This window comes from Trichogramma pretiosum, unplaced genomic scaffold (genome assembly GCF_000599845.2).
Source record: "Trichogramma pretiosum strain Unisexual culture from Peru unplaced genomic scaffold, Tpre_2.0 scaffold160, whole genome shotgun sequence".
NCBI classification, from domain to species: Eukaryota; Metazoa; Arthropoda; class Insecta; order Hymenoptera; family Trichogrammatidae; genus Trichogramma; species Trichogramma pretiosum.
In genome coordinates this window covers 152-72,240 of record NW_019640830.1, presented here as the reverse complement: position 1 = coordinate 72,240, position 72,089 = coordinate 152, and the positions used below count along the sequence as shown (strand labels likewise).

General features: G+C 46.1%; 3 protein-coding genes across 3 annotated transcripts; 2 read left to right on the top strand and 1 right to left on the bottom strand.

Annotated features, from left to right (window-relative positions):
• Positions 1-196: 196 nt before the first annotated feature.
• Positions 197-2,475, top strand: LOC106651768 (flocculation protein FLO11-like). Its single transcript, XM_023463420.1, has 3 exons — positions 197-516; positions 610-1,355; positions 1,461-2,475. Exons 1-3 carry the CDS (start codon positions 336-338, stop codon positions 1,983-1,985), a joined length of 1,452 nt encoding a protein of 483 aa, XP_023319188.1. The 5' UTR covers positions 197-335; the 3' UTR covers positions 1,986-2,475.
• Positions 2,476-5,146: 2,671 nt separating this feature from the next.
• LOC106651759 (serine/threonine-protein phosphatase 6 regulatory ankyrin repeat subunit B-like) lies at positions 5,147-7,442 on the bottom strand. The gene has a single exon (XM_014370427.2). The coding sequence runs from the start codon at positions 7,225-7,227 to the stop codon at positions 5,254-5,256; it is 1,974 nt and encodes a 657-aa protein (XP_014225913.1). The 5' UTR covers positions 7,228-7,442; the 3' UTR covers positions 5,147-5,253.
• A 23,135-nt stretch (positions 7,443-30,577) lies between these two features.
• LOC106651635 (flocculation protein FLO11-like) lies at positions 30,578-68,519 on the top strand. Its single transcript, XM_023463415.1, has 6 exons — positions 30,578-31,545; positions 52,614-53,155; positions 55,433-55,761; positions 55,829-56,347; positions 56,410-56,821; positions 68,409-68,519. The coding sequence occupies exons 1-6, from the start codon at positions 31,491-31,493 to the stop codon at positions 68,517-68,519; spliced, it is 1,968 nt and encodes a 655-aa protein (XP_023319183.1). The 5' UTR covers positions 30,578-31,490.
• Positions 68,520-72,089: the final 3,570 nt, after the last annotated feature.

Below are 72,089 nucleotides of genomic sequence, written 5' to 3'. Positions count from 1 at the left end.
ACGCACTCAAGGGCTTGACAACAAACGCACATGAAAAAGTGCACGAGAGCCCAAAACAAAAAATAAAGAAAAACATTCACGTTAAATTCATAAGTGTATGAAAGTCATAATTATAATAAGTCGATAATAATAAGTCGAAAAGTAAACACGCAATTTCGGTCGCGTTTCTTACGCCGTATACATTTACTAAATATAATACGTTGTTGTTACGTACATAGTACCGAGTGCCGCAGAAGTTGGTATAAACTCGTGCTGTCTCGCGGCACAGTGTCCTTGTCTCCGAGAAAATTTTTGTTCTCAACCCGCGTCGTTGAAAAAAAATACAAGTGAATGTCATGGATCTATCCAAGCCAAAACAATCGTCGACGAGCCGCAGCAAGAAAGAAATACAAGAGGACGTCATGGATTCATCCGAACCAAAAAAACAAGAGAACGTCTTGGATCTATCCAAGCCAAAACAACAAGAGAACGCCATGGATCTATCCAAGCCAAAAGCACCGTCGGGAAAGTCAACAGGTTGCTTCACATTTATTCATTTTTTTTTTTTACTTTGGCTTTGAGTTTCAAAGTACGAATTTTTCATAACGCGACTGTTCTTTTACTCAAAAGGATTAGACAACGAATTGGGTAGGAGATGGAGTACTCCAAATAGTGTCGCACGATCGTCGAGCCAACAGAAACTTAACTCGTCGTTGAAGAGGTCGTCCTCGCATGAGCAGCCGTTCAGAGGTACTGCGATTGTATCGTCGACCCAAAAGTTGAAATCGTTGTCATCGGCTACAGGCTCGATGACTTCCCCGCCGTCGTCGCCGACCATGAAGCGGTATATTCGGACGAACAGTGCCCCGATATCACTGGAGGGAAATCGGAACTCGTCGCGGACGGCTGCAAGCTCGATGACTTTACCGCCGTCGTCATCGTCGATCTTGAAGCCGCCTATTCCGACGAAAAATACCTCGATGTCGCCGAAGCAAAATCTGAGCTCGAAGTCATCAGCTGCTATCCCGATGGCTTCCCCGTCGTCGAGCTTGAAGCAGCTGTATCTGACGATAAGTACCTCGATGGCCCCGAAGCAAAATCTGAGCTCGACGCCATCGACTGCAAGCTCGATGATTTCCCCGCCGACGTCATTGTCGATCTTGACGCAGCATATTCCGACAACAAATACGTCAATGTCGGCGACCCAAAATCTGAACCTGACGCTACCGTCACGTGTTCGGCCGAAAGGTACCTGGATACCACCGAGGCAAGATTTGAACTCGTCGACATCGTTTGTAAGTATTGCTCGTAAGAATTCGAAGAATAAAACCTCGATGTCACCGATCAAAAATCTGAACTCGGCACCATTGGGTGCACATCCGATGGTTACTGGGTCGAAGATGTCGAATCTGAAGCCGAATGAGACGGATAACACTTCGATGTCGCCGACCAAAAATCCGAACTCGACGCCATTGGTTGCAACGCCGAAGGCTTCCCCGTCAAAGATGTCGAATCTGAAGCAGAAGCGAACCAATAATATTCCGATGTCACCGAAGCATAATCTGAAATCGACGCCATTGGTTGTAATCCCGAAGGCTTCTCCGTCAAAGATTTTGGATCTGAAGCAGAATCAGACGATAAATACCTCGAAGTCGCCGACCAAAAATCCGAACTCGACGCCATTGGTTGTAATCCCGAAGGCTTTCCCGTCGAAGATGTCGAATCTAAAGCAGAATCAGACGGATAATGCCTCGATGTCGCTGACCCAAAATCCGAACTCGACGACTTCTTCGTTGTTCGCATTGGAGCAGATGTCACAAAATATCCAGATCTCGTCGAACCCAGATCCGAACTCGACGCAATTGGCCGCGACGCTGATGCAGGAGTTGGCGTTAAATACCTCCTACCCGGAAACCGTCGAGCCCAGCTCGGAGCTTGCGGGACAAAAGCCGCCCGCTGGCGACGAAGCCGAAAAAGATAAAAAGTCGTTAGAAAATCGACGATGAAGCCTGGTCCGCGCACGTGCCCGAAGTGCCACTGGAGGTTGAAATATTGCCCGTGTGACTGAGTCTAGCAGAGGCCTAAGTCTTTTAAAAATGTTCACCTGTGTATAGCAATTTGTGACTGTGTCGTAATACATATAATTTATGTAGTTTTTATGTGTGTGTGTGCGCGCGCCTTTATGCATTCTTAAAAGTTTTAAATCTAAATCGATATACTGCGCGAGTTCGAGACATTTTCTGTGCGCGAGTCATGCAAAAAAAATTGTATTTTCACATGTGTATGTAGTATGAATTCGGACAATAATCGACATTTTTTTGTGTGACAGAAACATTGTATGTACAAACGAATTAATTTGTCCGAATTATTTGACAAAAACAAAATTCTTTCCGTTCATCAAATTAAAGTAGGAATTTTGTCGAAAATTTAATGAAGAAAAAAGAGAAAAAAGACACATAGAACGAATAAATTCAGTCAAGGTAAACGTACACTGCACTTGCGCTTCTTTAAACTATTTTCATTCTACTTCCTTCACCTACACCTTCAAGATCTTCTTCGCGGCGCTCAGTATAAATGTGGAAGAAGAAGAAGGGAAAAAGATTTCCTGTGTGTTCACGAATTTTTTTACGTTTCTAGGACCCCAAAGAACGATTTGCCGCGACCCTTACTGGCGGAACACGAAAAATTTTTTTGAGTCGATTTTAGCCCGCGAAATGTAAGAAAAATGTTGGATTTGCTCGTACAATAAACTGTTGCGCTTGCGTAATAATAAACCATCGGGACTTTTTATAATAAGGTTTCGTCGGGCGTCAGTCGTTTATCGCATTTGCGGTACGCACGCTTTTCTCTATATACGCGCGTCAAGTAATTTGTTTAAAATTACGACTTTTACTTCTCGCTCGCTCGCCAGCGCGCGACTTTAAATTATTTTAAAAGCCGCTGAATTTCCCAATGATTTATGTACTTATTGTTTTTCAGAGGCTACATAGAGAAAAAGCTCTGCAATGCAGAGGTAACATAGTATATAGAGAGATGAAAAGACTCGAAGCCGGGGATATATACAGTAAATTACGCCTCGCGCGTTATCTCTTTTTTTATGTCTACTTATACTATACTATATCGGCCGTATCGCGTTCCGATTCAAAGGCAAAAAAACAAATCCCGATTCGATCTATACAGAAATCGTTGTTAAATATATATACGCCGAAGATCAAGGCATAAAAGCACCTATGAATCGAGTCGTCGAAATGGAAATATTTTCGTCGAGGCCGCCGCCGCCGCGCATATAATGAAGATATTTTTAATAAAATATGCCTCGCGTTAATTAACTGAAATCCTCTTCGGGGCCAAGGCACGTATACGCATGTATAATATGATTCCTCTATCGAAACTGCTGTTGCTGTCTGCGGATATACCCGGAGCAAACGGCAGCATATCCAATCAGCAGTATATAATAAAAAAAAAGGATAGAGAGAGAGAGAGAGAGAGAGAAGAGAGAAGAAAATAACCGGCAAAAATAAGAAAGGCAGCAGCAGAGGCGCGTCGCGAGCGAGCATTGAAAATCGGCATGTTATCGGATACATATATAAATGGCAAGAATCGCATAATCAGTGTACAGTGGAATATATACTCGCTTCGCAATAACCCATGCGCGCTCACTGAAGATACCGCCGTGGCCGCCGCTGCTGCTGCTGTTACATACTGAGGCACTACTGCACAGGCCTCGCCCAATTATATAGCACTATAGACCTCTCTGATTCTTCTTTCCATTCTGCCGTTCTCGTTTGCTTTTGCTTATGCTGCTTGTCTTCTTTTTTTGCTTTGCGACTCGACCCTTGGCGCAAGAACGCGAAAGAGAAGAAGGTTTGCGCGCGCATATATAACTATATCTCGCATCGATAAGCGACAAATCAGAAGAATCCGGAAAAGTACGAACAATATGTAAATGGTCGGAGAGAGAGCTCCTCTATATAGTTAAAGCCCTCTGCGCAGTCAGAGGTATACAGGTATGAGGAGATAGGGGAGGAGGAGTGAGAGAGCAAAGGAGGAGAAGAAGGAGTGTATGTATGTGCACACACGCGCAAGATCAAAAGGATTACACCGCGAATCGGCGCGACCTTTATTTACCTTTTCTCCTTCCTTCTTTTTTTGTCCTTTTTTTTCTTTTCTTTCCCTTTTTTTTTAATCCGCGCTCCGCGTCCAACACATACTACCACTCGTACACTCACAAACATACATATATACAGAGAAGATTTGAAAAAGGCAAAAGAGAGGAGAGAGAGGCCAAAAAGGAAGAGGAACGCTTGTATATAAGCTGCGCGCATATCTGTATAGCCGAGCGAAAGAGATGAAAAAAGACGCGCGGGGTAAAGAAAAAAAAATGAAAAAATAAATAAAAGGTTGCAGCAGGCTCGGTGCACTGCAGCAACAGCAGCGGCAGCAGCCCACCGAGAGGCTGCTGCTGCTGCTGCAGAAGCCGCTGCAGGTGAAGTAAGGCACGATAATTGCCGCGCGCGCCCGTTTCTTCTCTGCTGCTGCTCTCTGTACTCTGCGCTGCAGCAGCAGCAGCAGCAGCAGCAGCAGCAGCAGAGGCGAGCTTATAAATGTGTATACGTGTCCGTGGCAGCAGCATATGCCCCCTTTAAAAGAGGAATATATAGTATATCTATATGTGTATATTGAGGGCCCGCGAGGCCTTATACGCTTATACGCTTGACCGTATGTAAATTTGCACGCCGCGGTGGTAATGCCACCACCACCACCACCACGCAGGGAGTCAAACCTGCAGCAGCAAAGAGGAACAGGAGGAGGTGTACGTACGCATTGTTTCAACTATATATACTTACTTGTATGCTGATGTTGTTACTGTTGCTGCTGCCGCTGCGGCGATACAAAAAAAAAACAACGAGGAGGACATCTCAAAAGCGCGTCGTTGCGCGACTTACTACACAGCACACACGTTTATCCCTTTGATTTATGCCGTGCGCGGTGCAGAACCTATATACTCTTTTACCTTGCACACTCCCGTCTCTGAAGCGAACGTCTCGTTTGACACGCTCGAGAATGAGCTAACTATGTGTACGATGATGCCTGACGCAAACGATGACTGAATGATGATCGTTGGAGCTCGGTTCTTGACGCTTAGAAAATTTAAGATAATCGTGGATATTTTTTCATTTCAATTTATTCACTTTAATACCATGGAAAATAATAATATAGAAAAGTTGCATAATTCAATGATATCGGACAAAAAAGTACTTCAAACACGGTTTATTAATCGCCATCGTCAACTTCGTTTTGATTCGGATCCGCCGCCATGACGACAGCCCGCAAATCGTAGTTCGACAGCATCTCGAAGATCGTGTCGCGGCACAGAACGGGCAGTAGGTCGAACATCGAGTCCGCGACGGCGAACAGCGCCCAGCGCCGAAAGAAGCCTCTGGTCGATTTCTCGCACAGGTGCACGGCGCAGGCCAGCCTGTGCACCTGGGGTATCTTCGCCCACTCGCTGGACAGGGCGAACTCGTAGTAATCCATGTAATTCAGCCGATCTTCCGCCTGGTCGGCGTGCGTCTGCATCGCGTCGTAGAGCGACACGTCGGCGCTGATCATTATCTCTCTGGCTCGTCGCATGAATTCCTCATTGCGATGGCAGCGTCGAAATCTCGCGCGATCCCGGGGCTGCTCGTAGATCGAGTTGAAGGCGAACATCTTCATGAGCCGCAGGGCTTCGATCAGGTTCATCGCGTATCCTCGCGCCTCGAGAAGCTCGACGCAGGCCAGTGCGCCCGAGGCTAGCCTCAGTAATCGAGCGTTGCTACAAATGTCCAATTCTCCGATTCCGGAGAAAAGATCCTCTTCGGGGAAAACGAAGTGCGATACGTCGGCGCCACGATTCAAGAGAACGTCGACCACGTGGGGCCGGAATCTCGTCACGGCCCATTGCAGCGGTGTCACGCTCAAATTGTCCTCGGCGTCCACCTGCACAACCTGATTGACCTCGGCGCAGACGTTGAAGAAAGTATCGATCAAGTCGTCCTCCTTGTCTCGCTTACAAATGATGTGCAGCGCCGTCTGTCCCTCCGCGTTGGCTAAGCTCGAATCGGCGCCTCGTCTCAACAGATACTCGACCACGTTCTTGTTGCCTTTACTCACGGCCAAGTGCAGCGGAGTGTTACCTTGATTGTCCTGAGCATTGATCAGCACCGGATGATTATTTTCACGGCTGAGCTCGAAAAACGCATTCACAAGGTCTTGGTCGTAGTCTCCCTTGCAGATCGCGTGAAGGGCCGTCGATCCCTCCGCATTGGCCAAGTTTGGATCGGCGCCCTTTCGAAGCAGAAATTCGCCCAAGCTTCGGAAGTTGCCCTTGGACACGGCCAACAGCAGCGGAGTGTTGCCCTCGTTGTTTTGGGCATCGATCAGCACCGGATGATTATTTTCACGGCCGAGCTCGAATATTATGCTGGCCAATCTGTCGCGAGTCCACAGCTCGCAGACGTGGTGCAGAGCCGTCCTGCCCGCGGCGTCGACCGAATTCGGATCGGCGCCTCCTCGCAGCAGCGACGCGATCACCTTGTCGTGGCCGCCGCTCACGGCCAGGTACAGCGGCGACTGGCCCTGATCCCGCCAGAGGCAATCGTTGGGATCCACCCGGCCGTGGTCGAGGAATCGCTGCACGGCGTCGTTGAAGCCCTTCCAGCAGGCCACGTGGAAGTGCGTCAGGCCGGACTCGTCGACGTAGTTGACGTCGCAGCCGTCGTAAATCCGCAACAGATGCCTGATCACGACGGAATCCCAGTTTTTTCCTATCGCACGATGGACCAGGGTGGTGCGACGCGGCGATGGTCTGCCGTACTGGTTCAAGTCGGTGGGTTGGTCCTTGTAGCCGCTGGCCGACACGAACCGAATGAATTGCTCGGCCCGTTCGCGATCGTCGTCCCTGATCAATACGGCCTGCGTGAGAAAGTAATCGATCGCCTCGGCTCGGAAGATGTCTCGGAGATTCGGAGGTAGACTGACAGCGCTGTAGTCCCAATCCCATGTCAAGTCCAGAAGACGACAGAAAAATGGGTACCGCTCGTCTTCGACTGCCCAATTGAAATTTACGCTCATAGTCGGCAATCTTGCGTATATTTTTTGATTATGATAATACATCGGGGCGTAGTCTTCGTCATCGGACATGTCTTCATCGGACCAGAGGTCGTCGTCGTCTATAGCTACATCCATGTCCATTTCCATGTCCATAATTACGTGCACACAAAAAACACACACGCACAAAAGTGACTTAACAATAATCTACTTTTTCTTCTTTATCGCGAGAATCACTCGGCGTCCGTCGATGTGCGATCTTTCTTGGATATTCACGCTGCGAAGTCGTAACGAGTACTGAGTACGACACAGATCACTGTCGCGTCTTGTCGCAGCAGGAACAAGCCAACACACTCGAAAGCCTCGGCCAATCGTAGCGCGCGAAAGACTAGATTCTCCGAACCCTGCGCACTGATAGAACAATCGAGCTGACACCGTCACACCACGCGACGTCGCGGCGCTAACGCTCGAATCGCCGTGGCGCTGTTATTTGCGCGCGTAAAGTTGCAAATTCTCTATCATCGAGTGTCTCGCACTCGATTCAACGAGTGTCTGACACCCGATGCGACCTAGTGTCCGCTACATTTGGTGATGGCAGCTCGATTGTTCAATCAGTGCAGATGCTGCACATTACGAAATTCTGTCGCGTTGGCTTGTTTTTCGAGCTACGTGTACTCTTACCTTTCAGTACTTGGAACTAAACGTCTTTTGTCGTGTCAAGGAAATTGGCGTAACTTAAATGATGACTGGATTAATATGATCGTTACAAACCTTTACTGCTTTTTATCTAGATATTGAAAATTTATAATAATAAAATTTAAAATATTATAATAATTGAAAATGAAAGGCTAAGGTGCAGTGGACATGCATGTAAAATTTAAGACATTGTCTTTCAATTGATTATGTGGGTGACAACAGAAAATCAGAAGCCTTTTTATTTTTCATTTTAATTTATTTATCTTAATGACATGAAAAAAAACTGCATAATCTAAAAACATCAGAAAAAAAAATACTTCAAATATGCTTATGAGGTTTGGCTCGTAGCTCCCGCTATAATAATACACCCCAAATCTTGGTTCGTCAGCGGATGATCGATGATCATGTCACAGCAGAGAATCGGCAGCCGATCGCCCATTAACTCCAAGAAGGTATTCATCGCCCAGCGTCGGAAAAATCCTCTGGCCAACTTCTCGCACAGGTGCACGACGCAAGGCCAGAGATATCCCCATACGGGAAACACTTCCAACTTTTTCGTACAAGCGAGTTCGAAGTACTCCATGTACGTGACTCGATTTTCCGCCTCTTCGGTTCGCAGCTGCATCAAGTCGTAGAGCGACAGATTTGGATTGATCATTATCTCTCTCGCTGTTCTCACGAACGCCTGGCTGCGCCAACAATTTTCAAGCTGTGCCGGATTCTCGGGATACAGGAACAATCGGTTCTTAGCGAAAAACTTCGTAATCGTTATTGCGCCGCTTCGATCCAACCCGTATCCTCGTCTCTCTAGGCGCTCGAGAACGGCCAAAATACCAGAGGCTTGTCTCAACAGTTCAGATGCAGTGAATTCGTAATCATCCTCGAGAGCGGCGTAGAAGTGATCTCCTGCAGGAAAAGTGAATTGGGACACGTCGGCGCCACGATCCAAGAGCACATCGACCGCGTGTGGCATGAGATACACTACGGCCCATTTCAGCGGTGTCATACCCTCGTTGTCCAATACATCGATCCGCACAGTCTTCTGAAGGTCGTCGTGGATATTGAAGAAAAAATCCACCAGGTCGTCGTCCTCAATTCTCTTGCAAATGATGTGCAACGGTGTCAATCCTTCTGCATTGGCTAAGCTCGAGTCGGCGCCTCGTCTCAACAGGTACTCAACCACGTTCTTGTTACCACAAGCCAGAGCTGTGTGCAACGGCGCGTTGCCACCTACATCCTGGGCATCGATCAGCACTTGATGATTATATTCAAGGCTGAGCTCGAAAAACGCGTTCACAATGTCTTGGTTGTAGTCTCTCTTGCAGATCGCGTGAAGAGCCGTCGATCCCTTTACGTTGGCCAAGTTTGGATTGGCACCCTTACGAAACAGCGATTCGATCACTGTTCTTCCGTTGAACTCGGCCGTCACCGCGAAGTGTAGCGGCGAATCGCCCGTTTCCCGCACGAGGAGATTGGGATCCTGCCCGAGCCTCAAGAATTTATCGACGACGTCGTAGCAGCCGAACTGGCAGGCAACATGGAAATGCGTCAGTCCGGACTCGTCGACGTAGTTGACGTCGAACCTATCGTAAATATCGAACAGGTCCGAGACGACCCTGGGACGAGTGTCTTCGGCCGATGCATGATGCAGTGCCGTGGTTCGACGTAACAATGGCCTGCCGTCCTCGTCTACGTCGGGTTGGTCCCTGTAGTGGGCGCGCAACACAAACTTGATGAACTGCTCCCCTTGTAATCGTAAATGGTCGAGCCTGTTGATTACGGACTCCTTGAGAAGATATTCGATTTGTTCGGGCCGAAGTATGTCTCGGATATCTGGTAGATATCTTTCCCAGTGGTAGATCCAACCGATTGTCAAGTCGACAACTTCACAGTAGAACGAATATCGCTCTTCTACGAGCTCCCAGTTGAAATTTTCGCACTCTCTCCTCAATCTTTCTAAAGTTTCTTGGTTACGACGATCCACCTCTTCGAGCTCATAGCCGTTGGCGTCGTAACTATCGTCCGAGTCATCGAACAAATTTACCATCATATTCATGTCCACCATCATGCGAACTCAAACAACAGACACGAGTCACTTATAAAATGAAAAACTTCTTTTGGTATATATAGAATTACTTGTCGTCGATACGATCTCTCGATGGTGTTTGCGCTGCGGCGTCGTAGCACGTACTGAACAAGCGCGTGTGCGAGAGGTGTCGTTTATCGAGAAAAACTCTGTACTTACGCAGCGCCGCCGCAAGAGAGAGAGACCGAGTTACACGAAGCGGCATGACGTTACAATTGATCAAGCGCCGAGCAGAAGTCGCTCGTCTCATGCGCGCAGATGCAATACGATTCGATCCTCTTCGCTTGTTTTTCGCAAGTTTTAACGCGTCTCGAAAAGTTTCAATTGAAATAAAAGACGAGATAAACCAAGTACGATTTTTATTATTGCTTGCAATAAAATTTTAGATTCTACGAATTTCAACTTTTTCGCTCACAAACATTGTTTTAATAATAGCGGCTAATGCTACTCGTTGATACGAAAGTTCACACAGTTACACGGTTGTATTCGATTATGCCAAGGGACAAGCTGCGCATTTCTACCTTTCTTTCACTCAAGAAAACGTCGAATTATACGTTGAATGATGACTATTGACGGACTCGAATTATTGTTATTCATTTTTATTGCTTTCGTGTGCGGCCTCGATGTGAAAAATATTTACTGGATCAGAATAAAGGCGAAGGTGCCGTATAAAGAATATTAAATTCAAGATTATGATTGAGGATGCATTGAATAAAAAAATAACTATGTTTTTATACTTCAATCTAATTTATTTAAAATAATGACATGGAAAAATCTGTCAAGTTTTATAACATGGGCTAAAAAATATGCTGAAAAAAATTCTAAAAATAATGTTCACATCGTATCGCCATCGCTAATTTTCCACCGTAGCCGACATACAAATGAGCCGCAAATCTGCGTTCGTCAGCCGCTCGACGATCGCGTCGCAGCAGAGATACGGCAGTCGATCGCGCGTCAGCTCCAGCAGAGAGTTCAGCGCCCAGCGACGGAAGAATCCTCTGGCCAATTTCTCGCACAGGTGCACGACGCAGGCCCGCAAGTGCCTCACCGGCAGGTGCGCGTGCAACTTTTTCTTGCACGCGAGCTCGTGGTATTCGATATAAGCGAATCGATTCTCGGCCTCTTCGGGTCGCAACAGCATCAGCTCGTAAAGCGACAGACCCGGACGTATCTTCAACTCGTTGGCTCTTCTTACGAAGTCTTGATCGCGCCAATAGTTCTCGAGCTCCGCGAGATCCTGGAACAATCGGTTCCTATGGAAAAACGTCATGATCATGAGGGCGTCGCTTCGGCCTAGCTCGTATCCTCGTCTCTCTAGGCGCTCGATCACTGCCAAAATACCAGACGCCTGTCTCAACGGTTCAGATGGATCATATTCGTAATCATCCTCGTAATCATCTTCGTAATTATCCTCGAGAGACGCGTAAAAGTAATCTTCTGCAGGAAAAGCGAAGTTGGATACATCGGCACCTCGATCCAACAGAACGTCGAGCACGTGCGGCAGGAGATTCACCACGGCCCACTTCAGCGGTGTCATGCCCTCGTTGTCCAATTTATCGATCTGCACGGTCTGCTCTAGTTCGTCGTTGATATCGAAGAAAAAATCCACCAAGTCGTCGTCCTCTTCGCTCTTGCAAATGACGTGCAGCGGCGTCAGTCCCTCTGCCTCGGCCAAGTTCGGATCCGCCCCTTGTCTCAGCAGCAATTCGACCAAGCGTTTGTGGCCGTTGTCAAGAGTCAAGATGAGCAGAGTGTTGCCCTCGTTGTCCTGGACATTGACCGGCACTTGATGATTATTTACACGACTGAGCTCGAAAAACGCATTCACCAGGTCTTCCTCGTAATCTCCCTTGCAGATCAGATGGAAAGCCGTCGATCCCATGTCGTTGAGTAAATTTGGGTCGGCGCCTCCGTTCAGCAGCGACGCGATCACTTGCCTGAGTCCGTTGGCCGCGGCCATGTGCAGCGCCGTATCGCCCGTCGCCGGCCAGCGCCGATTCGGATCGTGGCCGTGCTCGAGGAACCGGTCGACGATGTCCGAGCATTGCTTCCAGCAGGCCACATGGAGATGCGTCAGGCCGGACTCGTCGACGTAATTCACATCGAATCGATCGTAGATGTCGAACAGGTTCCGAACGAAGTCGGGTTCCACGGCGAGCGCCAAGTGCACCGGTGTGCGGCGACGCGGCGAAGACAATGGATTGCCGTTCTCGTCCACGACGACCGCGGCGGCGGGTGGCTCGTCCTTGTAACCGCCACGAGCCACGTTCTCGATGAATCGCTCCTTCTGAAAGTATCTGTGGTCGATCCGGTCGATCACCGACTCGATGAGTAATTGCTCCATCTCCTCGGGCCGAAAGATATCTCGGAGGTTCAAGAATCCGCTGTTCCAGTCGTAGGTCAAATCGGTGAGACGGCGATAGAACTGATATCGCTCCTCCGTGGAGGCCGCCTCCCAGTCGAAATTCGCACGCAGGCTTCTCAATGTTTCGTGGCGTTCACGCTGGAGACGAAGAGCCCTTTCCGCGGCGTTGTTGTAGTCCCTCTGGGCTTGGATCATCATGAGGAGATCGTCGAAGAACACGTCGTGTGCACCTAGGCCCATGTCCACGATTATTGGCATGTCATCCATCGTTAATGAACGCACTCGCGAATCGAACACACGGTCACTGGTAAAAACGAAGATCCTTTCGACTTTTGTCGCGAGAACCGTTTGCGAGTTTTGTTGCTGCTATCAGTTCTCACTCGCGTGTAACGCGTAACTTGTCGTAACGTGTACTAAATGATCTCGCGAAGTTATCGATGGGCCGTTACGCGAGCACGAGCGAGTCGTCGCAGCAGACGCGAGAGTGTATCGATGCTCAAGACTGCCGGCCAATCGCAGCGCGCGATTTGACGCACTCGCTTGTTTTTTACGCGTCTCGAAAGAATGTCACCGAAATAAAAGAATAATGCTTTCTATGCGCATCTTCTGTTTTTAAATAAAATTGTACATAAGTTAATATTTCCAGTTCTCATCTTCGGGTCTAAAATATTTATTAGTTTTTCACAAGCAGTATCGGGGGACTTGAGAGAATGTCAATTAATAAATATACACCCAAGCCTTTCTATAAAGATATTTCTCCGTAGAAACGGCAGTAAGTCTCGTGCATAAATATTCGATCGCAAGAGCTTCAACAGAGTCCTCGAAATAATACACATGCTCGACAACTGTCATTACATGTTATAGCAGGTAAACATCGCCCGAAGTAAAGGTCCCATGTGCTGCGTTCACATGCCACACACACACAGGTATAAAATCGTCTCTGATGCGGCGACGAAGAAACAATGCTTTATAATCGCTGACGCGAAACGCCCGTGATCCTCGACAACAACAGCAAGTGCATCTCTCACTCGTCGTTGGCCTGCGCACACAGAGATTATATAGAGCAAAAAACATCGTCCGGTGCACATGTGTGCAAAGACGACAGGCGAAAGAGAAGCCAAGTACGAATACGAAGTTCTGTGTGCGCGCTGAGTACATAGATTATTCGCAGCGAGCGTGACAAAGTATAGATCATGCCACACGGCCGCAGCAGAGAGAATAACAGAGAAAGAGAGAGAGAAAAAAGAGTACATTGTCAAAGTGTACGCGGATAGGTACAAGGCATAAAATGCTACTGAATGTCTCCTATAATAACCGATTGTGTGTCACCGCAGCAGCAGCAGCACGTGTATCATGCATGCAGTTCGGTCGCCATCTCTCTTCTTCCTCTCGAGCGGCCGTGCTTGAAGAATTTAGGAGGGAAAATATGTATAAAACAAAAAGAAGTGCGGCGTGGATATTTAAGCCGGCTTTTGATGTTTCACCAATACATGTATATAGGTAAGCGCCTCAGTGGTATACTATATGGAACGAGATCAGGAGTTGCTGCCGCCGCGCGCGATCAGAAGCCTTAAAGCCAAAGACACACACACACACACAACGACTACACACAATGCCATTGTCTTTCGCCTATGGCAGTTTGCGCTTAGTTTAGGGAAAGAGTTGCTGTTCAGCCCATGTGGTTTGCTGCACATGGGCCGTTTGTTTCTCAAACCCAAGATGATGTATTTATGAGAGTGTCCCATGATAGCTCCTATATATAAGTACTAGGTATGTAGGCAGCGGCACATAATAATACACAGATATACGCGATGGAATAAATGTATATTATAGGCTGAGAAAAAAGCTTCGATCGGGAAAACGATATGTGGTATGCGAAAAGCTCGCCCATTCGCTGAGCACAATCGACTTGCATTACGACGGCAAATGCCATGCGTGCGTATATACGTCTATATAATACACACACACGCATATACTCGAGAGTTGATTTTATTAATGGAGCTGTTCCTTGCCGCGGATAGCTCTCCTATATACTCTCGCGGGTAGGTATATAGAAGCGAGGATTCATGTTCCTTCTCGAGTGCACAGTGCAGCCGCGCAGGCATGCCCGCGTTTGTCGCGGCTACTGGTGCTACGTTGAGTACATTATATAGCTTATATACCCGGCGTGTGCCTCTCATATATACCATACCTTATATTATATACAGAGAGAGTAAGATTTATACCGTAAGGGAAGTATGTTACAGTAGTATACACATATACGCGGCGGTGGACTATTATATGCGTTTGTCTCTTCGGCGCTTTTCGTATCTTCTTTATATATACGCATATAAAGGATCGCGAGAGAGAGAGAGAGAGAGAGAGAGAATCAAGTTAAATTATTACTTTGGGTTCGTTGTCGTCGCTACTTACTGTATCTATAGGCACGCGCGCTTGCGAGCTTCGATACGAGTATCGTTTCAAGCATTTGAAAAATGTTTAAAAGATGCGCGGAAAAATTTAGCATTATATCTGTAGCGTATTATAGGTAATATAAACGTATAATACGCGAGCGAAGAATCGCTACCGAGAGCAGTCGTCGGCTCGATTTTGCCTCGGTATTAAAGCGACGAACTATACAGCTACTACTACGATCTAGTCGTCGCGTATATAATAAGTAGCACATGGGTGTTAAAATACCCAGGTGCTTTAAATATATATACATGTATATTTACTGTACGAGCTCTGGCTGGCTCTGGCTGGCGCGATGTTCACGACGCCCATCCGTAACCGAGCTGTGCAGCAGTGCCGTGGCGGCGGCGGCGGCGGCGGCAGAGGCACAGCAGCGGCGCGTGGAATTAATGACGTCTAATTAAGGTGCACTACTCGCATATATACGTATGCGCGCGTGCACTTTAACAAACGACCCGCGCCTCTTTAATTACCGACTATCAATATAAGCACGCGCGCGTGCAAACGAAGGTAGCTCGCACACGAGCCACCGAGCAGCAGCGAACAGCGTCGGTCTCCCTCTCCCTCTCTCTCTCTCTCTCTTCTTTGTAAAAACACACATTCGAGCTGTGACTGCTGCTGTTGCACTCTGAGCTGTGCGCGATAAACGCTACCGTCGTCGTCGTCGACGCGTATATATATACGTAATATAAAAGCTCCGATCTTCTCTCGCTCTCGAAAACAAACTCGATTGCCTCCCTTGAGTTGCGCTCGAGAGAGAGAGTAGAGATTGCCATTTCTCATTCGAATTCGAGCCAAGCCGCTACTACCTACTGCGTGCAGAGGTATTAATCGCGAGAGAGATTCGCTTTCAGGCTTGAACGCATCTTTTGAGAGAGAGAGAGAGACGAGCACATTAGCACGCAACGAGACCGAGTTCTCTCTCTGACACTTTTTTAAAAGCCGATGGCTATCGAGCCTCGCGAAATTTCAACCGACTCGAGATCGTATTATATATACTTGCGTGTAGTACCGCAGCGGCTTGAGAAAAATAAAAAAAAATGAAAACGCTGCTACCGCTGACTGCATCGCAGAGAAGAGAGAGAAGAGAGAGAGAGCTTGATTCAATTTTCCTTAAAAACATAAAAGCTGCTGAGGCACGTCGTGTGCTATTATCTTGCCGCTGCAGCACGGGGCTAAGAGGCAGCAATAGCGAGAGAAAGAATATAAAGAGTTTTTACAAAAAAAAAAAGGGCAAAATGCGCGGGCAAGCCAGGAACAATACGGCATTGAGTCCGCGATATATATACGCGGCGGGCAGTCCTTTGAAGCAGTATATAGCGGCCCACGAGCCCACGTGAGCACACGCGGCAGTAAAGTTATACTACTAGCCGCGCATCTCTATGTCGCGGCACACAGGTAGCTACTGACTGTGGCGACAATTGGGCGTGCTTCTGACCTCGAGATTCCGCACGTAGGTAGTATTATATCTGGTACGCATCATTGCATTAGAAGACTCTCTCTCTCTCGCTCTTGTGATCTGCTCGAGACAAAAGCCCATCGACATCAGTCGTCTCTCTCTGCGGCTACTGTTCGTTCTTCTGACGGCGGCGAGCGGGTAACTTTTTTGTCGGCTTATATATATGTGTGTAGCTTATATATATTCGTTGAATCGCGATCTTAGGGTCGCACGTCGCCGGAAAAATGTAAATTGGACCATCTCTCTCTCGAGCCCAAGAAGGAGACGACCTCTCTCTAGAAGAGAGAGCGAGAGAGAGAGAGCACGAGGAGGGAATTTCAACCGATTTTTTGCTCGCGCACCCGCGACGTAGAAATCAGAACGAGCATGTGCAGCAGTAGCGTCTCTTCGTTTTTTAGCTCCTTCGTTTATTTCGGGTCCGAGTCCTTGCCTCGCCTTGCGCATTTAGGGTTGGAAGATGGACTTTCTGGTTTCGTGAATTTATTTGACGAAACAGTAGCTTCTCTCTCTCTCGCATGCTGCTGCTGCTACCGACGCATCGTGCGCGCGCAATAAATTTCAAAGCTGCTGCTGGGCCCTTCTTGCGCTCGCTCGCTCGCATGCGGCAGCAGGAAGTTCAGAGGGAGAAAAAGAAAAGAAGGAGCCGAGGAGGTTTTTCGGGCCTCGAGGGTGAGACGCGCATATATTCCGGACAACCAGTTTGCGGATTTGCCGCACACACACGAGAGACGCCGCCGCCGTGCGGTAATTACGCACATTTTATAATGCACATTCGGTGCGGTGAAGGTTAGATGCGCACACGCACGAGAAGTTAAACTTCATTACGAGATTTTGTGCGGAAACGCGAGGGCTAAGAGTTTTTATTTATCTTTATATGTCATTTTTTGTCTGCATATAGGAAGATGCAAGAATAATTGTGCGGAACGACGTCGTTTCAGCGGACTTTGAAAAGTATTAAAAGTGAATATGATAAAAAAGACAGCCACACACACACACACACTCAAACCGTCCGGAATCTATATACTACCAATGAAGCAGCTCCTATCTTAACGAGAGTATACGCATCATCATCATCATCAGCATCATCAGCATCCATGGAACTCTCATCAAGCGGGTCTCTCTCTCTCTCTGCAAACGCGATCAGATATTTACCTGCACTGCGCTGCACAGCCCATGAGAGTTTGGCATCGGCAGCTTGATTTCAGATGCTGCTGCTGCTGCACAAATGTATGCATATGCGCGTACAGCAGCATCGTCGATTTCTCGATGGCCGAGTCACGTATAGCAACTAGTAGTAGTAGTCGTCCGCGATGCACAGCCGCCGCCGCACTTGGCGCTAATTGCGGCCCGCCGTGCGGGAGCAATATCGAGGCCGCAGCAGCAGCAGCACCGGTCAAATTGGCTTTTATGCAGATCTCATTGTATTATACGTGCCTTATACCTGCGATCACTGGCAGAGAGAGAGAGAAAGCCACTTCTGTGCATTAAGTTTAGAGCGAGCGATTATCGGCCAGAGATATATACCGAACGCGGAGAGAGGAAGAAAATGAACGAAGATGAAAGAAAAAAAAAGGATAACTGTCATTAATGGCCGACCGGGGGACCCCGACGAGTGGATAAACCGAATCGAAAGTTCGCCGGGGCATATTATATCCTGTGTGTATATAATGTATACAATACGCGCGTGCGGGTTCTAATATTTTCTTGCCGGGGTCGGTGCACCGCACGATCGTATACGTATATATTGGAATAATACGTCAAACCACAAAGATTTCTCGTTGCCCCTCTTCTGCCGTGGATCATAATACGACCCACGGAAAAAAGGAAGAGTATATGAAACCCGCGTGACCGACGTTATCGGAGCTTCGCTATGCGTCTCCGTCCTCCGGAGTCGTTATACAGCATCGAAAAATGATAAGCCTCCCTCCACTTGTCGAAGCGAGCCAAATAAGGCCTCTGTCTTCTTTCTTCTCTTCCGAACGCAATATAGTCGATAAATCCACCTTCTTTGGCATTCTCCTCGTCGACTCCTCTCCGTTTCTGTGTGTGTGTATAATACATCTATGTGTTTGTCCGTCCGTATGTAAGTTAATGACGAGCGCACGGCAGCTCCTTTCTCTCTCTCTCTTGACTCTGTGTGTACATACATATCGTTACAAATAATGCAATGCGCTGCTCTGGATGCATACATGCATCGGTACACACGCACACACACACGGAAGATTTTGCTGCAAAGGCTGGGCTATATAATAGTGCGTTATACCCTCGGCCTCGCTCCTCTCGACCTCCAACCGCATCTCACCTTTATTCCCTCCTCGGCTCGGCCGCCGCGGATATGTACGTACGCGTCTCGCGGCCTGCGCCGCTGCAGTACCCGCCCACAGAATCCACTTCTTTTCTCTCTCTCTCTCTCTCTTTCTTTCTCCGCGTGTATGTGTGTATATACTCTGTATACGGCATAATACTCTATCTCAGGCAGATCGAGGCTCTCTCTGTGCAACGACGACGACAAAGTCTGTTTCGCGACGGAATATATTTGTACATACGAAGCTGTCGCGTTATCGCTTCGACACCCCCGTACATACAGTGCGCTTGATTATAATAATAACGCGGACACGACGATGTGTATGGTTGCGGCCGCACACACATAGTAAGCGCATAGATGAGTTCATCGTTCGCATTTTTAGAAGCGCTAATTTTACATCCGCTGCGCGATGGCAGCAGTAGCAAAAGAAAGCCACAACAACAATGTAAAGCGGCGAGCTGTATAGAGAGTACATAGTGCCTCTTAATGTGCTTGCGCGCATAAATATATAGCATGCTTATATAGTAGTAGCCGTGTGCATGTATCAATGAAATTCTAGGTCGCAGGCGGTATAGTATGTAGCAACTGCAGCGTATCAGGAAATGTCAAGGTTCCGGCTGGTACGACGCCAAGAATTTCATCCTCCCGAAGGCATATAGGCAGCAGCGGCAGCAGATCGAGATCACCTCTCTCGGCGGCGGCAGCCAAGGCGTTGGCAGTGCAGCGGCGGCAGCAGTTTACAGCGAGCATCGCGCGTAACAGAACGTTGACGCCCATAGTTGCAGCCTAGCCTGTGTGCACATTATAAACTCGTGCGCGCGGTGCATTCTCTCTCGCTATAGCTACTGCGGCGCGGAAAAAGCTGAAAAGAAAGATGACCTGCTTCTAAGAAGGATGTGCTGCATATACCACCAAGAGATTGCAACGTTAGGCTCTCTCTCTCTGTAATATTAAAGTGCAGCAGTTGCAGCGGTGGACTTTTTGCAACTATAAGCCTACGCATTAGCATCGAGAATTATTTTTTTTCTCTCCCGACAGAGACTTGCGAGTGAGACGTCTCTCATTCGTTCTGTACACCGAAAGATGTGTTGCAGATACGTACGTATAGGTACTGGGGGGAGAGCTTCCGCGCGCACACAGATATCGGACAGCTCTCGACTCAGCTCTGTGTGTGTGCTGCTGCAGCGGCAGCAAATAAATATTCTCTCCCCGCCGCATGCGGTATATACGAAACGCGAGAGCTTATCATCAAAAGCTTGAAATTCGATCATCGTCATCATCATCATCATCTCTCTCTCTCGTCTTTGTTAGGGGCGAGACTACGTCAAGAGCTCCGAGAGTGTACGTGTGTCGGAGTCCGGTCGATCGAACAAAACTATCGCGTATCAGCTCTGTACTGTGTGTGTACGTATATATGTACTGCACGCTTATCCATTCGGCGTATCTCGTTAAAGAGTATATGGCATTGGCGAAAAGGACTCAGCTGCCAGCCAGACGGTCAGCCAGTCCACAGGATGAAACGCATCGATCCTTTCCAGCTCCGTTTCATTCATCTTGACTCTCTTCCTCTCTCTCTCAGCCTGTCTTTTACTCTTTATCACAGCTGTGGTATAAACAAATTTTTTGCGTCTTATCAATGCAGCTCTATACACGAGTCATGGGATAAAAGGATCTCGTTTCCGTTTTCCACACAATGATCCTTGTGACCGGAAATTTTTTTTCTTCTCTCTTTTGCTACTTTGATCGAGAGACTATGTCGCTGTGCGATCCGCGCCGCAGACAGATCACAGAGTAACAGCAGCAGGTTCACAGCTATTTTATCTGAATATTCGTCGCGCTACCTGTCGATCCCGCGTGCATTTCTCCGCGCAGCTGTATAAAACTTTTATTCACGCCCACGCGAATGCCGATATACCTCGGATATTATTCCCATGAATTCTTGAAGCCAGAATAGTCAATCGCGACTTGTGCAGCAGCAACCAACTGTGTTTTCTTTTATAATACGGCCCGTATTATAAAAGAGATTTTTTGTTGCGTCCGCTTTGAGAGAGAGATGCGATTGTGTGCGACGAGGCTTGTCTGATTGATCGGTTTAAATAATCACTTTGATCTCGTTGTCGATCTATATGTGCTTGCGATCGACGTTAAAAAAAACTTATCCGTCCATCTCTGCTCATTTACAGTTGCTTACAATATTGGTAATCTTCTAGAAGTGGGGGCCGGGATAAATATTTTTATCACAAAAATATTCGATTGCAACCGAGTGAAATCTATTCGGTACACAAATGGACTGCTCAAGTGCATAGTTTCTATATTGTACATATTAACGATCTTAGCCTCTCTCGCGGGGGCCCGATTAAAGGACCACGTGTGTGTATATAAGATGCTGCTACCTCAGAAACAATCTATAAACGCGCAGCTCCTCGAGTACCTATCTCGATAAGCGAACTTCAATACATGCAGCCGCGCGCACTCGCGGGCAATCGGCGTTTCTGCCTAGAAAGCGTATCTTCCATCCGGCGCGCGCGTAGTTCAGTGGAGCGTATTTTTTTTTAACCTGCTCCTGCTCACTTCCTTTTTAATCGTCGTCGTCGTCGTCATCATCATCATCGATATTATTTATATACGTATACCTTGGCGGCCGATCGCGCGCAAAGTTATGATAATAAGAAAAAGTGTATATTACACGCATTGGTTGCAACTAGAATTTTTCTCCCTCTCTCCCTCTCTTTCGCGTTCTCGTACACTGCTACATATATACCCTCGTTATTTTAATGGATCTCGTTGCTCGCGCAGCAGCGGATACTTATGATGCTAATTGCTTCCCACTATTTACGATCGATATATGTACCGGGAGAGAGAGAGAGAGGAGAGCGTGCGTATAACCGAAGAGCGGCATCGATTCTCTCTCTCCTTTTTTTAAACCTTACTTTTTTTCTCTTTCTTTCTTTCTCCTTTTTTTTCGATGCACCGCGCGAGGAAGAACGTTTTTATGACTTTCGAACGATTTAACGATCTCGTATTATATGTGAATCGGCTGGAAGGAAGACGAAAGAAAAGAACGATACCGATATTTTTCTTTGATTATTTAATGAAAATCAGCCCGCGTTCCGGCGTCACCGTCTTTTTGTCAGGCTTTCTTTTAGCAACGCGCAAACCCGTCCGGTCCAGCTAGAAAATGAATCAAAACGTATATTGCAAGCGCGGCTTAGAGTATATATATACTATATTTTTAACGCGCCGTTCGCTAATAAAACGATACAGTCTATATACAAGTGCTATGGTTGAAGAAAAAGGTACACTACGTGCATTCGCGTGTATGTGTGTGCGTGTGCGCGAACGAGACGCGTAAAAACAGGCTTACCATCCTCTCTTTAACGCTCTTATACTCGCTCTCGCGAGCTGCGTGGCAGTGACTGTACGTACGTACGCAGACTCCGCCTATCCGTGGCGAAAAGGGCATGCGCGGCGGCGCATAATACGCGAGAGAGAAGCTGCGCGCAAAATATGCATTGAAATCTCTCGGGCGAGAAAGAGAGAGAGAGAGAGAAGAAATCTTTGTGCATATAAAACCCTCGTCGTCGGCAGCGGTGTGGGCCTGCGCGTGCAACAACGACTACCATACTAACCACGGGGAGGTGGAAAGAAAAGAGACGCGACCCCGCCCCAGACATTGCGCGCAGCAGCGGCGGCTATACAGCAGCAGCACACGTGCACCACCACATCATCGAGAGATTCGTGTCCGTGTGTAGTGGTGGTGTCCTTTTTTTCGCAGCTACCTGACTTCTTTCGCTCGTGTTTGTGTGCATATTATATACACGCTGCATCGACGACGACGACGAGGACGACTGACCTCTGCATTAATGCGCCGCGTCGGTGGCTGTGGCCGCTGCTTCTGCTTTCTGCGATCTGCAGCCATGCGCACAGACACACGCACGAACGGCAGCAGCAGCAGCAGCAGCAGCGATCAGAAAACTTTATGAAAGACACCTGCTACTTTTTTTCTCGGTTCACTCGAGGGGCTGTATAATATCGAACGTAGCAGCAGCACACAGCGTCATGCATCAGCTTATATAAAAAAGGAATTAAAATTCTCGGCTCTCGTTTCTGCCTTTGCAGTCCCATACTCTTCTCTCCGTCTCCTATCTTACCTTCGAAATCGGACATTGATTTACTTATGCGTGCGTACGCGTGTGTATATACGGACGACGATGCTGCCAAGGGCTTTAATCGAATTTTCGTGTTTTCGCAAGCGACTCTGTGTCTTTCGTTAGCTGTGCACTGCACACACACTCGTGTAAACTCTTGGTATAGGTGGAGGAGGCTTATACATACCATCCTCGGAGATTTGCGTGCGGGACGAATTAATTAAAAAACAAAACAAAAAAAAAAGACAAGGAAAAAGGTCAAATAGGAGCTGCAAATTAAAAGTGCACAAACGAATTTACGTATATGAAGGACGACTATACGAGGCACGCGCGACAACCGTATTCCCCGTGAGGCTGCAGCGGCCCAGCAGTTTCTTATCCGATTCTCATTGTAAATTACTTATAAGTGGCCAGGGCCGTCCTCGTCGTCGCGTCGGTTGGTTGATTATAATATTACATATTTACGCCGCGCGAGAAAATTTCTCAAATCTAACCGATGATTATAATGTACACAATATGCAATATAATCAATTACGACTCCTCGAAGGTCCCAAGCAATTGCAATTATCTTTATTGTTTCGAGCTCTTTGCATATTATATTATATACAGACACGCTTGCGCGCTGAGGTAAAAAAAGTGAAATATATAGAAATATAAAAATACAGCTGGAACTATAAAGCATTAAAAAGCACAGAATCCCCTCTCCTGCTATACTAAAAGAGCTGCGGAGTGCAAAAAAATTGTAGCCCGAAGCAGCAGCAGTTCTGACGCAATTATTTTGCAGCTATGCTTATATATATGTATAGCTCCACAGCTGAGCCGCTGTAATATAATAGCAACAACAATATATATATGTGTATAGAATATATAAAATATAATCACCGCTACATACCTACAAAAGGCATCAAAAGGTCAGGTATAGAGGCAGAGCTCTTATACGCGAGAGCCCGGCATTCGTCTTCTTCTTCTCCGTTGCGTTGCTTCGTTGCTTTCCAACAATCATCGTGAAACTACATTTGCATCGTTTTCTCGCGCGCGGCCGTTGTTCTTTCTCGTTGTTACACTTGCGCGTCTGTGCGCGAGGCCACCAGCTCCGAAGGGGTCGAGAGAGTACTAATTTTTAACTGCTTTTTGCGCTCGCTCGAGCTCGCGGTTCAAAGTACAATTTTCCGAAAAAAAAATGGTTAGCTTCGAGGCTTCTACTCTCTCTCTCTCTCTCTCTTTCTGCCTCGTAAAAAGAGCAGACAATTTTTTCGTCGTCGTCGTCGTTCGTGCGCAGCTCTCTCAAAGTTATATACACGCGGCAAAAAGGAGCCCCGATAATAGTTGATAATAACAATTTTTGCCCTCACACACACACACACATATCATATAGACGTCACGGGTAAAAACTCTGTCTCTCTCCAGGTTTTTTTCCCCGCGCATGCCTGAGAAATAGATTATTACGTTATTTACGAGATCTGTGTATGTGTGTATATACTTGTCAGAGATACTGTTTTGTTGCCGGAGCAGTACAAATTGTTTGGGAACACAAACCGAACGCGGTCGTAAAAGCTCTCGTTTAATTTTGCGTATAGGAAAACGAGCGAGGGCGCGATCGGTACATAATACTTATTATATGCATCACGTAGTAGTGGTACTAGTGCGTGCGTTAATGACATTGCGCGCTTGGGAAATAGGTACGCATCTCTCTCTGTGCAATTATACTCGCGAGAGTATAGAAAAGAAGAGTCGACGTTTCTTTCTTCCTTACCTTTTTTTCAGCTCATTGAAGTTTGACGTAGACGTTAAAAGTCCGGGCTGCTGCTGCTGGTGCTACTGCCTTTACACCCAAGGCGTGCACACAGTAGCAATTTCATCGTTGCAGCGGCAGCACGAGACTTGCGCTTTATTTTTTCATTTATTTTTTTGTTGCCCCTGACGTATAGGTAGTAGCTCTCTCCGCTGCCGCCGCCGTAGTATATAATTAATTCGTGACCGCTGAAGATGGGATAAGAGAGGGCGACTCTGGTTAATTGCTACTTGGGCAGTCGCAATTTAAGTACATGCATACGTTATACAGCAACATCAGACGGGCGAGAGAGAGAGAGAGAGAGCTTTTATTCGCGTTCGCGCGCGCGCGAGCTCAGCAACGTGAAATATTGATTGTGTTCTCGCTTGCAGCCCCTCGGCCTGGGCAGCTCTAATCTCTCAAAAGTCCAAGGTGTGTCTGGGCGCGCGCGCGATGGCAGAATTTTCTGCAGTCGTACTCTCTTCGTTGGCTCGTTGGCGGCTTATCTTCGAGCCCGGCAATATATAACAAACACACGACTCGACGCGTATAAAAAAAATCCCGCGCGAGAGGGAAAAGGACGCGTTGAAGACGAAGAAGAAGTAGAGGAAGGCACGGAAAGGAAGCGACAGAGTGAGAGAGAGAAGAAAACAACGTGGCGACGTATATAGAAACAGCAGCAACAGCAGACACACAGCCAACAGCTGAGATTAAGTCGAAGAAGATGTACTACAGCCTAAGAGAGAAGTATATACAAGAGAGTCTCCAGAAAGAGAGGCATCGTGTCGTAAATCAAAGGGTTTGATAGTGCTGCGCTGTGACCCGGTGCTATATACGCTATGTGTATACAAAACCGGACCCCGGTCGTATACGTGTGTGTCTGCCTCATTCGACGATTATCGGCGAGAAATCGGCTGACCCCCGTGCTGTATTTAACGCACACACGCACGTATACTTTTGCATTTACTACACTGCAGCTTTCTGAGATAATGCACACGACGACGACGACGTCTTTCTTTTTCCACTGTAGATCCACTCTTATACTCCTTACGTGTCCTTTGGATTTTTTTGCAAGCATATGTATCTTGTCGCGCGCGCGACGAGTCAAAGATGTTTCACGGCTCAATTAAGACTATAAATTCTTGCGGGGCCGATCGAGGCCCAACGCGTCCCCGGTCAAACCGACGATTTTCATATAAAACTTGACCGTTATCGAGACTTGCGTAGCTGTCAAGTGGGAACGAAATGTCAAGCGGATAATTTTTTTTTGCAATTTGAGAGGTGAAATTCTATTATGCAATGACATCGATTGAATTGTTTTTGATTTATTTGCTCCGTTCGTGCAGACTTATGTAAAAATTGATGTATGATAATGGTAGAGTGAATTTTTAAAAAAGATGAATTTTTAATAAGATATTTCGATAGAAAATTAGTGTTTTCGTGAAAATGATTTTATGTATGACCAATAATATAAACTTTGTTATTTATGAATTAATTATAAATCTTCAATTGAAGATGATAACAAGAGGGATTGCAGAGAGTACATTGCTTTCGGAGTACATACCTATTCATCACACTTTTATCTTAGCCAAAAGGCCAAGCAAGCCAACATACATACAGATATTTTTTGGGGATTCAATATAGTTTCCAAATATATGTAAATCTCATTTTCGAACCTATCACATAGCTTTCTGTGTTTGTGAGTTTACACGAGTCTTCAATGGCACATTACCACTTTATGTAGTTCTAAACTTGACCACTAGATGTCAGTTTCAAATCCACTAGCGGAAAATATGTTAGTCTTGTATAAAGCTAAGAACCGACTCCTACGGCACAAATTTTTACTAAAATAAGCTTACACTATTTAAACTAAACTTACACTATCTGCCAATATGCGCAGTCAGCCGCTCGATTTGAGTACGCTTATCGAATGTACCGGGCTATGGACCCGTGAGAAATTTCACGAGCTTTTACGACCGCCACTTAAAAATAGACGCTTACTTATGTTTTCCGAGGAACTCTCAGATTCATCTGGCTAATTCTCAGATATTTTTTAATGTACCGTAGAACGCGTATTGAAATATATATTATTATCATTCTCACCTACTATAAAAACTTGCAAACCTAAATCGCCAAATTCTATACATTAGGAAATGAATATAATATTAATTAGATTTAGTTTAACAATAATCTGTTGGTTAAGTTTAAGAAAAAGAAGTAGGAGATGATTCTCAATACTTACTTGATGAATATTCCAATGAGAAGAAAATGAAATTGCGCATTAACCTCAGCTCGCAGGACTTTGTATGTTGTATGGCGCAGCAAGACAGTAAACGATCCACTGAACGATCGAAAGACATTTACGCGTGGAAATTATGAAACGCGAGCTTATAATACAACAAAATAATCCCGTATGCAACGATATAGATATAGAACTATTTCCAAAGTCTTCTTCCTCTTTTGAATCACCCTTTATTTAATAAATAGAAATCAATACAATTTTATTCATACACGTTATGAAACGTAAGTACTGTGTTTGAGATTATTCGAGCATAGACCAAAGGAACAAAGAGACAGAGAGAGAGAGAGACAGATTAACTTTGAACCGTTGTACAAAAAATCGGCCCAATCTAAGTTCGCGAAAAGTAATAAAAATAAGCGCCGAAGCTCGCGCAAACTGACGTCTCCTCTAGACTCAGATTTCTCGCTCTACTCGTGTTCCAGCACCACAACGGTGATATTCTCCTCTTCTAGTAAAATTTTCAGTGTTCTCTCCTTGTCTGTCATGTTGTCTAGCCGAGGTACCAATATACAACGATGTAAGTGACTTTCAATATGTTCAATAATAGAAAAGCTCAAACATAGCTCTCATACTCTATCACTTATTTCAATAGAAATCTATCAATATACTTTCATACAGATTCAATTTAAATAATTATAATTTACTAATGTAATCAATGTCAGTATTACAATAAACAGCCTAGCTGTTTTGTGATATGGAAAGTGAACCCGCATTATTATAGGCATAGAATATTGTAAGCATCGGCCTTAGCCGATCTCGGCGCAGTTTTTCATAAAGGCAGGCAAAACCTGACGAAAATACCCAAAAATAAGTCAAGACCCCGTGAAAACTTAGCTCACAAAATAGAGTCCTTCTCAGCACGTTACAATTCAAGTTTATTATTGCAGTAGCAACATTTAACGGAAAAATTCGTGTTAAGGGCTAAGAGGGGGCTTAATTATTTATCATTTTTCAATTACAGTACTAGGCTATAAAAGTGAAAAAAATGTTTTTTTTCAATAACACAAATGATAACCCTTTTCAATAGCCTATTTGAAAGTATTTTGTCAAGTTAGATACTTAGAAATAATTGAGTACAATAATAATGAGGGTATTGGTGCTAAACGCAAACTATACGCATATCTAAGCTACCTGTCGTAGAAATCCAAGATCAAGCATTCAGCTAAAGGAGTCTATGTAGGTTCATTTTGTTCGATCGCCAATTGGCCATGGTCGCAACCAAAAGCTAACCATAAGATGAACTGTAGCTACTTGTACATATAGCAAAGTGAAATTAATTTATGGAAAATGATAAAAAATGAATACTAAATTCTAGGAAATTGTACACAGGAGTAGCTACAATTCATCTTATGGCTAGCTTTTGGTTGCGACCATGGCCAATTGGCTATCGAACAAAATGAAACTACATAGGCTCCTTTAGCTGAATGCTTGATCTTGGATTTCTACGACAGGTAGCTTAGATATGCGTATAGCTTGCGTTGAGCATTATTATTGTACTCAATTGTTTCTAAGTATCTAACTTGACAAAATACTTTCAAATAGGCTATTGAAAAAAGTTATCATTTGTGTTATTGAAAAAAAACATGTTTTTTACTTTTACAGCCTAATACTGTAATTGAAAAATGATAAATAATTAAGCCTCCTGTTAGCCCTTAAGCAGCCCAAAATATGTAAGAAAAGCTTTATCAAATCGGCATATGAAAAAAGACAACGGTGGACTTACAATGGGACGAGTCTTCAATGGGAGATTGTCGCTTTATGTAGTTTTAAGTTTCACCACTAGATGTCAGTTTGAAATCTATAATCGGAGAATCTTTCATTTCTATATAAAGCAAAAAACTGATCTTTGATTGTTTCAAAGTACTTGGTAAATCTCTTGATGGCTTTTATTTAAAAGTCTTACTTGGTCGACAGTTTGTAAAATGCATTTTGTGACACGTAAAGAGCGCTGAATTTTAACGCCTTGGTTCGCTACTCATTGAATTAGCAACGATGCCAAGTACATTCATTGTCATCTTGCTCGATTTTGGAAACACCATCTTATTTGTTTACCCCCACTAAAAAAAAAATTCAATCTTGCATTTCGATGCAAGGTGCTTCGAGGTATACGTTCGCAAATATTGTTCCTCTTATGTAGACGACTTCTGCAGCTAATATTTTGTTGGTCATTAATTTCTCTAAATTCTTGATACCACAATGATTTTTTAAAGGAATACGACTGAAAATTCTATAGTTTAAAAGTTCACTGCTTCAAAATATTATTACATTACATTGTGGCTGGTACAGAGTCAAATAAAATGAACGAAAACGAATTAATCGATGAAACAATTATGAAACTGGAGAAAAAAATTGAGTACTCGACTGGATCTCAAAGATTTTTTTCAAATTCTACGCTCCGCTGCTTATTTTCTTCATTTATTTACGAGATACATCCCATATCTCTCTAAACTGGAAATCCCAATCGAGAATCGTGACAGGTGTTAGATGGTACAGCTTCTGTGGTATTTAAATTGTCTCCACGGGCGGTGGCGAAGCTGCTACTAGCTGTGTCGGTATATATGCGCGAGTTTCATATGTATGTATATGTGTACGACTGCTGCGCATACGCACGCAGCGAAACCCGATATACTTTATAGCTGCAGGTAGCTAAATTGCAGCCGTTACTTTTATAAGCTCTATGATTTTTTTTCTTGTTTTTTTTTATTCAATATATATATTTTTCCGCTCCATACGATTTATTTTTCTTCGACCGATAGAAGATTGCATTCGGGATGGATACATGCGCGTATACATGCAGGCGAGTTAATGCACTCGTGTGTTTTAATACGATTGTCAATCTCGCTGTCGCGATAATATCACGATATATACATTTATGAATCGTTTCGCGTGGCATTCCAAAAGCGCGTATGCGTTTGTGTACAGAAGCATAAATTATTTTTCAGATCTGACCTTGCGTGGAATGCGCATTATAAGCGACCTATAACGAGCTGCGAGTTCAAATTAAAAAAAGGAAAAATTCTCGTCGATCAATCTCTTCTGAATGAGAGACAGAAAAATTAGATCGTAAAGAAAAGATTGTAAAGTGTTAATCGTTCGGAGATGTTTCCTTGAACCGACGCAACGTTTCATTCAAAAGTAAGGCGAATATCAATTATGGAGCCTAACGAGGCCCACTCATAGAATTTCATCGAGATAGCTGTGAACTTTGTGTATAAAGGAAAATTCAGCCAACGGTCAAAGCCGTGAAAAAAATCATACACATCGTCGCGGACGATGATGAATCGACGAGAGCTGCCGTTTATAATATATAACTCTACATATATATCGGAGTTTCACCTACGAATGCAACGAAGACTATATACACGCGCCTCGCGCCATGTGACCAAGAGTCGAACTTTGTCTCTCTCTCTCGCTTTTGCACACACACACATATATAGCGGAGGCCTCTCTCCACCTCTTCTGCACTTCTCTCTCGCGCAGAGAGCAGCTCTTGGAAGCGCAATCCTGCACGGTGCACAACATGTACGGCGCGAAGGTGGTATTGTATGTAGAGGTGGCTGTGGTAGTAGTAGTAGCAGCGAGGCGCGCGCGCACAGGTTGACGAGTAGTGCCGAGGCAGCACAGCCCGTGTCCCGACTTATACTCCGACTTCTCGAGCTGCTGCCCCGCCGCGAAATATAAGAAAGAGAGAGACGGCACGAGAGAGCGAATGTGTGTGTGCGTTCGTGCGATACACACAGACTATAGATCGTCCGCCTTGTGGTGCTTGTTCTCTTTCTCTGTCTTGTGTGTGTGTGTATACCTGCGACTCGGCGGCCGCTGCGCTCCGACGTCTGTGTGTGCGCGTGTGTACATGTGCCAAGTCTCTGGCTCGGCTGCTGGCTCGGCTGCGGCGCTTCTCATTACTCCGCGGACTTTGCGCGCGGCAGGTGCACTTTAAAACACCCGTGAGTGTGTGTATACGTCTATACGCACGATACGAAACATAATATATACGTGTGCGTTCTTGGTGTATGTTATACGTAAAAAAATATATACAAAAATAAAAAATACACTCGATGTAATACCGGAGCTGTATCGCGCGTGGGCGTTTTATTATATTATTTTACTCTTTTCGTGACTTGCGTCGTGTGTCCCCCGTTCGCGATTGACAATTTCGATTGACGTACGAGTGTTGTTTTTTTTGTACCCAAGTGCATTTATGAAAATTCTGTTGGTGCCAAGTGTGATTCGAATCCGATGCAGTGATTGTAACTTGTCCTCGTATAAATAAATAGTAGTGCCTAAATAAAAATCGGTTCTCCTTTTCGAGACTAAACTTGATTGTTGTTGTTGTTGTTGTTGTTGTTGTTATCGTTGTTCATGTTAATTTGTGTGTAATACTCGACTGTGCCTCTCTGTGTGACGTTAGAGTATATAGAAACAAAAATAAAAAACGAAGCCAAACTGGACGTGCTTCGAGCCTTGAATTCCGCTGCTGCTGGCTGCACCACGAGCTCGAGGCAATCGCCGCAGTCGTCCTCGGGCGTTAATCGCCACCTCCGTCGCATCAATAACAATAACGACGTCGACGAAGACAACAACGGAAAAATTCGCAAGAAGCCCACGTCGTCGTCTACGCCGCGAAGCACGAGCAGCGGTAGTGGCAAGTGGCCATGTCTGAGTCGATCACGATCGTCGTCGGCTGCTGCCGCTGCTGCTGCTGCTGCTGCGCTACTGCTGCAGGTGCAGGAAGGATCATCAACAGCCGCTGCAGTGTTGTCGGCTGCTGCCACCGCCGCTTCAGCAGCTGAGCGCAACAACAGCAACGACGACGACGAGTACAGCAACAGCAGCATGAGGGAGCTCGACACCGAGAGCCCCGTTGTTTGGCCTGCATGGTGCTACACTGGTAAGAGCGAGCATAAACGACACAACATTGTGATACAGACACCTGTCAAACTACAGCGAGAGACGTTTTTTTCCGCTATAACCGACGATCTAAATCATCGATTTATCCGATCTGCGAATTGTAGCGTGTATAATGATATGAACGATGCACATGCACACACGCGCCAGTACAAGCGAGATTTCGTCGTCGTGCGTCGTGAATCATCGTCGTTCGAAATATATACGATAAAAACGAAACCGCATGCACGCCGCGGAGCACGACTCGTGGAAAAATCGTTGTCGTTACACACCTACACACCTATACGCACACATTGACAATAGTACCAGGCCGCGAAAAACAGAAAAATCCCAGAGTACGTGGAATTAGTGGCCGAGGCGAAGCCGAGGCCGATGAACACGTGTTCTGGAGGCTTTCTTATTACGCGGCATAGGCCTGTAATCTATTTATTCATACACAGTGGCCCGAAAGTCGCTCTTCCCGCTTTGCGCTGCCGGTGGTACGAAAAGACACTTGTATACTTTTATCGCCCGTGATTATATGCACACACACGGAGAACACTTGTTGAAGAGAGAGAATATGCACGTACATCCGGCGCGCGAATATTACGACGCGCGAGTAAGGTCGACCATTTATGCAACTGTGTGTGTGAATGTTTGCTAGGAGTGCGCGTTTTGTGTGTACGCCTATGCGAGAACTTCTAAAATGCTGATAAGGCCGCGCCGCGGCTCGAATTTTTATGCCATCGTCGTTGCGGTGCAGTGTGTCTCTGTGCATTTACGTCATTCGCCGGGCTCTCGCGCGCGTCGTCATCGTCTTTGTCATTTTTTTTNATTTTATATATACCGTACGTCTCTCGATGTGGTCAAAACCGAACAAAAGGTTCTCTCTTCGTTCTCGGAATGCTTGTGTGTAGAGCTCTATAAGCTTTTTCGCGCGTACGTTCGCGAATCGTTTCCGCTCGCGTCCGGCTACTCCACTAATACGCGCAGGATCGTACACGAGTCTGGTTTACGCAAGTTATACACGATTTTTATGTAAGTACTTTAACTAGACGAACGATCGCGCGAATATTTCCGAGGAGAGTCGCGTTTCGCTTTTTTTTTGTTATCATCTAGTCGTCGTCGTCGCGGATTCGTTTATAATCAGTCGTTGACCCCGCGCGCTAAGATAATGTCACACACTTCGTCGCGGTGTGGCCCGCGACCAATGAATCGCAAACTATATACAGGCACAAGAAACGAGCGCAGATATCAAGTCCTTTTTTCGCGATGCCAATAGCCCTTATACGCAAAAAAGTCCGAGTATTATAAGGGAGGTAAAAAAAATTAGCTTCAGCTATAAGCGCACAGTGCGAGATGACTCAACGGAAACGCGTGTGTATGGCAGCACACACAACAACAAACGATAATAACCATCCGATATTGGAAAATTGGTTCTATATTATGAGTTCGCGAGATCGCCGTCGCGCATCATGCGGGAGTGAGCGAGCGAACGAAAGCAGCAGCATAATACATAAAGGATAGAGAGGAGCCTTTGGTAGCGATACGCCGAGAGAGGAAGAGACTACCTACCTGTTGCTTGCTGCTGCTACAGCTGCAGTCGATGGCTATTCAATATAATATTAACGCTCCGCGGCTCTTTCTCCGCTCCGTATGTGTATGTGTATGTGTGTGCTTGCACACACTCGGGGGGGAGCTCGCCTCCATTTATATATCGTGTATATATAAGTATAGACGCTGCAGCGCGAAATAGCGCAAAGTCACTTGACTTAATTGCCAGTCTCAAGTTGGACAACACCCGAGGAGGTCCCGCGGCTTAGCCGCCGCCGTCGCCGATGAAGGAGAGTAGTAGAGTATTGATTCCCGATCAAGCTGCAGCAGTCATCAATAGGCAGTCATATCGCGGCTCCTGACGCTGCTACTTCTACTCTTCGGTGAGAGAGAGATCAAGTTAACGCGATAAAAGGGAGAGAAGAAGGTGGGCAGGGGGGGAGAAGAGAGAGGGAGAGAAAATATATATTTATTAAAATTTAACGATTATTCGGGAAAAAGTGAAAAGCGCGACTAGCATACGGCGAAACGAATACGACGCACGGTATATACGGCACTTAATTTAGAGCTCAAAGTCGTCGACGATGTCTTCGTCGCGCTGTTGCTGCTGCTGCACACGGGCTATAGTAGTAGTCGTAGTGTATATAGTGGCAGCTGCTATAATAGTAATATACGCATATAAACATAAAAGTCGCGAGTCGTGATGCGGATAAAACGTCGGGTTTATGCGACGAGATAATACGCTCACGCCTACCTTCTTCTTCTCTTATATATACCTCGCTCTTTGGCTCGCAGCTCGTTTTGCGTGTTGAGCCCCGTTCAGCGCGTGCAGCAACACACATACACACATGCATACACAACACACTAACACGTATCGCTCGCGCGCGCGAGCCTTATGTGCTTGGTTGTTGTTGTTTTTTTTTGCTTTTCATCGGCTCTCCGTGCAGCACAACGTTATATTCAATGCAAGCACACACATGAAACACTCTTCGTTTTTACTGCTGCTGCTGCTGCCCGAACACACACACGAGAGAGAGAGAGATAAGCGTTATTGAGCCGTTATTCCTTATATACCATGTCAATTCTCTCGTTCTCTCTCTCTCTACTACTCTCTAGGTATAGGTTTCGACATTTAAATTCCTGACAGCGCCTTATAGTTTCCACCTCGCGTAAACCGACGTTTGTTTTCCCCAGCCGTACTATACAGGCTTGTAACATTTTCATTAGCAGCGGCATTTTTCGCTCGTATATTATACGAGGCACATTTTTAAAACTTCCCGCGCGCGCGAATATAATGGATATAGATGAGAGATCCCGAGAATTTGATAAAGAGATGGATTCGTACGAGTGTAATACGAACTTTTATCGCGAGCATAGAACGATCGATTATATTTACGAATGTCTAAATTGGAAATAGTTTTAACTAGCTGCTATATCTCGTATGAATTCATCGAAAGGTGAAATTTTTTCGAGATTTCATACCGAGTAAAATGATTCAATGATTTTAAACATTGACCTCGCGCGTCTAATATCGATGATCGAGCTTTTTATATATACTTCGACGCACTATATACTCATTATCTTATCTGTCGTCGACGATGGACCGTCCGCGACTTGTGTACACTTGAGTCACACCTATAAGCACGCCATACTCCCACTACCGAACGGCTTACACTAACAACTCTACACCAAACGTACGTTACATGTTTTTGTTCCGATTCGACGCGAGCGATCTCGGACGTTGCCGCGTTTTTCATTATCGCGCGCGATCCTATCTCCGATTTCTTACGCAAAAAAAGCAAAGTCTTATATAGCCGGGGTCAATTTGCGCGCGAGTACATACCGGCCGTTTTGTTCTTCATTAAAATCCCTCTTTATGTACGCTTGTATATGCGCGCGACCTAGAAATCATCGCATGTGCAAACACTTTTGAAAATTGAATAATTTCCACCACGACGATGATGGCTCGAAGTGCAGCAGCAGCAATCGCAGCGGTAGCAGATGGTTCGCGCGCGAGAGCACGGCGATGAACGGCTCGCGCGAGCGAAAAAAAAGGCCTTTTAAATACGGTATCTTTCGCTCTCTCTGCTCATGCTGCTGCTCATGCTGCTGCTCGCTTACTCCGTGATTTCACTCATTATGTACGCCTTTTATTCGGCCTGCTGCTGCTGTTCCTCCTCATGGGCTGCTGCAAAGTCACGTCGTTAATAAAGACACGCTTAGAGCTTCGTCGCTGTCTCTCTCTACTACTTATAAAATATAAACGTATATGCGTGCATGTGACATTTATGGCGATGGGGTCGTAAAGTGACATTTTACCTTTTTTGCCTTGTGTGTTGCTGGTGTGCTGCTGACCATAGTCGTCGTCGTCGTTGTCGTCTTCTTAGGCCATCATCAAAGAGCAGGTTTATTTTATGTACAGCGCGTATAGCGCCTCTCGTCGGCGATACATAAGGTGCGGGTATATACGCCACCGCAACTATATACGTGCATCGTGTGGCACGATAATATACATCGATAACAATGGCAAAAAAATTACGCTCGCCTCGATCTTTTTCTTCTTTCACTCTCTATCTATCTCTCGTTGTTGCTGACACGGCGCGATTGAATAACGGCAGCATGCGAAGCAGCGCATTGCGTTTTTGACACCTTATATCAACGGCAGCTGCAAGCATGAGTGTGCGGATGCCGCTGCGAGTATATCAATCACGATTCCTTGAATTACGTGCTCGAGCCTTTGCTCATTGTCGCTGTATAACAACACATATAGATTAGATATATGCATTTATAAATACGTCCATGCAGAGTATATATCGAATGTGAGAAAATAATCAAAAGTACGGCACGTAAGCGTATTATAATACGCATGCGAGCGCTGCTGCACTGGCTTCGTGCGCAGCCAAGCCGTCATGCTAGATAAGGATCAGAAGTGCATATCCAGTTGACTTGCGACCAGAATCCGAATCAGCTGTCGGTGGTGCATGTGCAAGTGACCGCCGCCGCATATCGATCGATATACGTGTACAGAGAGAGAGAGAGAGACAGAAAACGAAAAAATGCGACTCCTTTTTATTTTTTTAATATATGCCGCTGCACCAGGTGCAATGCGACGTCGTCGTCGTCGTTTCAAGGAGGTCAGTCGATTTTCTCGCCAGCTCGCGCGCGGGCACGCGGTAAAGAAGAAGAAACCATGAGAGAGAGAGAGAGAGAGCAGGCGGCTATGAGAGCGGTGCACTAGAAGTAACCCGAGCTTCGAGTCGACTGTTGCTGCTGCGGTCAAGCTGTCTGCAGCACACAGCCGCACATGCACTGCACAAACGCCTATATTTTTTTGTGCAAACGAGTGCAAATTCATTTATATATTACCCTGTGTGAGCTGCTCTGAACTACTCGCGCGAATGATGCTATTCGCATGCTTGACTGGATCTCAGCGATCTTCCATGTGAATTTGCACGATGGATGGCGAGAGAAAAAGGCTTCCTCGAGTCGATCGAGCGGTTGCATAAAGGGTTGTATTAGGGTGAGAAAATAGCAAGTGGAATTACATAAACGAGAGGAGAGATCAAAATGATGAAGTATTTGAGTGATCGACTTTTCCGAAACTTTGATTCGTATCCTATTCATTATCGATGTATTAGCAAGATGCAATATCAAAATAGCTTTCTCGATGCCAAATCTTAATTTATTTATTTTTTCACTTAAACTGCAACATAAAGTATGAATTGACAATATAACGAAGAGCGCCACGGTGCGGTGGTCCAGCGTATTTTTTGTCGCACCTTAGGCGAAAAATATTCGTTTTAAAATACTTCGCAGAGGATTCTGCGTGTATAACCCGTGTAGCAGCAGAGATCTGCGCGTGCATTCCTGGGACTTAATTACTTTCTGCCGATTTTTCATTTATGCAACGTTACGAACGTTTGACACACGACACGTTGGTGTGCAGGACGACGCGATTTGCGGGTACGAATTATTCCTCCTCTCCGCACGTGTGTGAGATACATGTATAAGTACGAACCTTGAGAGACACACGACAACGACGACGACGACGCAGCATGTCGGACGCGAAGCGAAAATGTATATGAAAAAAAAAGAAAGAAAAAGAGAGAAAAAAACAAGTATAAATCCTCATCTCTTTCGCGATCTTTTTCCCATAACGTACTGCAGCGGCAACTTTTCTCTTCTCACGCGTCAACTTATCACACATACAAGTATATAGTGTATACACACACACACCTGTGCGCGACACTGCTGCACTCGTGCGCACACAGACACGAGCGAGCCAATGACAGGGAGGAGTCACCTGCAGCACACAGGAGACGACGACGACGTCGACGACGGCTTATACATATGGGATGTATCCACGTCAACGATCCCGACGCGTGGATGCAACCAAAACCAAAAAAAAAAAAGAAACGAGTGTCCAAACTGAATACGCCGTAGTTGATGAACCATGAATTTTCATGAATTTTCACGCTTCGAGTGCTACACCGTGATATATTAGTTCTTACGTTCGAACAGGTGTAGTGGTTTGAAATAAAAATACGATTCTCCTTACTTTCGTGAGAATGACCCTTGAGGATTTCAAATTTTCAGGAATTTCACGTCGCGAAACTTATGTTGCGAGCGCCATTTTTACTCGTTGACGCGAGCACAGCCCCATATATTCGCGCATGTATATAACAACATGCAGCAGTACTACCACGGTGCAGTGCACAGGAGAAAAGAGACGAGAGAGACAGAGAAAAAAGTCATCCTTCTTTTTCATCTCAGGAGAGTAAATTCCTGTTCATCCGAGATCCTTTTGCTTGACACTGTATAGTGGTGAACACCACTGGCACTGGAGACTGCAATTTCTCTGCAGCATCAGCAGCAGCGGGTCTATCTACCAACGGCAGCCAGAGAGCACAACAATTAGCTTCTCTCTCTCTCTTTCTCTCGGCTCTGCTCTCTGCACCATCATCATCGGAGTATCAAAGTTCGTGAAGAAAGACTCGACTGCTGCTGACTTTTTCCCTCGCTCTCTCTCTACTCGCTCACAGCCTCTAATGACAGGCAGGTGTTTGCGCGCGCGAATGCTCCCAGGACCACCGTATAGTACCGCGCACGGAAATGTATATTTATCATTTTTCGACCGAGTCACGGTAGCTCGGCGCGCTGAATAATAAAAATTTCTCTTCCTTGCTTCTTCTTTCTTTTATTTTGTTTTCATTCGTTCGCTGACTCTTCGATCTCTTCTCCTTGGCACTCTCTTATATACATTATATTAATATATAACGTAAAGGTCAAGAGCACATTCGAACTCTCTCTCTCTCTCGATTGCGAGGAATCACGCTACAGTAAACTCTGGGCAGGTTCTTTACTGCTATAATCGCGTAGTAGTAGTATCGCCGTTTTTTAATGAATGAACTTGTATATTATAGTTTAATATTTAAAAGCAAAAAGGCACGCGTACGTGTATCGTCGATATTTCAGAGCTCATTTCTCGTTTCTCTCGAGCCGCCGTCGCCGCTGCGGCACACTGTCAAATCAATCAATCAATCGGCGGCCACGACCGGGATGAATTTACATCCTCGTGTATGTATACGCTACATACGTACATGCACTTGCGCGGTAATAAAAGTCAATCTCTCTAGGCATCGCTCGATCAACTGCACCGTGGCACAGTGCACAATGGCAGCAGCAGCAGCTCTCGGACGTACATATATTTTCTTACCCTCTCGACGCTCGAGCGACGGAGAGAGCCCTCATATATCTTATAATTAGCGGAGAACAAACATCGACGCACGCAGCACTCATACGTGTGCATACCTCAATAGTCTTATTCTCATTTTCTTCTTCTTCCTCCTCCTCCCCTCGCTCTCGCGTCAATCGCGAATGTCGTCGCTCTCGTCGGGTGTACACGTCGGTAATAGAACAAAAGAGATGCCCGTACACACAACCGATGCGCTCGGCCTATACAGAGCTGCAGCGCATTTGATTAATTGAGCCTTTTCGACAGGTTCTGGTATATACGTTGAAAGCTCGAACATCGTATGTATCTCTGCAAGCCTTGGCCGTCCGGTAAGCCATTCATTATTCTCTCTCTCTGTCTCTCTCTATCTCTTCTTCGGAGTCTCTCTCTCTTGCATCAGGCAAGCTGCTGCTGCTGCTGCTGCAGTGTCCTCCCACTATTCACGCGTGTGCGCCTACTACTACCGATTTCTTCGCTGCTGCTGCTGCTGTCGTCGCCGTTGTCGAACGAACGAAAGGGGGATGCATACACAATGCAGTGGAGAGGAGACCCGGGCGAATTGGCGTTTCCGCTCGTCCGTTCTGCGGACACAACTCGAGACTGAGAAAGAGAGAGAATGAGATCGGCGCTAAAGGTATAAATACACGTATTGTAATCTGGAGCTCGGTGCTTGTCACGTCGATAACGCAGCACAGCGCAAGACACAACGCAACGACACTACTATACAAGGCAATGTATATATAATACACGACGCAACGAGAGAGCCGTGCAGTTTTTGATAGCGAGAGGTTGAGCTTGATTTACGGCTCACTCACGTTCGGTTCGGGCTCGCATATAGTTATATACCAGCTGCATTTGGTATCTCTCCTCGTCGTCGTCGTTGGAGCGCGCAACAAGGCAAATAATATACACACGCTTGTATATACACACATGCGCATGTGAGCTGTTTTTATTATCTCGCGTCGTCTCTCTCTCTTTCTGGTCGCTTAGTGTACACATAGTGGCGCGGAGTGCAGCGAAAGAGAGAGAGAGAGAGACTGCAAGCAAGCAAGCGACGACGAGTAGAGGGACTGCGCCGAGGACAATGCGTGTGTTTTACGACATTCTATCGACTTGTCGCTCGCCGCGTCTTATATAGAGCACATAAACATTTGCGACACACACACAGACAGACACACGGAGCTATATAATGTACGTCCAGTTATATAATAGATTTACACCCATTATAAGTGTGGCGCGTGCGCCGTTGTTGTGTGCACCTGTTGCTGCGCGGCTCTCTGTGCAACTCGCTGTGTCTTACAGCTCTGTGCTGCACTGTCAAAACTTTTTAATATACTTATTATACGAGTTAACGTGTGTTGTCCGTGTGCACATACACACATACGACTTCATTTATGTATATTATGTAAAGTGCAATATGTAATCATCGAGTCTCTCTCTCTCTCTCTCTATCCCTCGTGCCTCGCTAAAAGCAAGACCAAACAAATCATGCGTTGCGCACGTGTGTATGTGTTTCTGTGTATGTGTGCAATATATTATGCCAAGAACGACCGTATAGCCCCACTATAGCGAGCCATGCAGAAGCAATTCGAGCTCTCCTCTATACTCGCTTGTATATAGTCGCGCGCGTGCGGCAATTATAACGCGCGTTATGTAGAGAGAGAGACGCAGACGACGAAGAAGAAGTCGTGTTTCCGCGCGGTGCATATAGGAAAAATGAGAACGACCTCGTTAAGTTTTCTCGCACCTACTCCGCTGCTGCTGCTGCTGCTGCTGCAGTTATAGAGTAGATCCGAGGCATGTGGGCGCGACGACACGCATACCGCACGGATCGCCTCGCGGCGCGCAGCGCACTTATTGCCGTCGTTGATGCTGCTGCTGTCGCTGCTGCTGCCCTGCGTCCGACCTCTCTGCAGCTCACTTTTTCTCGCTGATCTCTGCGTGTGTGTGTTGTCCGAGTGATCTATAGGTGATCCCCACTACCACACCTGCTCTGGGTCTTCGGGCTCGATACCTATACAGCTTTTTTTCCTTCCGCTCGTGTACAAACGTAGTTTGCAGTTTTTTCGTCGAATCATTTCATCAAACTACAATAATATTTTGATCGTCGAATCGAACGCGTCTAGTATAAAACGTGTGCGTCGAGCCTAGTGTATTAGGAGTATGGTACGTCATCGTCCTCTCTTTCGCTCGACCCATAAATCGAGGCCCGAATGATTCACCTTTCGGCTTCGGCTCGGTCGCGCGCATATATTTAATAAAACTAGTCGCGTACACACAGTCACACACAACACGAGACATATAAGCCGTTCGCTCGCACGGCAGATCAGACGCAGGATGCCGCGACTTCGCCATATTATATACACACATACGAACTTTATATATACGAACACCTGACATTTAACCTCATCTCTCATCCTTCTTCGTATAAATAATCCTCTTTGCCACATCAAACGACGCTAATCCTTCTTTTTCTCTCTCTCTCGTACTGGTACACACATTTCTCGCGTTACTTTTTCCTCCTTCCAGAGAGACTCGAGCGAGCGCATGAGAGAGAGAGAGACAGAGAAGGTTTTTTCTGACTCCGTCGCTCTTAAATTGCACGCATCAGCAGATCGATCATGTACCTGGCCATGCATGTGGTAGACATTATAAATAAAAGCGAATAGGCTTCTATGTCACTGGCTTTGGCTTCGTTATAAAGACGACGACGAGAGTCTCCGAGAGAGAGAAAGGAGAATGAGCTCTCGTGCGACGTATTCGCAGCCAATGGTGTAAATAACTTTGGATGAGTATATACAGCAGCTCACACGCCAACCGGTCCTCGCTGCTACTCTGCTTTATGTGTGTGCGAATGCGTATCCCGTCAACCCGCGTGCCTTCTCAACTCGATCGCCTCGGTGGCCCTCAATTTTTTTGTGCCCTCTGCGCATGCAGCACTGCATGCGATGGAAATTGTTGTCGCGTCGTTTCCCCCCTCTCCGATTCTCCTCAGCTTCTCTCTCCGATGTGCGCTGCACTGCTCGTATAACACACACCTGATCCACTTTGTGGAGAACCTTGTATAAAAACGCTTATCATATCTTATCGGTCGATTGCGCTCGCGACTCGTCAACCCGAGTGCGACGTTTATATATCATAAAACTTGCACATAAAACGGACAGTTTGTGCAGTATAGAAGAGATTCATTATATATTTCTTATACGGCAGCAGCATAATATACGCACAGGCATGTATAATATAGGCCTGTGCTGCTGCTGCAAAAAAAGGCTCGCGAGCTCGACTATAAGAGGTAGTAAACGCTTTCTGCGTTGTGTGTATTAAAAAGCCCCCCGCACAACTTCATTCATTAAACGCACTTTTCAACTCTCTCTCTCTCTCGGCGCGCGCCAAAGTAAGCACGAGCGATTATCGTTATATCGGATTATAATGCAGCATGAGTTGCGCAGCGCAGCGCGAGGATGTATCGTTCCTTATAATATTATATATAGTGTCGCGCGCGCGCGCGCGCCAAGTCGTTTTTCGCAAATTATTTTACTGCCACGCGCGACGATGATGACGACGACGACAACAAGAGCTGCTGCTGCTCTTGACGATTCGTTTATTTCCATTAGCTGTCGTTTAAAGCCCAAGCGTCTTTTCTCTCCTCGTGTATAGTTGCTGCTGTAAAATGAATTATATATTTCTGGGGCGCACGCTCGTCAATGCTCGCGCCACGCCGAGAAGATAAATAATTAATTTTCGATCAGCAACAGCTTATGCGCACGCACATTATATTATTATATTTATTTTTATTATATACGTATACGTCGTGTGCAGCTCAAAGTTGATGAGCTCGCTATACTATCGACGCTAAATACGCGATTAATCATAAACTCGCGCCGTTTATAAGAGAGAGATGATGATGCCGGGCTCGCGCGAGCGCTGCTTTACTTTTCACCTTTTTTCTATTCCTCCCGTATAATAAATATAATATATATTTATCATCGAGCGCATTTATACGGCTATTAATCAACGTCTAATTGACACCGTAACATTTCACTTATTAGATTAGAACTCATTAATGACTTTTCGACGATCTCTCGACGGATCGGTTATATGGTAGTTTATGTGCGTGTGTTTTATTCGCGCGCGCGACCTCGTGACAAAATCCCATGCGTGTGTGACGCAAGGTATATACAGTAGTACAGGAGAATAGAAAAATACACGCGTACGTGCTGATGCACTTTCATCGAGCAGTGTCGTTAAGCCCATGCGTGTATATACCAAAAAAGGAGTCGACTCACAGAGAGAGAAAAGAAAGAGAGAAGTAAAAGGTATCCTGTTCTCTCTCGAGGCAAAACCAAAGAGACGACGACGAGAGTAGTATACAAGCTCATAAGCATATGCATAAGTACGAGCATTCATATACGCACACACTGGGATGAATAATTAATTTCTGCAATTCGGAATATAAAAGCTCGATGCCCGCGCCTGCCTGCCTGCCTGCCTTACGAAGGTTGCTTGAAAAGAACTTGCAGAACGCGCCAAAGAGAGAAAGAAGAAAAGAAGAGGAGAGAGAGAGAAAGGCAAAAAAACGAAGCCAGTGTGTGTAGGCGCGACACGCGCGCACCTCGTAAAACGTCTTTATCCTCTCGCACACTTACACTGCTTTATACGCGGCGTGTGTGTATAAGACCGAGAGAGAAATGCGTGGGTGTTTTTATATTCAGCGCGTCGCCGCTTGCTCGCTCGGCTCGCCGCTGATAACCTTATGTCTGTGGTTTGGAGTCAGAGAGAGAGGAGAGAGGAGAGCTTCGGCTGAAAATTGCATTCCTCGCAGTCGCGAGTGTTGATATTCGTCGATGTGTACTCGCAAGCATCGCAGCCCCGCGACTTTGATACCGATTCGTGTACCATTCGCGCCGAGGGTCTTGTAGTACTCTCGTGTTTTTTTTTGTTTCGAGTGAAACTACCGTGTGACTGCAGCCGCTTGTCGCAGAATTAGTTTCGAATTGTAACAAGATATACGCAATCAGAGGGACGTTATATTTACTTATGAGCTTTTCTATTCGTTCAACAGATGGAGTATTGTATACTCGCAAGTGGCAAAATAATTTCCGATCAGTATATGTATTTAATTTCTCGTTGCATCTTCATCAATATCTATTAATTATTTTTTATTTACATTTTTCGTCAAAGCCCACGAATCATTATTTACAACTTCGGCTGCGGTATAGTCGTAAAAATGCGCCCATTAGATCTCCAAAATATGTGCGTATATAAGAGAGACAGCGGGCCTTGTATACATTTGAAAACAAACAGAAAGAAAGAAAGAAAGAAAGAAAGAAAGAAAATGATTTGTCCCTTATATTATAACGGAGCCCAGGCAACGCTCGCGAAGACGACGACGAAGACGATGGTCATCGACCGCTGGCTGACGCCGTCGTAGCCACCGCCTCTCTCGGCCTGCATATGCAAATGCATTATAAATAATAATTTAAACGACGACGACGACGACGACGACGACGAGAAATAAATGTATGCATAAAACGCGCTGCGCTCCACGCGCGCGGGGTTATGCAAACATTATATTACGAATCGTAAAAAGGCAGCAGCAGCACATTGAAATGAAAAAAAAAATGAAACAATATATAGTTTCTCACAGCGCATTAAGCTAGACACGATGATCACCTTGAAATCTTGACACCGATGTGGTTTGCGTGCGTCGTCGTCGTCGTCGCAGCACGGCACACACATAGTTAGTTACTTATAGATAGGTAGGTATATACGCATATACTAGCCTAAGCGAAGTGCGTGTCGTTATGTGTGTGTGGGCCGAGGTCACGAGCTCTGACTCTCTCTCTATCTCCTCTCTGGCTTTTGCTCGTAACATACATACACATACTCCTGCGCACCTCTCCGTTACGCGCGAATATATATGTAGAGGCCTCTTATATAGCAGCGCAGCGCTCATGGAAACAGTGTCAAAGGTAAATGCCGCGCCCTGACTATTGTGGTCGCTTCTTGGTCGTCGTCGTCGTCGTCGTCATCGTCGGGCTTGTATTCACACACACATGGTCGTATACCCGCTTATAGGCTTACGAACTCTTGTAAGAAGAAGAAGACTAAGAAGAAGAAAAAGAAGACGAAGACGAAGAGAAGTTGTGTCACGCGCACGCACCAAGTAGGGTGGCGGCACCAGTGAATGAATGGATTCACAAAATTATGCTTATAATCAATTGATTTAAAATCTAAATTTGCATTAATCCCTAGCGTGCATTCAAATTTGTGTTCGTTAGGACTTATTTCATGAATAAAAAAATTGAAATACATGAAAAATAATATTTCATAAAGTTATAATGATATAACTCAATAAAATGGGGTACCCCAGTGAATGAATGGTAAAGAACCAATTAATGAATACTCTGGACCCAGTGAATGAATGAATTATATTATGAGAGAGCATTGACAGGTTGAGAATTTTATCGACATTATGTCCAGTTTTTTTCAAAGTTTTTATTTTACTTTTTTATTGTTCGTTTCGGTTTTAGCCATCTTTAATAACTAGTTTAAATTAAGTTAAAATTAGCTTATAATTAACGTAAATCTAAACGATGTACGCACTGCGCCCTGCATGCATCGTCTGCGACCTAACCTCAAACGTTGGCGGGACGGCAAAAACATTGTCTTTTCATTTACTGGTATCGCGCCATGCCAAGTCGCATTATCCCAGTAAATGAATACATTCATTCACTATCGACTCTATATGAATTTTCGTGAAAAAGTGAAGCTAGTTTAACTAAAACTGATCATAGTATTTCAAACTTCAAGCATCAATAAAATAAAAATAATTTTTTGACATGGGTTAAAATTTCCTTTCATATTTTAATTTTAATCTTTTCTTGGTCATTCATTCATTGGGGGTCATTCATTCATTGGTGCCGTCACCCTACTGTATATATGTATAAACGCTCACGCGCGGAATCTTGATTCCCGAGCGAGAAAGAAGGCGAGGTGTTGCGCGAATCGCGCGAGGCACGCACATACGTATACGTGCAGCTACGCCTTCGCCTCTTATCTCACTCGCGACGCGCGGCTAACATTTATACATGTGTGTGCGCGTATATGCATAAATGTCTGCGATGCGTCTTCGTGTAGTGCGCGACGAAAACGATGACGAAATGCTTGTGTACTTCATCATACTCTCAGCATAAGGATCGCGAAAAAATATATTTGGGAAAAATACCTGAAATAGGTGTTAAAGAACGACTCAATTGAATCACGAATATGACCAAGGTGCTCTTCGTATACGTGTGTGTGTGTGGAGATGCGCGTGCCGAGCATGTTGAAAAAGCGTAAGAGGCAACGAGTAAGCTGTGCAGCTCTGGCGAAGGGGTCATCGTGCGTATTGAACCCCAACGAGTCCCATAGGTACGGAGAAAGAGAGAGAGACACCGCGATTAATTTGTATTGGTCACCGTTGCGGCTCACGTGCTTACGCGTGCAAGCATGTCTGAATGCAGCTCTAATGTTTGTGTGTGCGTTGTCCAGTTCACTGACGTTTGGATACGAGCTTCTTACTTTGCGATTCATGCAAATTCGCGCGTGCCTTTGAAGTTATTTTGCATTAGATGTATAGCTCGATTCTTTTTTCTTTTTTGGACAGCTGTGACCTGGAGGTGTGCGAGTTGGCGAAAAAAACTCGATTGGATGAAAGCTCGATTTCCGAAAAAGTTTGAGTACAAAACTATAAAAATCGGGTGCTCGTACACGCCTCTTGATCGGACCAGAAGTATATAACCACCTCAAGATAGCCTCTTAGGGCTCAATGGGAACATTATTTCTATAAATATTTCAATTTAACATCTCGATCAATTAGAACAGCAAAACACGTGTGTTTTGGGGGCCAATCTCGCATGTATGATCTGTCGCGATTCGAATCGGGCGCATTTGCCTCTCGCGTATCTCGCTGCCCATATATACATATGCGCACTCCGTTTACGAGTAAGTAGTAGTAGAGTCCGCGAGCTTATCGATTAAAGCTTTAATAATGCTATAGAGGCACGTCCTCTCTTACTCTCTGTCTTTCTCTCTCTCTTACTGGCTATTTGGCCAGAGAGAGATCTCCGTTTCGTGGGTGGTCCTCAACCGGGGGACGATTAATTAGGCCCTGAAAATGTGTACAGCCGATACATATATAGTAGTAGTGGTATAGTGGCTGGTCATACACGGGGCTCTCTGCAACGACGACGACTACCAAGAGATAGACTGACAAAGATTGGAGACATCGAGTATAGGGAGAGAGAATATAACAGCGCGTGATCCTTGCACGACAGCAGCGGCAGCTGCAGTTGCGCGGCTTATCTCGCGCAAAAGCTGACATCATCCTTCTTCCGGAGAACTCACCTATATACACGATGGATATCGCACTGCATAGCTGCTGTTTTTATGCTCTCGCGCGCGTGGCTCACGTGTAGTCGTTTGTACCTCGATCTAATTGTCTTTTGTATACGCGACGATATATGTTATATGCGTCACCGCGGTGCACGTATCGTGTATTATTAGACTCGGCGATCGTAGCCGCAGAACATCGCGCTTTTGTATTTGCAATGCCGCACGAGTGATTCGCGTTGGGATTCGAGTTGCGCGCGCGGGGAGAAAGTCGATTTTCTCAAAAACTCGAGCGCGCAGCTATTTAATTAAGTCGTGTGTGTATCCCTGCGGTAGCTCCGCTACTAGGCTCGCGCAAAAATGAAGTTTTGCCTTGGTCGGCGCAGCAGCACAGGTTTTTCTCACTTCTTCATACGTATATATACTTCTTCTTTTGCGTCTCTCCCTCGCGGGTGCTGCTGCTGCTGCTGCTGCAGTATTATATATAGAATAGATAAGAAAAAACGCACGCTGCGTGCTGCTGCGCTCATAATCTCGATCTAAGAACTTGAAATTCGCTCGGTTTCGCGCAAACGACTACATTTATATATTTACGTTTTTCTCTCGAAAGAAAAACTGGTTTATCGCTCTTGCTCTCCTCGTCTCTTCGTGGCTTTTACCTGCGGCAGCGCGAGAGACTTATACTCTTGGTAGTATAGGATCAAGAGGTCAAAGCAGCGGAGGCGCGCGTACATATATACACACGCACATACGAGCGTTTGTAGCAGCAGCAGGAGAGAAACGGAGAGGGAAAAAAAAGCACACACGCATTTTTCGACAAAAACTTGTACTCGTCGCGCTGCTGCAGCCGCTGTTACTGCGTATCAGCTCTGCGGTCGTCGTCTTTGGTGCCGACACAGAGAGCTACATCAGCAGCAGCAGCAGCAGCTCGTTAAGTGCATCCTTCAATTTGTCTCTTTATATTTTATCCGGTGCCCGCGCGCCATGACAATTTTATTCCGCGATCCGGGCGACGAGCAACGAGTTCAGCATCTACGAAGAGAGATACGACGTCGATGAAAAGCGCGGAGTAAAAAAAATTAAATAAAAGCGCGAAAATAGTCTCTCTCGCGCTGGTCTTGATATATATAAATTTCAATCGCTTCGCTCGCGGTGCTTATGCTTTCGCGCGCGTCTCATCATATAATACCGTACAATATACGTCGATAATTCAGGCGTGCGCGCGAGCGAAACGAGTAAGAGAAAAAGAGAGGAGCTTCGGCGCAGCGTACACACAAAACACACGCGTGTATATGGGTACGCGAGCGGTCGGCTGCGCATTCCAAAGTACACATACACACACGCGCTTCGTATGTATACGTAAAAAGGTGTTGAGGAGGCGCAAATTTCTTCTACATATCGGCGTATACACGCACACACAGCTATACATATGTATAAAATATATAATATAGCAAGCGGGGGCACGTGCCGTAAAGTATAAGCCCAATGATGATCGTTGCTGCTGCTGTATAGCCGCGCACTGCTGCTGAACGAGCTGTGATTAACGTATATTACACACTGGCTTTTGCTGCTGCTGCTGTATATATGTTGTGTATTATAAAACTCGCTGCCTGCCTGCCTGCCTTTCGTGCGCGAATAATCCGCCTACTTTTACCCATCTCTCTCTCCTTCTTCTTCTTTCGCTCATATTCCAGTAATTTGTACACGCGCTCGCGCGCGGGGGTATACCTACGAAGCGCAAAAGGCAAGTCTACGGCCACGCGTCTGTATCGTCTATAATATACCTCTCCTATCCTGTATATACGCGTGTGTCTGTGTGTTCAATTCATATTTCGCACTTTAAGCACCTTTCATTTTAGAGATAAGCCGGCGCGAGCTTCTTTACGCGCGTAAATGCGCCTTTTCACCAAATCGTTTTTCGCAGTTTCGTCGATCGATGGCTCTATACGCGATACCGAGGCCGAGCTGCCTCGTTTTTAGAGCTGCCTGCACGAGAATAATATAAAGCCGGGCGCGTGATATTTCGCACACTTTACGGGCCAATCTCGCGCGGGGATCATCATCGTTTACTGCCTACTACTACTACTTCGGTTGCACCGCGCTGGGGTACCGAAAAAAGATGCACTTGGCATGTTTTCTCGTTCTTCGCTTAAAACTTATATATATTTTGACGTTCTCATCGCGGATCGGAGCTTGCACTCGACGCAAAATCGATACATCGCCGCCGCTGCTGCGCAGGTGCTAATCTCATTAGTCAAAACTCGCCACAAGCCGCGCGCATCTGCTCTCTCTCTCGACTGCTGCAGCAGAGTTTATTCTCATCAGCGCGACTATAAGACACAATCATCATCGCACGTCGTAAACGCGCGGGTACGGGGCCGACTTTTCAAGAGACCCGCATCCAACGCGATTATTTGCGTAAAGTGGAACGTCGACGTTAGTTTACTTCTTCTTCTTAACGTCGAGAGTCGTCTCTCGTCTTCGTCGTCGTCATGTTGTGCTTAGGCAGTCGTCCGTCCGTCGACGTCGGTCAGACGCGTCGTCGCACACGGCGCAGTAGTTCTATTCTATAGATAGATGCCGCGCGGCAGACTCATCTCTCGTAATATACCGAACTCCCGTTGACCCGTAAACGCTGCTGCTGCTGCTGTTTTGTATATTATTATTATTATTTTAAAATTCGCAGCAGCAGTTGCATCGCTTTTCCCTCGAAGCCTCTTAATATCGGTTATTATTAAGAGGCTTTTTGCTGGCTGGCTCGTTCTCGATTGCTACCCATCGTTGAGCTGAAGCGAGGAGAGAGGAGAGCTGCGCAACACACACACACACACACCACGCACCGACCTCCCCCGATGTGATTTATCGCGACTCATAAATTCGCCTTAAAACCGTATAATATAACGTGTATTTCGCCGAGCTGCTCGACGACGACGATCGCCTACTACTACTAGAAAGAGTGAGAGAGAGAGAAAACTGAGATATCATAATAATCCGCGCGACAACGTTTTACATACGAGCCCGCAGCATCAGCATGCAGCTTTTATATTATTATCAGAGTTGCAGTGTTTCTCTCTCTCGTCTCTTGCATATAATACCCGAGCAAGGACAAAACGTCGCGTCGCGGCCCGTGTGGTGTATATAATAGCAGCAGCTCGTCGCCTCGCGCAGACGCCGATTAATCACCATATACGCGTATGTAACACGGATTTGAAGCGAGCCGCGCTCGCGAAACGAAGCGAAAAAAAAGTCGTTTTAAGGTGCAGTAACCCTTGTAATACCTTGTGTGTGTGTCTCTCGTATTATTATACATAATATGCTTGTATGCCTGCTCGCGGGCATATTACAATATAATATAGACATTAATAAATTCTTCGTTTCTCTCTCTCACTCTTATTTGTCACGTGCCTCTTTATGTATAGTCCTCGCGCTGCTGCTGCTGCTTCAAAAGATTCAAATGCGCTCTTGCTGCGACGAGTCGTTGCAGTATATACACTATGACATAGGCACACGAGTATCCGTGTGTGTATGCAGCAAGGAAGACAAGGTGTGAAATGTCGTAATGAGGCGTTAAAGTGACTAATGCCGCGAGTACGCGTCGACGACGGAGCGATGCGAATCATCGTCGTCACCCGCGCACGTACTGCAGACAGACGGACGGAGAAAATTCTCTCTACTCGACGCGCATGTGAATAGGTATAACGTCAAAGTCGAGTGAGAGAAGAGGAGCTGCGCAACCTTTGCCAAAGAGGATCCTTTTCTATACCGGCCTACGGCAAAAAAAAGTGTCCAAAGAAAACTAGGTACTATGCGCGCAGTGGAATATCTTTCCCACAGGCCTGTACTCTCGACACGAAAGTGAAACGCGTGATATTATGTACCTCTCACGAACGCGACTCGATCGATCATATAAACGCGAACGATTTTAGATAAATTGCAATTGCCGAGGATACGTTTACAAAAAAGCTCAAAAAAAACCACTCGTTTGTACTGGTACGTATGTATACGCTGCAGGCCAACATATACGCGACTGCCGTGTGTGCGTTGCAATTAGCAAGGCCGTGGCGGCCAGGCAGGTACGACGAGAGTACAGTAGTGTTTCGCAGAAAAGCTGCACAGAGTTCTGCCTCGAGTTTATAGTAGCGCACAGGTTGAGAAAGGTTGTATAGGTATATTTAAGGGGATGGAATAGTTTGTTATCCCCGCATGCGACAGTAGCGCAGATCGTCGCGAGCCGCGCGAGTATATAAATATTACCGATATATGATATATATACAAAGCGCAGCAGCTTACTTTTATCCCACATTGTAACACGGTATAGGCATATCCAGCGAGTGCATACGCGTGCGCGGAGAGAGAACGAGAAAGATACATTGCCCCGTGCTGCGTTGCGGAGTGAGCTTTATATATATCTGTATGTAAATGGACAGCTTTGGTTCTCTCTCTCTCTCCAAGAAAACGAGTAGCTCGGCTAGCTCGACGCAGTAGTCAAGTTAGACTTATTCAAATAAGTACTTACTTACATGTCACACACACACGCACGCAACGATATAGCAACGTACATATACATAAAAAGGCTGCGAGAGGTGGAGGAGGACGAAGAGGGACACACATACATAGGGAAGTAAAATAAAGACCGACTGTCAATCAGTTACCGCCGAGCTACAATACCTGTACAACTTCTCATCCGTCATTGTCTTGCTGCTGCAGCTGCCTATGCCTATGCTATGTAACGTTTGCACATGGCAAAATCGGCAAAACGTGTATCCCGCGTGTGTATGTATGTACATAGAGCAGTAGCAGTAACAGCAGCAGCAGCAGCAGGCGTACGTACTTAACTTTACGGCCTTCGTACTCGGAAACACGCCGATCTTGCGAAGGTCGTCGGACGTTCGAGTCAACCGCACATATACACATACGGTCGCGAGTAATGTATGCACTTGCACTCGCGCGGACGTTTCATTGAGAAAGGAGAGATATCTCGGCATATACATCTTAACGGTCGCGCGCGAGCTTGCCTATGCGCCAGTCGTGTATGAAAATTCTTGAAATAGAGAGACAGAGAGAAGCTCCTAGGCAATATGCCGCAGTGCACATTTTTTCGACGCCGTAGCTATATACGATGAAGCCCCGCGATGCGCAGCTGCCGCCGCTACTTTTCTTCGAGATGGAAATCAACTTCTGCGTGAGGCGCTTTGAGTTATTATAAAAAGGACGCGGTTGCGCCGATGAATCCATTTTGCCCGAGTCGAGTCGACGACTCTCGCGGCTCTTTACGAGCTTCCGCGCAATTTCGCCATTGTCAGCTGTGTAGCTAGCTACCTGTCTATATTATTCTTGGAAAGAAAAAATTGCTCATACGTATTATCGAACAGCTCATTGATAAATGGACATTTTTTTGTTTGGTCACACAGGTGAGGTATCGCCGGAGAGTACGAGCGCGCATCATCAGCAGCACAGCCACCAGCACAACCAGAGCCAGCTCCAGCAGCACCGGCATCGTCTGCAGCAGCTCCAGCACAGCATCATCGCGCAGTCGGCGGCCGCCGCCGGTCGGGCTAGTGGTGGTGGTGGCGCCTCCACGGCTACCGCCGAGACAGCCGCCACCTCGATACTACACCACCCCGCCGCGGTGGTCAACAGCAGCAGCAGCAGTCCAGGCGCTCTCATAGGCAGCCGGACGAGCGAGATACTGGCCGCGGTGGTGGCCACGTCGACGCGACTCCAGCGAGACCAGAGCCCGAGTCTGTACAGCAACGCGAAGCAGAGCAACAGTAGTGGTGGAGGTACGGCGAGCAGTCCACAGACACCATCGTCGAGTTTGACGCAGGCTCGTCATCACTTGTCGGCGGCGGCTGCTGCGGCTGCGGCGACGACGACCACGACGGCCTCCAAGTCCTCGAGAGCGAGGAGAAGGACGGCTCAGTCGAATCACAACGGCATCGACGTACCACCCGTGAGTATATAGTGTTTGATAAAGAAAGAAGAAAAACAGAGGGTAGTTTCACGCCAAGCTGACTTTTTTATAAAATACTTGAAAAAAATGTATGAAAAAAATGATAAAACAAAAGAATCTAATTCTATACTTAAATTCCAACATTTTGGGTGAAAATTAATATTTTCATAATGATTTACTTTTCTGCGTTCGTTTCTCGAATGATGCATCAAAATTCAATCCTCGATTAAAATTGAAGCCAGTCACCACCACTAGATGGCGATTACCTTTTTTCTATAAATCCGCAAGAGGCAGAGTGAAAATAATTATATAAGACTTACTCCTCGACTTGAATCTATAATGACTTCACTGAATCTCCTGAAAGATCATGAAAAAAATCATGAAAAAAGCTTCGCTTGGCTCCAGAAATGTAAATCTTGAGCCGAGCTGAAATTCATCCTGACACTGTATTAGAAAAATGACCACGCGCATCTGTGCGGCAATGACTCGCCGTTGCGGGCCTTGGTAACTTCGTGTTCTCACTTCGAAGTTCTCGCGCGCGAAACGTACAGCGAAAAAAAAACAAACACGCATGGATGAACTGATTTGGTTCCGCTGGTTTCGGTGTGGAACCGCGTTTAAATCACGAACACCGATTATAATTTACGCATCAGCCACTGCGATCGAGTATATATAGGCATATGTAGAGGTTCGCGCGAGACGTAGATCGATGTACGGGTAAACCGTTTGAATTAACTTTAAACATTTTGATTGAAAATTAATGTTTCAATGGTGTGATCTATTTTTTGCATTCGATTTTTCAAAAAATGTATGAATTAAAGCCAACCTTCGCCACTAGATGGCGAGTACTTCCTTTCTATAAACCCGCAAGAAGCAAAGTGAAAATAATTACATAAAAGCTTTACTTTCTTTTATCGTAAAATATTATTTGCTTGGCTGCTTTTTTTGAGACTTAAAGAGAACATCTAAAAAATTTCAGTAAATATAAAATATTAAGTTAGCTGTCTATAGACAGCCAACTGAAGTGAAACTTCAAACAAGTCACAATATAATTGTCAAAAGTAAGTAAACCCAAAAAAGTCAAAAGAAATCAAAAGAATATAAAAAATTAAAGTCTAAACAAGTCCCAATGTAATTGAAAAAAACAGAAATTCGAAATCGAGAAAAGTGGATGAAAATTCCAAAATTAAAATTGAACCGAAAAAGGACTCTGAAGTTTCACTTCTGGTGCTAATTCATATTCAATGCCTTCTAGAGAATCTAACCCACCCTCCGGCGACTGTTGTACACTTGCTTTTAAAACTCGAAATTTGTTCATCACGCGATTAGCAAAAATTGTGCCATTTGTTGGGCCAAAGACCAACCTCGTGTATCAAGATGCTCCCCAGCTCGAACAGAAATGTTTTTTTCAAGATCGTACTAGATCGCGCAAACGACGTTAATGTATGTCAAAGATATATCTCGGAGTACGGAGCAGCATCGGCACGGGGCAAAACGTTTATAGAACCGATTCTTCTTTTGTCAATAATGTTGTTGCGCTCACTACGCTCTCTCTCTCTCTCGCGCGCGCGCACAGATCCATTCAATGAATAATGTATTACATACGGAATGGAATAAAAAAAAAGGAGGAGAAGAAACTCTTTTCGCGTGATCTCTCGTCTCGAACTTTTTCGCACGTTTTTCAGTACTTTTCACTCGTTTTTGCCGCAATCCGCGCCGACTGCCGCGCGCACGACTTTATTTAGATTCCTCTCCCCCTGCTGCTGCTGCTTTTTATATCTGTTTCTGTCCAAGTTCCACATCCATTGAAAATATATCGCGAAAAACAGATGTATACACATCGTGCGCCCGAGATCGGGTTACCCAACTCCCGCAAATTTCACGTGTGTGCACGCGTTGCATCATCCTCGTACATATATATGCAAAATATGCCTCATACATCAGTGCGGCTTTGAAAAGTTCACAAATCATGTGCTCGAACGTGTGTATACATGTGCATCATCCACAGCAGCTACTTTATAAAACAAACAATATTATAAACTTGGTCGCCTCCTCTCTCTGTTTAAATGATGACGAAGTCAAAAAGAGAGAATTCGTGAAGCTGGTAGCCGCGCGGACAAATTTTTTTTCTTCTCTCTACCTGCTGCTTCTCTCTCACCTGTCTTTTAATCGAAAGAAAGAAAAAAAAAGTAATAAGATTGAGAGAGCTAGAGAGACAAGTGCGTCGAGTGAGATGAATCAGCGATAATCAATCCTCTTCCCCGTTTGTATACGCAGGTGAAAACCGAGCGACTGACTCCGGACAACAATTCGACGTCGTCGCGGAGCGTAACGCCGCTCTCGTCCACGGGTCATCCGGCCACGCCACCCAGCGGACTCACCACCTCTGCCTCCTCGTCGTCCAATACAAATAATAACAACAACACGAATAACAGTAGCAACGATCAGCAGCAGGTCTCGACGACGGTGGCGGCGGTGGCGGCAGCCGCGGCCGCGGCCCAGCACCACCATCATCTCAAGTCCATGGAGCAGATGATGAGCCGGAATTACAGCGACTTCATGAAGCAGCTGGCCGCCAAGTACAACAACACCAGCGCCGCCGTCGAGTGAGTGTCCGCATGATTTATCACTTGTATATAATTTTCAATTAATTTCATTTCGTTGTGACAACAGATATCTCGGGCTGCAACCGCGCAACGGCTATCCGGACATCCTCGAGCCGACCAGCAGGTATCTGCAAGCGGCCGCGGCGACGCCGTTCGTAGGTCTGCTGGCGCCGGGCGCCGCCGGCCCGACGACGACTCAGGCCGCGGCCGCGGCCGCCTCCCAGCAAGCCTCCACCGCCAAGGATGCCAAAGAATTAGCCACGGCCAAGTTGGCTCACCACCACCACCAGCAGAACTTGGGCTGCTCGTCGTCCTCGTCGTCGTCCCAGCACCACCACAACGACGCCTCGTCGAGTAGTATCTTCGGCGCCGCGGCGGCCACGGCCAACTTCTGCTCCTCGTCCATGTTCGACATGTCCTCGACGCAGACCCTCATGAATCTGGTGCGCACCGCCACTGCGGCTCAGGGCGGCGGTGGAGGCTCGGCGGCCGCTACTCCCGTGGTGGAGCTCGAGAGCTACTTGAAGGGTGCCAGCAAGCGATCGGACGCGTCGTTTCTCAGCTTTCCGCTCGATCTATCCAACAGGTGAGTCTCGCGTTTGTCTTTTTGTGTACGCATCGCGACTATAACATTTGCACGTTCCACAGCGCACTGGTGCCACGAAAGCGCTCGAGAGCCGCTCTGGAGTGCGGCAAGAGGCCGGGCAGCGTGTCGCCCAAACCGGCCAAGTTGGCGGCCTTGCAGGGTGGCTACGCCGGCAGGACGCCTACCCCGGTGCCGGCAATTTGCTCGTCGCCGACGGCTGCCAGTTCCCTGGCCGTGCCAACGCCGCAAATACCAATGAGTCCTGTCCAGCAGCAGCAACAGCAGCAAAGGAGCAGCAGCAATGCCTCGCCTACGACGACGATCGTGCAGAATAGCAGTCCGCCTCCTCCCGTCAGGTGTCCGACGCTCTACGGACACATGCCCTGCGGCGACGGACAGGCCATCGGCCGATGGACCTGCGACGACGTGGTCGATTACGTCGCGTCGATCGACGCTTGCGCCGAGTACGCACAGGTATGTAGTAGTTACATTATTTATTCAGTTCCTTCTATAATCGTTGAAATTATTATGTTGAAAAATCGGCGCGGATACAGACACGACATTGCATTGTGAAAGTCCGTTCGCGCCGCACGTTTATAAGCTACCTCGCGTGTACGATGTAGCTCCATATAAAGCGCAGTGCATTAAACTCCGGTTTCATAAATCTCGGGGCTAATTTTTCGAGAGGCGCCTTTTAATAACGAACAGACAGATATAGGTCAGTTAAACGATCTATCTATCATTCTTTTTCTCTCTATGGTGCGCACGATCCGTATCCTGCGCGTGCCAAAATGAATCGGCAAGAAAAACACTTCTGTAGCAGGCTTATACTTCTGATAATTAAATTCAATATACTATTTAGTCGATACTGTATATTATTCAAGTATGCTCTAGGATGAGACAAATAGGATATAGAGTCCGCGACATTCTGAATGCAAGAGAGCAGCAGCGGCAGATAGCAAATAAGAAGAAGAAGAAGAATCGCAACGTGTGGAAATGGTTGAAACACGTGTTTCGAAGATATGCATCTGTGCTTGCGCTGCACACACACACACACGTACGATGCATTATATATGCCCGAGTGCAGAGCGAGAGAGGCGCTCAATTACGAAATGGAGCATATATATGCTCGCGCGCGCGAAAAACAAATTTATTACTTCTACGTTCGGAGGCTTGCCATTATATATTCTCTTGCATAGAGAGAGAGGCGAGTTGTGTACGCTTACGTATGTGAGCAGCGCGATCTCCTTCCGACTTTGGAAAAAAGTCATCTCTCTCTCTCTCGCAACGCCGCTGAGGCTGCTGCTGCTCATATACGTGCAAATATTTCGAGAGCGCAGCGCGGCAGGAGCAGAGTCAGAGCAACAGGAATTGTTTCGTACGTCAGCGACTAAACGGCCGAGGCAAAAATTCAAAGTATCTCGGGTAAAAGGTAAAAATTATACCTAACTCGCTCTCTCTCTCGGAGCGACGAGCGCCAAGCGAAATTAGCATGAGGCAGGCATATAGCTCGAGTATAAGGCAATCGCGTGGTCAGTCGAGCGCATCTCGAAATTCGAAAATGCAGCTGCGCGCGCGCGCGCCACGAGAGCTTTATACTTATACACTACGGTCGAGCGTTTAGAGAGAAATTACGCCCTAGCCCGAGGCCCCCGAGGAGCATATACACCGAGTACTACTCTTATATTCCTCGTCGTATATAGTTTTCTGCGGCGCGCGCATTATGCATGTATCGGGCCGCGTGCGGCTCGCAGAGAGTCTAGGCAGTTTTTAGAATCTCTCTGCGCCTCCAGCTCTCCTCTTCGTTTGTCTTCTAAGGCAAAAAAGCACGGCACGGACTCGTGTAACAACGAAGAATATCTTTTAGAAAAAATGATGTAAGCCGAAGAATAGAATAACTGCGGCTCTAGCATTGAGAGAAACACCGATGTAGCGTGTATAGAGGGTGGTTGTTAACACATTTTTGTCCGAAGGTATTTCCTCGATTTCTTATGCGAGCAGCACCAGCTAAATTGACGAGAAAGGAATTCACGTCCAAACGACAGAAATATTTTTCGCGTCCGTTATTATTATCATCTCTCTCGTGGATGAATATTTGTGAACTCTTCGAAACGAACGCGAATACTTGTCGTTGTTGCTGCTGCACACAGGTCGAAAGTGTTTATAGCACACGAGAGACAAAAGGTTCGCTGCTCTCGATACGTATACCTACACACAGCTTTTGACGTATTATACATGTACTACGAATCGCCGCGAGGAAGCTCCGTGTGCTGCTGCATCGTCGTCGTTTTCCGCACAAAAAATGCCCTCTAAATCGTCGCGGCCGGCTAACAACCATGCCTCGGCTCTTGCATCGAAAATACTATACAGGCTACACAGGCACTGCGCAAAGCAGCGAACGAGAGGATCAAAGGGGGCTGGCAGGCAAAAGTTGTGCAGTCGCGCGTCTCTCTCTCTCTGTCTTACTCTTTTGCACGTGCCTGGAGGGCAGTGGCTGCAACAGAGGCAGCAGCAACGGCAGCAGCATCATCATCGGGTACAAAGAGGAGAGAGTAGGGGAGGGCACACGGGGTTGGCTCGCGCGCGCGCGCGTCCGAGCTCTGTAATCAGTATATGGTGCTCCGAGTTAACTCTGTGTGTATGTGTGCAACAGCAGCAGCAGCAAAACTGCGCACACACGCAGCGCTGCACAGGAATCTCTCTTCTCTCTCTCTCTTTTTTACCATCTTCGACTTTTCTGCCTGCCATCTGCGTAATTGTCCCCGGCGGCGGCAACCGGCAACATTTCTCTGCCTCTCTTGCCTTGCCTTGGCTTGGCTTGCGCTCTCTGCACTCGCGCGCGCGCGCGTGTATATAAATACGGTCAACCTTCGCGTCCGTTCCTCTCCGAGAGGCTTCTCTCTCTCTTTCTGCTTTTTTTCTTCTTATTTTTCCTCTCTCTCTCTCTCGTATGTTCTTTTTATTCGGTCTCGCGGCGCGTCCGATGATGTGCTTGACTTGATGCTGCCGTCGTCTCTCTCTCTCTTGCGCTTCTTCCAATGCTGCCTCGAGTCAAGAAGACACGACCGATGTCGAGAATTTTTTTTTTCTCCCTCTGACGGCTGCTGCTGCTGGGGTTGTCTCGCTCCATCTGTCTGCACACAGCGACCGAGTTGTAATAAGCGCGAATTTCTGAATTATATACAATATATATACAACATATTTTAACCCTTTTTTCGTGCGTCGAACTATACGTACGCGCACCTGTTGCTTATCGATGCTACGCGTATAGCCGTGATTATAAGGAACTTATAAATTCAAAGCCTCGCGCTCTCATAATCCCTGTGTATAAAGGCAGTTATAATCGATTCGCGAACTTTCACCGCAATTAGAGTTTCGATTCTCCTTCTACCTCTATGCAACACAGAGTCCGCGGCTATATATGTGCACCTGCGTTGCAGCTATTTCACCGTAGGTCGCGATTAATCTTTCTCTCTGCTCCAGCGCAGCGGCGGCCGTACTCTCTCGGTATAATTGAATCAAGGCCGCATATTTATGCACACATACACGAGCACGCGCACGGCTAATCGTATATACATAGTAGTAGTAGTAGTAGTAGGTACTACTGCTACGCACTATATGCGTACGGGGTGTTGGGAGATTAATGGAATGCGTGATGCAGCGGATTAATAATTCTCTCTTTTTTGCTCGATGCAAGATCTGCATTTCTGCGTCGTCTTGGTCGTCGTCGTCGTTTCGAAAAGGTCAATCGACTGCGTATATGTAAGCGTGTGTGTGCATCAGTATGCTGGATGGACTCGATAGTTTTTCCATGTGACAGTAAGAGAGAGACTCTCTCGGGCATGTTTTTACGCATGGTCGATCCGAGCTACACGCATCGGTACTCGCGTGACGACCAAGACGACGCAGGGACAGGTTCTTGACCAACACATTTATAGGTATTCGCTCGCATGTGCGAGAGCAGAGCCCAGTATTATACATACGAGAACCGGGGGACTAGTTTTCCGAGGAGGAGAGGCCTCAGCATCGCGTCTTTTATTTTTCGTCAAATTGATGAGCGTCTCGCGATTCTCTCTGTCTCTGCACTGCAACGAAGACGACAATTTTCGAGTTTTTTTTTGGTCGTCGTCTTCGCACGCACGTCAGGTCAATTATGCAGGCACGCGCTTTAACGCTGCATCGAACTCATCGATCATACATGCATATACGCGCACTTTTATGTATATCATATGCGCGCATAATAGCACAAGAGCTCTGAGGTCGACGCGTTGTCGCACCGTGCGATGAAATCAGAATACGATGCGGCATTTTGAAAGCTGCTCCTCGCTCGTATATATAAATTTATTTTAAGCTCCGATGGAATAAAAAGAAAAGAAAGAAAGAGAGAGAGAGAAATTAGGCGCGCTCCCTTTTACAGACATTGTACAGTACACTACCGCACAAAAGCTCGCTCTCGCAGCAGCACAGCCTCGTGCTGCATCGCGCGAAGTCGGAATAGGGAAATACAATTATACGCGAGCTGTTAAGAGCCCCGAAGCGCGGAGTGCGGTAGTAGTAGTGAAAATGCGCGAGCGAAATACAGATGCTCTCCGGAAGATATCTCTCGTCGCTCTATACGTATATACACTAGCAAGTGCAGCCACGGCCGGCACCAAAGTTAATCGCGCGCGGTGCGCACCGTTAGCCCGTATTTGCACACACGCTTTCGTCTATTTACCTCGCGCACGCGCGAGCTTATCTCTATAAAAGCGACTACCGGAGAGAGAGAGAGATTTTTCCTATAAATAAAATAATTTACTCGGCAATCATCCCTGTATCTAATGCGCGCGAGTATTATACATACATAGTATCATGTGTGCGGGGATGAATCACAAGGAAATAAAGAGAGAGAATCGAACGAGTTTATAGGAAAATATACCGCATTCGATACGTTTGTAAAAAAAAAAGGAAGGAGAAGGAGAAGAAGAAATGATGCACATGGATGCATGTTCATGCGCACCGCAAGCTGTGTATGGTACTCTCTTCTTCGTTCGCTCTTGCGCACGCCACGTGGCGTAGCTCGAAGGGATTTGAACTGTGCGCGCACGCGAGCCCCGATGTGTGCAGTTTATAATTTCCTCCATTGGTTCTTTTATGCATATATATTCTCTCTCTCTCTTTGAAAATCTGCACTGCACTGCACTGCTGCACAGTCTGTTGTATATTGCATACACCGGACTCTATCATCGGGCGTGTGCGCCGAGTGAGTGAACGAGAGAGAGAGAATATACATACGGAGCACACGGTACGGCACACACAACACTTACAGAAAACGCGTGCCCCGCTCGCGACTATGTGTCGGAGCTCGTGTATTATTTTGCACACGTGCTCTCTCGGACTCTCTTTTTCTTTCTCTCTCTGCGGCCTCTCCGGTGACTCTTATATATACCATACATATACCTCGGCTCTTCTTATTCGTCTTTTGAAAGAAGGGTAAATTAGTGCGATCGCGTGAGGAGTCGCTGCCGCGCGCGCGGGGCAGTGTTGTTGCTTGCTGTGCTGTGCTCTGTGTGTTGCTGCGCTACAGCAGCAATCTCTTATTTTTTTTATTTTATTTTTATTTTTTCGTTATTTTTTTCTTCTTTTCTGCAGCAGTTCTGCGCCTGCCTCCTTCTTCTTCTTCTTCTTGTTTCCCCGTGGCATGTCCACATATATACAAGCCACAAGCGAGTCCAGGAGTCATATGTGTGCATAATGTTTCGCTTGCTGCGGATCATATCGGAATCGTGGCATTATGGAATTGTTTAGAAAATATATAATATATAAGCGTGCTTGTGATATTATAGACATTTTGGCGTGCTTCAGGTGCGCGCATGCACGAGCTCACACACACAGACAGTCTGTACGTGTCTATAGAGTGTGCGAGGACGCGGAACGGGGCTCTCTTTCGCTCTTTTGCTGCTGCTGCTCTGCGTGGAACTATTATATTCGTTGTAAAAGGTATATTTCAGAATAGCAGCCTGTGCAGAGATCTTGACCGTTAGAGACACCTGCTGCTGCTTCTGGCGTACGTTATATACGGCGCGCTGCGGTGAGTTCAACGTGAATTGCGTATAGCAGCGAAGCGAGAATAGTCGGCGGCGGCGGTTCCTTACCGATCTCTCTCTACGCCGTGGCTTCAGCCAACCCCAAAAATCGGTAAGCGAAAATCGCGGATGGTGTACAAAGTAATTTTCGCTCTCTCAGCTGCAGCTCTTACACAATCGCCTCGCGCTCGAGTGCAGAGAGGCAGTCTATTTACGTGTGTACACACACACACACACACCATGTGTTTTCAATTAATCAGATCGCTTTGAACATGAATAGCTCTCTTGCTCTTCTCGCTGGCTGGCTGGCGCGCGCGAGCGCTCAACACATCCCCCTTTTTCAAAGCTCCTCCGCGCGGCGCAGAAAACCGATCGAATCTTCTCCTCTCGTTTCGATATATATAAGTACCTCTATGTACGTGTGCATAACTGCAGTTAACATGTAGCACGCGCGAGCTCTCGTGCCTGCTAGGCTATATAGCTAGCTGCAGTTACGACACACACACACACGTACACACACGTGTGCGCACTTCTTGTGCTTGCCCCGCTCTTTTTCTTTCTCTCGTGCGTTATGACGCTCGAAGAAACGATCCGATCGCGCACGGTGCGCACTCGTCGATTTATAGCTCTAATTACTCGCGCGGCGCGGGCTGCAGTGCGCGCGAGCATGTGTGTGTGTGTATTTTACGTGCTGCTGCTGCTGCTGCTGCTGCGCCGAAAAAAGGTTTTACGCAACCCCGGCGCAGTTTCTTCTTCAGTAGTTGGCGCTGTTTCGATTTATTTGTATTTTTTTGCTTCGTTCGAGCGCGACTGTATGTGTGTGTGTGCGTGTGTAGGTTGAGAAAAATTTGTAGCAAATTCTAAAATTTATACTATGTTATGTGGTTAATCGATGCACCGATTCGAATGGCGAAATTTGATATTATAATTTTAAGAAATATCATTGTGGTCGTTGCAAAGAGCTTTGCTCGCTACAAAAAGTCACAATGTGTCGGATATCAAAACTCGCAATGCCATTTAGATGGATAAATCGCCGATAGATGGCGAACCAGTATTATTAGCAAAACTCGCAAGTGTCAAGATGTTCTTTTGGAATTATATACTTGGAAACTATATTTTCGAGACGTTTTCTGTACCAACCAAACAAACCAAACTTGATATTTTACAAAATAATGATATACTAGTTGCAATTGAACCCGCGCTCCGTCACTTACACAATATTCGAACCTAAAGTTGCTTCATTTATGTAGTTCATCATCGTCTATACATATAACCTTGCGTGCGAATGATTATTGTGCGTCAAACGTATAAATTTTTGGGCCCTTGGCAAGCGCGTGTGACCCTCGACTATATCCCGTCGCTCCTAAAAAAATTTATACAAATGTTTACGCACGCGTGTGTGTGTGTATACGCGAGTGCGGGGTAATTTCAATCTATCAAAGCTACATCATCAGCATATACATACGTATGCGCAAGGTATAAACGAGATGCTGCATGTGGGCTTGGTATTTATGCGTAGCGTACGAGGAGAAACTTATACGAGCTTTCGAGGCTGCAGAGACGACGACTCTTCGGCGCGGGTCGAAAGGTTACTTTTTATTGGCCACATTCGTCACAGATCTTATCAGCTGCCCATATGATTTCCATAGCTGCGTACGTATGTGTGTGTGTGCTGCGGATTATTGCTGGCGTACATAATATGCAGAAAAGGAGAAGGAGAGAAGAAAGAAAAAACATTAAGCTTACGAGTGTCTGCGCGTCCGTCTCTCTTTCTTGTCATGTGAGAGAGAAACGAAAGACGACATATGTTCTGGCTGCTAGTTACATTCATATAATATGTATGCGCAATACCTGTCCTCGTATCTCAATCGACATCATCGCTACAGCAGCAGCAGCAGCCACAGCATCAAACAGACAGTTGGACAGACGGACGACTACTATAGGCATCTTATCTGCAACTGCAGCAGAGACCAGAAGCAGCAACAACACACATACACACACATACACGCGGAGGAGGAGGAGGAGGATGCGAGTTCATAGCCTCGGCAGCAGCAGCGAGCAGTCCATAAAACGTCGTATATATACCTCAGACAGGCACACACGTACGTTATAACGTATATCAGTGCACTTCTCTCTCTCTCTCGGGGGCTCGAGCTGAAAAACGAGCTCTCTCTCTCTCCCGAGAGTCGCGCAAAGGTGGACCCCGCTGCTACTGCAGTGCACCCAGATGAAGAAGAAGCAGAAGAAGAAGAGGAGAGAATTGAGAGAGGACGGGTAATGAAGGTTGGGTCCGCACACACGTCTCCTTCTATTATATATACCTATATATATGCTGCTGCAGCTTGATGCTCAATGAAAGGGCGGAGAAACGGAGGAAAAAGCGCTTCGCACAGCACAGACACGAAGCGAGAGGATCCGCGCATTCCTTCACGTGTCCTCGCGCGCGTACACCTACTTTTATATATAAATACATATAAAGCCAACAATAACAGCGGCTGCTGTGGAAGCTCGACGGGAGCAGCAGCAACGATTTCTTCTTCGTTTATTATACCTATACCTGCATACATATACAGAACACAGTATATATAAGCCCGTATATAAGCCATATGTAATTAAACATTAAATTATAAAGTTACTGCTGCTGCTGCTGCTGTATCGATGTGCGAGTATACGTATTTTATTTTATATATAGGTACGCACAAAGTACACGTATACGTACGTACGGTAGGGCGACGAGAGTAATTACTACCGCACGCACTTATAATGTTGCCGAGCTAACTACTATAATACACACATACTACCGAATCGCAGTCGAGGGATATTGGACTCGTATATGTATACGATTTACAGAGGGAAAAAGAAAATACAACATCGATAAAAGTACAGAGAAGAGAGAGATGCTTTAATTCAATACTCGCGTCTGCCAATGGTCGATCTCTGCTGCTGTTGCTGTCTTATACAAACACGCTCCTTGGCTTTTATGACGCGATTACTGCCCTTTGTCGTTAATAATATTGTTGTGCCTCGTACACAATTCGCTCTTCTTTTCTTCACTAATCACACGTCGACGCGGATTCGACGATCCGAGTATAGTTGCAATACGTATATTCGTGTATTTTTCTTTCTTCCCCCTCGAAAAAGCTGTATACATTATCTTCGTGTAATGTATAATACGAGCAATTAATACGAGCGCATACATAAAGCTCGTTCGGGAATCGGCGAGCTTGTATAATCCAGGCTGCGCGTGTTGTTATGTTCATACGTATGCACGGCTCGAGACATCGATTAAACCGAGCGCGAACAAGATTCGATACACGACCGTACGCTGTTGCGCTATGATTAATAAGTCGAAAATGAGCAAAAAAAGGAAGGAAGGAAGGAAGAGAGGTTATCGCCTCGAGATTTCGTGCATACGCCGTTCGAGTGAAAATTTGCATTTGACACGACCTCCCTCCCACGCAAGCACACACAGAGAACTGGAATTCTCGGCGGTGCGCACGGGAATTTATTTAGGACTTTAACGCGCTGTTGGTACGTACATGTGTACGTATTATACGGGGGGACGTATATAATGTAATACCCCTTATATATGCCGCCAACGCCGCGACAACAACGACCATACAACTAACCAACCAAGCAACGACGATCCGAGCTTGTATGGTAATAGCGACTCCTTTTTCGCTCGCGCCTATATACCCTCCTGTATAAGAGGAGAAAGAGCGAGTCTTATTCTTCTTCTTTCTTTCGCGCGCGCAAGAGCTTGGTTCTCGTTCGTAATTCTTCTTAATCCAGATCAACCTTTGACTCGGGTACAGAGAGAGAGACTCGCTTGACTCGTTTTAAAGTGCGCGCGTGTAGGTACCTATATCCTCTCTAGACTCGTGCGTGTGCGTGTTGTAATTCGATATGTGTTGTGTCGAGCCTAGAGGAGGTGTCTGCGCGCAGGTCTCGCGAGAGAGGAATGTTTGACCCGCAAGTGCTGTGTGTATGTGTGCGACGTCTTTTTGGCTAGGACGAGTAATCCACACTCTCCTTTTCTCTCTCTCTCTCTCTCTCTCTTGCTCGCTCGTGTGTACTCGTACATGTATATGCAGGAGAGAGGAAATTAAATCGAAGATAAGTAAATTTTCAGTCGTCGACGACGACCACGAGTACGGCTAACGTAAAAAATCCATTAGATTGCGCATAATATAAGGTCTTATCGGGGCTGTGCGCGTGTGTGTGTCTTGCTGCGTGCACGTCTTATAGAACTATACGCAATTATTCGGGCGCCCCGTGACAAGACATCGCAGAGAAAGAGAGAGAGAGAGTAAGAGACAGAGTGGAATGTCAGGTCGCTGTTCATCCCTAATTGATTAACTCTGTTGCAGTTCTTTCTGCTCCGACGAGTGACCGATCTTTTTTCGTTTTTATTTTGTTTTTCTCTTTTTGCGTTGACCTCATATAAGCCTGCAGCTCGTATATATAGGAGGATTATAGACGCACTCGCCGTGTGCAGCAGTATTATATACCTGCTGTAACGTGTGCGTGTGTGCGTGCGCCGTGTCACGTCACCATTACCCGACTCTTATCGACGATAGACTCGTTTGAAATTTTAATTGGTTCACGAGAGAGCGATCGATCCGAGAGACAGAGAGAGACGAAGGATCCTTTGATGTTTTTTCGTTGTTTTCTTCCCTTCGTCTCTCTCTCTCTCTCTCCTCTTACACCGGTTGACTCTTAATTGCTTTTAGCATTACGTAAAATTGTTTCGCAGAAAATAAATTATCGGCTTTGGCCGCGGAAAGCTTAAAACTCTCCCATCTTGACCGGATGACTCGCGTCGTCGGCCGATCGTGCGCGCCGCGGCTCTTTAAAACTCGCCAAAATGTCTTCTCTCTCGTGTATGTATGTGTGTGTGAGTGAGTAGCGCATTCCGCGCATGAACTTTTTGCTTTATCTCTTCGGCCTCACTGTGTGTGTGTGTGTGTGTAAAACTAAAATGTATTACCCTAGTGCTATGCTGTGGTGCGGGCGAGTAGTATAAATGGTATAGTAGTAGTGCGAGGCAAAGGTCATCCGAGATATAGACAAAAGACAAAAGCAGTATACACATATAAAATGTATATATACAGGTATGTGTAAAAAGAGCGACCGCTGCTGCAGTGGAGGAGGAGGCGGTGTGTGTGTGTGTAACACGTGTGCGGCGGCGCGGTATCTTGTATCTGTGCGCAGGCTGCAGTTGCTTATACATAAGCCGGCCGGACTGTGTCTCCTCGTGCTCCTTTTTCGCGTCTCCTTCTCTCTCGCTCGCTCGGCTTCATGAATGTACTTATACGTGAGCTATTATGTATTATATATACGTGTGTTTATATCCACCTACGTTCCTCGAATAAACCTCGTCGGCTCTCGCGTTTTTCTGCGTGGCTTGTAATCTATGTGTATGCTGCTGCTTACTGCATAGGCGTAAGCTCGGATCAACGCCCCGCAGGAATCATTGTAAATTTTTTATGCCTTTTTTTTCTTTCAACTAGAGGGGTACGCAGTGATTTTCGGTGTTGGAATGAAAATGAGGTTGAGCTTGCGATATGATGTTAGTATTGAAGTGTATAATACCGATCGAAAAATTGGCACTGATCAAAATATACATTTTTGATCGGAAATTCAGCTAGAAACTCAAATTGATTTTAAAAAAATTGATAATATAAATTATAAAATTTAAGAGAAAAGTTCGAGTTTAGAGTACTAGTACTAGTATTAGTATAAGTGGCTCAAGACACCGGTGACATTCCCTTCCCTGCCTTCGGGGGTGGCGATCGATGTACGGTAGGGGCATCATGTTGGTAAACCCATTGTTCTTCGGATTGATGTACAGCTCGAAAATGGGACAGGCCACGGAATCGATCCACAGAACAAGCCGATGTCAAGACACTTTTGTCTACTTGACTTTTGATTGTTCAACTTTACAAGTTGGAATAGAAAAGTGACTGGAATTTTTGTCACTCTACTCTCACGAGTCAAGTGACAGCCAAGCCAACAACGACGTCATCGTCTATCCGACCATCGCTTCCCTGACAGACAACCTCGGTCACCATACCAAAAATTCATATAATTGGGCAATTTTTTAGTAAGTAGTAGTCTCCTTGCCGTAATTTGCTAAATGTCCCTCTGAATACAAGGCCCTGATGTTTTTTTTTCGTTGTCATTTTGGCCACGTGATTGGTTAGAAGTTGCAGCGCCTTAATGTTCTCGCAAGTCTTTTAGAACAATCTTTCGTTCAAAAACGTTACCTCAGTCTCGTTGTCGAAGCTTCCAATGGTTGTTGACATGATCAGGTATGAGTCGATGTCGATGACCCCTTTCACGATTTCCTCCTTCATTGTGGACATGCTTATGTCATGATCCTTGAAAATAATGGAGCTTGGCCGGGCCCTGTCATACAACGAATTATTTATAAGATGTCCGATTGATTGTTAATAGAAACTATTCTATTTGATGGTTTATCACCTTTCAAGATGCACACGCTGCCTAACGTGTCGAGACTTTCTGGGTGCGTTTCCACCTCTGTCGGTGGTTCCTGAGTCCTGTTCAATGAAAGACTCATTATATGACCCAAGTAACTCAGATAAATTCAAAATTTTTAAATAAGATACCTTTCCTTCTGGAGTGTATGGAGCTGCAAAGGAATCTCGAGTTTCCGGTTCTCGATTATTCGTGGAAGATTTTTTGGGGGAACTTGTGGAGGTGACGCCTCTCGCACGTCAACTCTATTGTCCAAAAAGTATTGGCTGTATTCAACGCTATCTTCCAATAACGAACACCAATTTGAACGCTTCTTTACTAATTCTTCGGAACCAGATTCAGGTAATGCACACTCGAAATCTTGCGATGTATCATACACGTCTTGGATGGTTTTGGTTGTTTTACATTTTTTTTCAATCATTTCTTTTGTATTTAAAAAATTTTAAATGACATGTACGCCGAATGACAAGTTCGCGAATGAACTCTGAGATTAGACTGATTTTAGTCCGATTTCAGGATTTGTTCAAGAAGTTTTCGACAATCGCTACTATCGGCTCTTAAGCGAATAGTCCGTATACGAGTGTAGGATACATGCCACGTCGAGCGCGCGATGCTTCCCAAGCAGTCGAATAGTTCTGATCCTTCACCTAGATGGCGTTTTTGGCACCCCTAAGTGTTTTAAAGTACGTAGATTATTAAATACTTTTATGATTTTTGCTACAGACCAGATGTTGACTTGTTCACCGTTTAATACATATGTTGCTAGTCCCCCGACAACATTGGCATCTAGCTTGTAACCCTTATAACGATGGAACAGCCCATATGTACACACGTATGCCGTATCGTATGTACACATACACATGTACAGCGCATATATATATGATAATAAAATAAAACGACATCATTTGTTGCATCGAGCCATATAGCTCGGCTGTATGCGCGCGCCTCGGTGGTGGTGCAGTGCAGCGGGCAGATCGATTCGCCGGAGTAAATCGTTAATGTATCTTGACATCGGTCTCGTAAACTAACCGATTTTGCGCTCTCTCTCTCGAATAGCTCCGATGGATATATGCGTGTGCATACGTACATATACACACGTGTATCGTCGTAACAAGTCGGATCTCTTACATATATACACACACACGGATACGTACATACGTATACATGTATGCGCGCACACGCAAAGGAATAAACACGGCTAAAGTCACGCAGAGGAGAGAATATAAGAAAAAGGAGAAGAGATCGGCTCGAGAGCCAAGCCGAGTCGGGAGAAGCTCGCAGAGAGAGAGAGAGAGGTGATAACTCGCCATTAGGATTCTTGTGTATATAAATTCCAGGATGTGTAAGGATTCGCCTCGCTTTATATACCATCATTAGCCTACTGTGTACAATACGAGATAAGAAATTACGATCGGCTTAAAAAGCTCTTCACCTCCAACAAAAAAAAAGCTCATTTTTCTCACGGCACTTTTTTTTCCTCCTTTAGCGGCGGTGGCGGCTACACTCACCTTCATCTCGTTACATATATTACGCGAAAAATTGTGCGCGTGTGTGTGTGTGTGTGTGCCTGAGCACGTGCAGAAAGCTGTGCTTATACATACGGCACAGGTATGAAATTTCTCCTCTGGCAGAGCGAGTAAGATCTATCCGCGCGGGCGAGTCATGTACATGCATGCAGGTACATACATATAGTGGTTGTGACCATAGAGATACCGAGGCGGTTAACCGCGAAGGATCTGCTTCACGGAGAGGATCATTCGGAACTACGAAAGAGAGAGAGAGAGAGAGAGAGAGAGAGAAAAAGAGGCCCACAAGCCACACACCAAGTGCATAGCAAGACGCACTACTACAACGCACGCACACGCAGGAACGTCGACATGTTATAGGTTGCGGCTTTCGAGTATACGCACTTTTCTCCTGGAAAGTCCGAAATTCGTTTGAAAATTTCTGCCCGCTATACAGTACATATACAGTACTGTAGTGCAGTGCAACTTTATGTGTATGCAATAGCCGCGCGCGCGTGCATTCTCTCTCGCTCTCCGCCGCCGCAAGAGCAAGCTCGAATAAGTATCTATCCTTCCTGTGTATGTGTGTGTTGCAGTTTATACACCCGAGGCGACGTGTTGCAGCTATGCAGCTCAGAGTAGAACTCTCCGTCCAGGCGCGATGCTCTCGATTCGCGACACAACTCGGATCTGTGTGTGTGTACTTGTGTGTATGTGTGAGCGCATGTTATGTAGCCTGCATGACCAAGATAAAGACAGAGAGAGAGAGAGAGAAAAAGAGCAAAGATAGTGTCTGCAGTTTATGTAGCAGGGCGTGGCAGCAGAGCACATATAGAGGCCGCGCAGAGCTATAAGGTCATGAAGCAGGTAGCCACTGCTCCGTGGCACGTACTACTGCAGCTATTATTATATATATACCTATCAGGTGCTGCAGTTGCGCTTTTACGAGCTCCGGAACGCGGAGAGTTAGAGCGAGAGAGCGAATAAACCCGAGAAAGAGAGAGAGAACCTTCCTTACATATACTCTCGGACGGACAGATTTCATATATAAAACTGCGCCAGCCTCTCTTGCTGCTGCAGTATATAATACAGTATTTCTCTTTCTCTCTCTTAGGAGCTCCCTCGCAATTTAATTCAAAGCGACAAGCGGAATTCGCTACCATACATACCGTACAGTAGTACGTGCACCTTGTGTGCGTATATATACAGGCGCGCGCGCGGCCGATTCAACCCATGCGTGTGCCGATAAAATTTGACAACGAAAAAGTATAATAATAACAACAACGGTATGATAATGTTTACGAGTGCTGTCGCGTCGTTTAATCCATCCGCGACGAAGCGAGCCTTACCTTTATACCTCATACCTTCTTCTTCTTCATCCTCTTCTTCTTTCGGCCAAAACTTTATACCGAGAGAGAGAGAGAAACCGCTCGTGATCGTTACAGCCCTTATAACGTTGCCGCCGACCGCCACTGCCTGCAGCGTGTCCGAGAGGATGATGCATCGTTCAGCTGCCCAAGAAGCGCACATACTACGTAGTATATATGCACGCGTGCGTGAATTTCTGCAGCAGCAGCACCTACCTACCTATCTCTCTCTCTCTCTCTCTCTCTCCTATATATATGCATCCGCTATACGTCTTCTCTCTCCGTACCTTGTATGACGTTGCTG

Coding starts and splice junctions, on each gene's coding strand:
- LOC106651768 (XM_023463420.1), top strand. CDS start 336: ATGGATCTATCCAAGCCAAAACAATCGTCGACGAGCCGCAGCAAGAAA. Junction 517..609: donor ACCGTCGGGAAAGTCAACAG/GTTGCTTCACAT, acceptor TTTACTCAAAAG/GATTAGACAACGAATTGGGT. Junction 1,356..1,460: donor ACTCGGCACCATTGGGTGCA/CATCCGATGGTT, acceptor CCATTGGTTGCA/ACGCCGAAGGCTTCCCCGTC.
- LOC106651759 (XM_014370427.2), bottom strand. CDS start 7,227: ATGGACATGGAAATGGACATGGATGTAGCTATAGACGACGACGACCTC.
- LOC106651635 (XM_023463415.1), top strand. CDS start 31,491: ATGAGGGAGCTCGACACCGAGAGCCCCGTTGTTTGGCCTGCATGGTGC. Junction 31,546..52,613: donor GCCTGCATGGTGCTACACTG/GTAAGAGCGAGC, acceptor TTGGTCACACAG/GTGAGGTATCGCCGGAGAGT. Junction 56,348..56,409: donor CCGCTCGATCTATCCAACAG/GTGAGTCTCGCG, acceptor CACGTTCCACAG/CGCACTGGTGCCACGAAAGC.